Source organism: Cebidichthys violaceus, unplaced genomic scaffold (genome assembly GCF_023349555.1).
Source record: "Cebidichthys violaceus isolate CVI_PGR_0920_01 unplaced genomic scaffold, fCebVio1.0.p SCAF_14, whole genome shotgun sequence".
NCBI lineage: Eukaryota > Metazoa > Chordata > Actinopteri > Perciformes > Stichaeidae > Cebidichthys > Cebidichthys violaceus.
In genome coordinates this window covers 2,334,995-2,397,578 of record NW_027176307.1, presented here as the reverse complement: position 1 = coordinate 2,397,578, position 62,584 = coordinate 2,334,995, and the positions used below count along the sequence as shown (strand labels likewise).

Genomic DNA, 62,584 nt, shown 5'->3' with positions numbered 1-62,584 from the left:
GTTTGGAGTTCTGGTTTTGGCAACCTGTTGACTATTATGTCCAATATTCACTTGCATTTTAACTCTGTTTCGGTCTCCACCAACTTCTCAGAAACAGTGGGATTATTGATCATTTTCACTGTAAACAACAACGTGCTCCAGCTGAAAATTGTATTTATGTGCTGAGACTGAACAATACAGTTATTTTGCCAGCTGTAAAACCAAAACAAAGTAATTGTATTTATTGTTAATACAAACAAGAAAGAGAGCCTACAGCCATGCTAGCAACAATGACAATGCTAAAGTACTAATGTGTAGCTTGTTAACATGACAGCATTGGCTAATTACAATGCATCCAATAGTTGTTGAGATAAATTGGTGAAACAACAGACTAACTTCTCCATCCACACAGCTGCTATTATGGCTAAAATTGTTATTTAGTGAGGCTTTAAGAGCTTAAACGTCACATATTTACTCATAACTGCCATTTATTACCACCAGCATGCAACTTTACGAGTGCAGTTTGAAATCAAATGCCTCTGTTGTCTCTTTTGGCTTAGCAGTAGCTTACCAGTGTGTTTGGTTTTTCCTGTTATTTAGTTGTTAAGGTTGTAGTCAAGATGGAGGTGACACTGAAAGCTGAGACCCGTTACAGGCAGGGTGTGGTGTTAGATACACTACTCAGACATGGACACACACATCCAGTAACACATGGGACAGAGTGCCACCTCGCCTGGCAGCTGCCCCTGTGGTCTGGGATGTGAAATAAAGATTAAAATTAAGGGTGGGATAAGTGCCGACTTGAAGCTGATCCTCTTATAGCTTCATGGCAAAAACAGACTTGTGGTTTCAAACCTCATGGCTGAAAATTAGCAACGAATGGCACTGAGACAGACTCTCTCTCTTTCCTGATTCGGAGGTTATTCCCCAAGTTTGAAATAGAATCATATTTTGAAACGAAAACAAATGAGAAACAGACGTATCCAAGATGATGATTGGAGGGAGGTGTCGTGCTTGAACATACCGTAATTTTGCAGAAACCACAAATGAGAGGATTTTCTCCTCACATTGATTGAGCTGTTTTTCAACATTCAAACATCTACACTGTAAAGACACTCCAAGAAATGATCTTGACACTGGTACCTTTATTTCAGTTCTACTTCTGTCCACTCTTGTTCTGCTTCCTCTAGTTCAACCTCATTCACCTCACGTAAAAACAACATTTAACCACAACATTTAGAGGTAAATTAAGAACCGGACGCAGGGCTGGTGTCCTCTAATATACATATCATAAGACAAGATTACAGGGCAGAATTTCTTTTTGAGGCTTCTGCAAAAAAAATATACAAAGGAGAGGAAATGGGTATGAGGTGGAGGAAAGGTTTTTAAATCTAAACCTGTCAACGGTTAAGCTGTTTCTGTCTTATTTCACATTTCTGCCCCCATGTGTGCTATGTTGTGGTTGCCACTGTCTGGAGACGGTACACATCATTGGTTTTGGTTATGAGTATCGGGTTCAACTGATGAATAGGTTGACAATTGTTGGTATTCTTTCAAGAAAGGTCCAATGTGTGAGATCTGGCCAGAATTTTTGTTTAAGACGTACAGTATGTACTATTAACAGAATGTTAGTTGTGATAGTGTTGATGGACTTGTGCTTCAGAGAAATCTACTGAAATGAGCATGCTAACCAACTAGCCCTGGCATGTCCTGTCTTGTAAAACCATTTGTACCTGGAGAGGCGATAATGAGTTTTTGTGTGTGAGTTGTGTATTGTATAATATATGTTTATTGGAATAAAGCCAAAGTGGCAGAAACTAGAAAACGACTCACACCTTTAGCTTGTCCTCGCCGTCGCCCGGAGGCTGTTTCCGAGTAGAGAATGTGGCAACTCCTGGAGACGTACCTCCAGTTAGCAGTTAGCTCAAATTCAGCCAGTGTAAACCCCAGAACCGCGGTTGTGAACCTGGGGGACTGCCCCGACTTCACGCAAGATGAGCAGACTTTCTGTTGCTGCCGTTATACACTGCCCCACCAGCCCACTGTGCCTCTCGGCGCTGGGGTTTTAGCTGGGAGAATTCGAGTAGCTTCGGCTGCTGACTGGGTGTCTGTCTCCTCTGGCGGGGTGGTCTCCTGATCGGGGGAAGGACGGGACGACGGTGCAGGTCATTTTCTAGTTCCTGCCACTTAGAATTTAATCCAATAAACAAACTATCAAATTATACACTGACCATACAGCCCCGGTTAGTGGCACAAACACACAGATGGCTAACGGAACGATACGCTGACGCTATACTTAAAGATTATAAAATAGCAGTGTTACGCAGACCTGCTCTCAGCAGTTTGGTTGAATGTTGTATGCTCTTGCCCTGCTGTTAGTTAGTAGTTGGCTTTTTTTATAACTGATGACTGTAAATTTAGATTGTATGGACCTTGTAAAAGAGGTGAAATGCTGCCCCCTATTTATTTGGAGCATGTAGCTAGAGATTACACATTAACTCTTTAAAAACTGGATATTATTAATACAATCCCTAAAACAGTTTTACTGCTATTACGTTGTTATAAGTGTGTAGTTAAAAGTGATTATTTGATTTGATTTGTTTCTGTCATAAATAACCTAAATATAACACACTTGTCCAAATATTCATGAATCAAAAAGGAACATAACCAACAAATAAAAGACAGATTCAATGCAATATAGTCCGTGGACATGCAAAGACAGAAAAATATAGGATTAGGCCTAAATAAAGCTAAATAAAACAACAAACTTTAAATAAACTGCAAGTTGGCATCTACAAAGTAAAGTAAAGGTCAAGTATAATGTTTGTCTAAGAATGAGAGTTGTGTTTTACCAGCTCAGATTGTATTTCTTGTCCAGTAAAGTCGTATGATTTCCGGTTTGTTTTTCTGTTTGTCCTCAGGTGACAGAGGAGAAAGAGGTTGGAAGGGGGAGAAGGGGGATCAAGGAGACAGAGGAGAGAAAACGGGTAAGAGCTGATAGGTGGGTTAACAGTGTAAAGGTGTGAAGAAAGAAGTGGCAAACAGCTAATGGATGTGGATTCTTGTACTGATATCAAGACAACATATTTGTCTGTGCCCGCCAAAATGTGTATGATGATTGCAAAAACAATTAATATGACTCTGCTTTGGTAATTTACTCTACTTGGTTTAAGGAACAGTCGGCCATGTCCAAATCACATGTTTTGCTGACCTAACCATCCCCCCTAGCCTCCTTCCTTTGAGGTTTTGCAACGCCATAACGGCATGTCTCTTAACTTCTTGCATTTTAGAGAGACAATAGTCCGACTTTGCACCGCCCAAGAGGTCCTTCTCAGGCAAACATAAGGTTGTTTTAGCACATTTGAAGACTGGACCAATGCTGTTGGTTTTAGGGTGAAGACAGTGCTTGTTCCTTCCCAGTCTGTCCTGGCTAACAATATATTTCTTACATTGCATGACAGCTGGATTCTGGCAATGTCATAAGATCATTGTGAAGTCGGGTTGAAATTTTTCCACCTGTTTGAACAAATAAAATAGAGTAATATAACTGCTCAAACTAATGTATGAACATCACTTTTGAGTAACTTACCAACCATTCACCTGGGTTTGGGATCTTCAGGGAAAATTGTGATCAGATACTGCAAAGAAAGATGAGACATAAACAGATAAATGTATAAGATGTTTATTGCAGAAAGCATTACCCTGAGCCGTTAGGATGCATTATAAGTGATTGTATCTTCATGTAAACAACAGCAACATCAGATTGTATTACTCTATTTAATCTACATCTTAACTATTTCAGACATCTGCTAAATTTCTGTAGTTCTGTAGTGGTAGAGTGGTAGCTTCAATTTATGCCTATCGTGTGTACTAAACATTACATTAGAGTCACAAATATAAGCATCTTATTGACCTAAAATTGTATACCTGGTGATCTTTGAACAACACAGTCAATCCTCAAAGACTTTTCTAAACATCTGGATGAATAACGAATTCCAGTTGGTGCACAAAAGAATATTTTTAACCCATTTCTCAGTCACCATATTTCCTAATCAATTTAGCTAGAACTTTGTTAACCACAAGCAAAATATGAATGTTGTTTTGAAAATATAAAATATTAGAAAGAAAGAGTGACAGGAGAGAAGGGGCAGCGCTGTGACAAATATAACAGATAATACATTATTACATTTTGGTTCATGTTGTTCAAATTAAGGAAGGAGGTATGTCATTTCCAGCTACCGTCTTAATTTAGATTATGAAAAAATATTTCAATGTGCAGTGGACAATTGTTTTTTATCCAGATGGTTAAAAGAGTCTTTGAACCCTTTTGGTTTTCCCAAAACATTTTGACTAATGATTTTATTGGAAAACCGGATGCAGAATCTCTTTGACTGAAATGTACAGTAATGGCAATACATGAGAGGCACAAACATAGGAGAAGCTAGCTACATTTACAGACATTGTTAACTGATTGCATTCAAAATATGTTCATTTAACAAGAGATCCCAAATTTTAGGATGGAGATTTAAACATTTTTAAAACGTTAATTTTACAAAAAATGTCTGGAAAAGATAAAAACACAAGAATAATCAAATAAACTGTTGATAAATTATATAATATTCTACCCTTAACGGCCATGCAGTAATGAAACACTGCTGTAATACATGCACATATATCAGTGCACATAATCCAAAATTGGCAAAAGAAGTTCAGAAATTTACGAGCTGATGACTTTATGAGCCTCATAGATCTCTGCCACACCTGATATCCTTTGCAAAGAGCTGTGGGAAGTTTAAAGGATCTGCTTTTCTTTTCACCGTAATCTCACGGTTTCCGACACTCGATGAAGAACCACATGGCTTAGTGTACATCAAAAGGACTTGAAAACCATTATACATATATACGTACGTCCTGTGAGGGTAAGCTGAAACCTCTTACAAAACCACCAACCTGGTAGAAAGAAAAACAACATTAATGACCCGCAAAACCACAGACATTTCTTTTTTTTGCCACAAATGTTGTTCTACCTTCTACATCAGTATGTTTTTCTCCATGCGATGAGCGATGTGGTTCCCGTCAAATAGACATGAACCCCCGCCCATCTGAATATGCTTTTTCTGCCCGTTAAAGAAACGTCAAACATCAATTCTTTCCTCACTTCATTTACAAGACACGGATCTTTGAGGTTTCAGAGAAAGAAAGGCAGACTGAGACCACATGCTGCTGGCTGTCAGAAATATCGAATCACAGCCTCACTGTTCTTGTCACAAACCTCATGTGGCTGACTTATCGTTTGATGCATGACTCAGATCTTTTTACACTTCAAAGCATACGCACTGCATACGATCACTTACCAGAACGAGCACCAGAATGAGTGACCCAAAACCACTGAAGGTTTGTCTGTGGGACAAAGGACGTTCGTCAACACATGTTGGGCGTTGACACAATGTGAACCTGCCATACAGGACGTTATGTCACCGAAAGGATCATAATCTTTAGCTCTTGCGTAAACCTCGACAGCAAATGCAGTTTACAGTTTACATGACATATAAACTGTTGTGTTACACATTGGTCTTCTAACCTGTAACAATTGATGGTGGTGAAAAAAGACTTGTTATACCGAACTCTCTGCATTCAACTCAAATCTTTTGAATTGTAACTGTCCTCGGTGTTTCACATTTTGAGAGTATGTGCTGGGTCTCAAGAAGCATGCAATAAATATAGTAAAGAGAAGGACAGAGCCGCTAACATTAGCCTAATAAAGTATCAACAAAGTGAGGAAACCTGTACCCCCTCAAACTAAAATACCTAAGGTGGCCTGGATGCACCACTGTAGGTGTAAGTTACTTAGCTGGACTTGCTATAGATGGTGGCTTATGTTAGTGAAGATATACACACTTGAACCCATTCGCAAAGTTGTGAATCTTTCAATGGTTCCCTGCAGAAACAGATAAGAATATCATGAACTGTTCTGTATCACTTAGTTTTGATTTTTAGGGTATGGCATGAAATACGTCTGACATTAGTTGAGGCTAAAGTCCAACAATTTCCCTATTATAATTCCCCAAAGACGTTTTCCTATGTGTATGTAACAAAACACCAAATCTTTCATTTTTGGGGCATTTTGTGTAATTTTCTCTTGACAGTTGATGTATTACAAGAGTAACTGGAAGTGATGCTTACACACACAACCACACATGCATACACTCTTGCATGTGTTCTTACCTTCAGCTTGCAGCTTGATCTCGAGGGTCCAACACTTAACAGGTTGTTTTCACAATGGACCTGTGCAGCTACAGCGATCCAAATATACATGATTTCGGCTTGGGACTCATGAAAACACGGTGTTATTATTTTTATTTGAAGTCAAGCTAAAAGCTCTCCTTAGTGTCACCCTCCAACATCAGTACTGAGGACCATTATCAGAGATTAGTCAATATACGTATTTATCTTCTACTATTCAGTTCTCCCGTATTATTATGTTCTTTTTATTTTCTGCATTCAATTATCTGTTAGCGGGAACAGAAGAACCTGGCTCCCCCACAGTGTAGTTTAATCTAATTTTATTAATTTCTAATTTGCAACCACAGCTAAGCAAACACACATGCAGAACTACTGATGCTGAGAACACTTTTAAACAGTGGGCAGTCTTTAATTTGTTATTTTTAATTTTATCTGCAGAATCAGGTCCACTTTGACCCTTTCATCTGCGGCTCTGTTTAAAATATTCAAATCGATCTTCATTTGAATGATCCAATATCGATTCAGTCTTTAAACCTGTTGGTCCTGCTCGGCGAGCCTCTGGTTCTGGTTATTGCAGTGAGACCTGGCCATGTGCAAGACTATAGCGAACCTCAGTTGCTACAGTTGCTACGGGAGCTGCTACACTGAAGTCACCGCCAAGCTTTAAGGCAAATGTCTGGTTGCAATTTATATTTAAAAACTATGAAGACAGAGAAGAGCTGGACAAAAGATGTGCCAAATTGAAGTGAACTATTGTGGAAATACTACAACTCAACAATAAAATAATTGTATTGTAACTGAAATATCCATAATTGAATCGATATTTAATAGAATTGGGAAGTCTGTGGCTATATCCATCCCCACTGTCATCGTCTTCTACATGATCTTAATTTTTAGTGAGCTTTAGTGGTGTTTTCAGGCTGCTTTTGTCACCATTGGATAGAGCCAGGCTAACTCTTTCCAGTCTTTATGCTAAGCTAAGCTAACCAGTTTCTGGCTGAAGCCTTATATGTACCAAACACATATGAGAGTGGTATCAATATTTTCATCTAATTCTCAGCAAGAAGGTGAAGCATTTTCTCAAATCGTCAAACCATTCTTTTAACATATATCACAGTAGTATTCAGGTCTTTTATAGTCAGCGCTTCTTTTAAAAGTCATGCTGCATCAAGTATCACATATCATTGCATCCATTGTAAATCCATTAAGAGCCTCTCAAACTTTTGAGAATAAATTATGAAGAAACTCTTCAGAAATATTTAAGTACTTTTAAATATATTATAATCGTTCACTTGGCTGAAAAGTAAATCACGGTAATTCCAAAAATGAATAATAATAATGATAATAATAATAATGCTTTAGAACAGAGGTCTTCAACAGGGGGTCTGCGACCCCTAAGGGGTCCGTGGAGGTACTTTTGTTTTTGTTTTTCCCAACAAATCTGTCCATTATTTGAATAGTTCAGCATTGTATGCAAGATAACAGGTATGTTTATGCATGGCAGTGGCACTAATAGACCATCACTCATTTTCATTTCCACATTTATGTTTAAAATAAAAACGTAAATTTGAATAGCTTGTATGCATGATTATCATGCAATTGACAGACAATGTTGATATTGGCATTGGTATGAGTTGACGAGGTATGTTTCTAAATGGCAGTGGCACGACCACCCTACTCACTGTACGTTGCACATGTTTAAAATAAAAACATGAATATTTGAACCTGTGTATTATTTGAATAGCTTATTATTGAATGCACAATAACAAGGTATGTTTATACATGGCACTAGGCCCAGTTTAATATAAAACACAATTTTATACAATATATAGTAGGGGGTCCCTGCTCCATCTCTCTATCAGTTTGGGGGTCCTTGGCCTGAAAAACGTTGAAGACCCCTGCTATAGAATGTAAAACAAAAACCACATGAGAGGCACACACTGGTTTTTAAAATGTGCTTGTATGGTACGCCAAATTTTGAGAGTGCAAGACTGGCCAAGAAAATCAAATTAGAAGCAAACAAATGGTGCTAAACAGGAAGAGGAGTCAAAAGAAGAAAACATAAAAAGAGCTAACATTGTGAAAGACAACAATAAGAAGGACATTTTCTGAACAGCTGTGGTTAACTGTTGTCCTGAAGCCATTCAGTCCTGCTCAGTGCAGAGCCTCCCTGCCTGCCAGATAAACATTAGTAATAGGCGATCACTCCCTGTTCTGGCCTTGTTCAGGTACCGACAGTCTGGTGCTGTAGCTCCGCCCGGCCTCTGAGGCTTGAACCACTTGGACGACCCTCAACACTTGGAGCTGGCTGGTCTAATTTTCCCCGGTCATTATATCTCATGCACAGGAACAACAGGCTTGTTGTCCAAATTAGTGAGTTTATGGTGAACCACTTTGTTGGCTGCCTAAAGTGAACATGAGAGCTGTCAGGCTGTAAAGAGGCAGGATAAGTTAGACACCAGGGTTCTTGATTCTTTTTATGCATTATGACTTAAAGAAGTATTTGTTTGGATTGCTAACTTCACTCGTTATTGTGCACAAGCTTTATGGCTCAGTAAAAGGCATTAACTACATAAACTTAAGGTCTTAGTTGTAAGTTAAAGTCTTACTTTCTTACATTTTAATCCAAAAATGAAATTTGTGGTTTTGACATTTTTTTTTAATGATACCAGAAAACGTTTTCACCAAACAATGAGCTGCCCTTAGCTGCTGTTGCTATGCCTGTTAACCACTCTTTTTTGCCCTCTCTATATCAGGTTCTTTTGGCAACATGGGTGCAGTTATTAATCAATACAATGGTCACATCCTTTTTGTAAAATAATTAGTAACAATTCTGGTTTGTATACATCCAATAATACAATGTAGAGTGATACTATAGACTACAAACAACACTTATTTTGTTTTCCTTTCAAGCACTGAATATTATGCTAACAGACTGAAGCTAAAATTGCATGTTGATCCATGTAAAAGAAGATTAAAGAAACAACATTGTTTTTGTGGAGCAACTTAGCTTTATTATAGAATTATAGCCCTGTATGGTGAGGAAAACGTATGATTATTTGGTTTGAAAATCATCCTTGTTTGGGTGCATAGCTTACGCAAATAAATCATACAAGCTAAAGAGGTTACATTTACTCTTTATTGTTTGTTTTTTAACTATTTTAAGAGAAAAGGCTTTGAGGATAAGGATTAACCAGTTGTGTTTGGAAAACTCAGTCCACTCAGAACCTTTCCTCTTGTTCCTCTTCCTCCTCATCTTCTTCCCAGACTCTCTCATTTGCACAGCGGGGAGCCTCAGGCACTTTACGGGGAGGAGAGAGAAAAAGATGAGTAGAGTAAGTCAGGGAAAATGGTATTGTTGATTTCTGATCTTTAAGATACCTCCTACCTTCTAAAGAAGTGTCAAAAATGTGCTGCAATCTAAATAAAATCCAATATTAACACTAATTCAATCAATTCAGCTGATAATAAAAAGAACTGTACTGTGTTTGTCTGTATCCCATTTCTCCCGAACCAAAAAAAGATAAAAGCAGCTAATTTCATTTTGTTTCTCAGTGACTAGAAGACTAGAATTGAGGGTACATTTATACCACCAAAGCTATAAATTACTATTAGCAAAAAATATGTATCATGTGTGTGGAAAAAGTTTTTTTTCTGCTGCCATTGGAACAGATTTTTGTATGGTGGTTGATTTAATGACATTTAAAAGTAAAGTATCCTGTTCAGAAGAGTAGTTAACCATCATAAAACGTATCAATAACTGTGATACTTCATCTTTATGCCAGCGAAAAGTCTTCCAGGTTTTACCCAACTTAATAGGAATTTAGAAAAGAGGGACTGTATTGTGTTTGACGAGTGAACAAATAGTTTCAACATCTGTTTCAGGTAATTGAGTACTCAATTACTCATTCTTTGTTGAAAACTGAGTATGTGCTATTCTAGCACTCGTTGCTTTCCGCTTTCAGTCACTTTAGGTTTGTCGAGAAAGAAGAGCAACGGGAGGTTGAAAGTACACCTAATTTCTGGTTTCAATTTGCTGGTTTTCTGCAAGAATGTGATACAAATATGCGCAGCAGATATGATTGTGTGATGTTATGGTAGGTATTAAATTATGATGGGCTAGTGAGTGCAAACTACTTGACTATCTAATCAGAGTTAAATAGTACACAGTTAGAATTTATGATGGTCTGATGAGACTAATATCCTGTCCAGATACAGTGTCTGGATTTACTCTCCAGCACTTTGTCAACAGTCTCGGTCAGCGAGCATGTCTTAACACAGAGGATAGTGTGTGTGTGTGTGTGTGTGTGTGTGTGTGTGTATGTTTACCTCTCTTTCTCATTTTCTCTCTGCGCTCTCAAAGGTGATAAATCAAGTCAATTATACGGAATAGTTTTAGGAATACGAGATGTACATTGGATCCATGAAGCCTCAGCTAACACAAACACACTCACACACACACACACACACACACACACACAGAGACACACTTCAATGTGATTATAATGTTATACGTTCCTCTATGCAAGTTGTTGAGCAAGGCACTCCAACCCTGAATTCAGCGAACTGGCTTTTTATTTGTTTTTTTTAATATCCTGTTATATATTGTGTTAAAAATCCTGTTTTTATTGATTCTAGAAATGTGGTGGCACTTTATAGATTAATTCACAAAGATCAAGTTGTCTTTCAGAGTTTATTTATTGCAATAAACAGGGTTCACATTTGCAAATTCGGATCTCCCAGCTTGCTAGGTTAGAAAGAGGATGAGAAAGAAGTTCAGATGAAGGTGCTTATGCATACAGGCGTGTGTCACAAACATCCCGTATTCTCACTCTTAGCAGGTGTCTTTTAATAGACACGCAGTATTTCGACTGTACCTTCACAACCCTATGTCTAGATAGTCTCTTTCTGCCTCTGTCTGCTGTGAATCAATGATTGAAAGTAGCTGAACTTTGCATATAATAACATTGGCTGGGAGACAGCCGTTTGACACTTTCACATAGGAAGCAGAATCATAAGTGAATAGGATTTTACAGCTAAATACAAGAAATTAGCAAATGTCTAACAGTGACTTTTTAGTATTACATTTTTCATTAGCTTTACATCCTTATACTTTCACTTTATTTGTGTCTCAATACACTCAATACTTGCTATTTGGCGTATGTTGTACATTTCATGGTTTTTGACATGTTTTATAGTGTAGGCCTTTATATTGGATTGGCTGGAGTTTTGTTTACTTTGTCTGTTTACAGATGCATGAAGATTCAAAGATCGAATTTGTGAATTTCAAAATCCTTCATACAGTATTCTGTCAAATTCCAGTGATTATTCCCAGACTATAGATCATTATGTTCAGATGATGGTCAGCAATCGCAGAAAAATTACTTTTGGACGGAACGTCCAGTTCCAAATTCTTGTAACCCCCAACTTTTTACAAGGGGGTTCATATAACAGGAAGAAAGAAAAAAGTGACTTCACATGGGAATCATTTTATTTATTTTACTTTTTGAATCAAAGACTATTTATGTGGTTTCTGGATAAAAAAACTTCTGTTGGAAACAACCTTCATCTCTGCTTGTTGTCATATTGGTTTGATTTACAAGGCTTCATTCAACTCATAAACACAAATATCCTGCTCATTTTGAGTTCAAAGTCATGCCAACAAGTGACGGATAAAGAGGGTCATGTGTTCTTTAAATATAGTCGTGTTGGAATAAATAATAAAGACTCCATTTTCTGCACACTAAGGAGCGTGATGCTGTTTGCTACAAACTTTTTATCACTTGGAGGATCCAATAAACACATTCGATTGTAGAAGCAAATATGTATTTAAATGCCAGTTCATGTGTATTTGCATACATATTGCAAAACGTCACATTGCATACAGATCCTTATGTTAATGTAGGCTTGTGTGTGTTGCAGTGGAGGAGACCCTGGTGCGGCTGGTAAACGGGTCAGGCCCTCACGAAGGTCGTGTGGAGGTTTTCCATGAACGCCGCTGGGGGACGGTGTGTGACGACGCCTGGGACAAAAAAGATGGGGACGTGGTGTGCAGGATGCTGGGATACCGAGGAGTCGCTGAGGTCCATAAGACCGGACGCTTCGGACAGGGTATGGCCGACACTCAAACATATACAAGCTGTTGTTTTCCTGCCATCAAGTGTATATTTGAACCACCTTACAAAGGAATCTAGTTTATTCCATTCAACTAACTCACAAAGCTAACATTAGCTTAGTTAGCTGTCCAGCAACAGCTGATAAAATCTGCAGTTGCATTGTTGATTGTCCAGTATACTGTACATAGTCTATTTATCATTCAGCCTCATCATCCAAGATGTGATTCATTCATGAGTCCAAAATCAAACCCTCAAGATAAACAGTATGCAAGCACGGGCATTGAATAAACATAATGTAATGATATCAAACTGTATTTATGTAGTATTTTTCATGCACAAAATGCAACTCAAAGTGAGGGTAATGATTGTCTGCTCTTTCTTTTCGTTTGTTCTCAGTTTAAACAACATCATATTGTTAATTTTGTTAATTCTTTCTGTAAAAAGAGTTTGGTTTGGTGTGTGGTTTGGCTGTTTGGTCTGTGTTTCTCAGAAGTGTAAATATGTTTTCCAAAAGTTACAAGTGGGAAAACAACTGCTCCCTCTGACATTTGCATTAGGCAATACATGTCCGCATAGTTGCAAGGATCCATGAGAGTCCATGAAACATACATTTTATACTGCTCATGTCTGCAAAGATGTCTGTGATGCACTGCCCAAACTTTATGACCTCAAGACTGTACATGCCTACAAGAAAAATATGTTATCTGTAAACATCTGTCTCAGGGAACTTTCTGCTGTTTTTGTGTACGATGTAGATAGAAACCAAACGCTCTCTGGATGCCAAGTAGTTAATCAAAAAACACAGATTTAGTGAATGCATCAGCTGTAGTAAAAGTAAACACCACTATTAACTACAGTAAGGCAAGTAAGAATAGAGGATATTTTGATTATTAGTTTGAAGGTACTCTCCCTTTAAGCTCATTCTTTGTGAGTCAGTGGTCATTTTATGGAATAAAGAACATCTTCATCAAGACAGGAAATAAGTAAAAAAGAAATTGCCCACAGCACAGATCCATGATGAAGTTTACTGATGGCAGTAGTTCTGATTTTTACGAACTCTGCATTTTTTCTTTTGCTGTTGCCTGGTTATACCTGCAGTAACAATGCCCTAAAATGCTGCAGGGATTAATATTAAGGTTTTATGGGGAAAGTTATGCGAGCCAGATGTCGTCAAGAAAGAGTCTCGGGGGTCATATCCATCTCTCCCGCTTTCTTGCTCTCTGTCTCTGTCTGTTTCTCTCTCTACCTCTCCATTTTATTTCATTCACCAAGTCAGCCTTACATCATTCCGAGTCTCTGTCCAAGCAGAGTTGTTACCAATAAGTCTGGAAAATTGTGGGGAAGCATGCCTTTGATCAAGGGGACGACCTCCACAGCAGTAACTGTGACATCACGCCTGGATCCAATTTAAAACTATCTGCACTTCAAATACATATTTTCAGATGAGACAATCACCTTTAACATCTTTTAAGGCTTTCGTGGCATTTCTCAGACACAGATTGGCCTCTAACTGTTGGATAAATTAAATTAAATTATTTATGAAATATTTATTTGCGCATGCCATGGCAGCATTTGACAGACACATTGGTCCAATGCAACTTTGGGAGCAATTTGGGGTTCAAGACACCGACATTGCTATTAATGGCAGAGCTGCTGTACAAACTGAGCTCCAGTCGCCCCATGAGGCTAATAAAAAGAATCAGGATTGCAATAATAAATGCCCAAACTAAATAATAGAAACATTTAAAATGATTGCAATGCAAATAAGATCCTTCACCAGTCCACCAGCACACCAGAGATGCAAGAGAGAGTGTATTTATAATCTCACTAGAAACCAAAAAAGCACCAGAACAGAAGCTTTAAAATGTAAAATGTAAAATTGCACAAACAAGCACAAATTGTTCTTCTTGTGTTTTAAGTACTGTATTTGTTAGAAAACTAAACCATAAAACAATGCCTTAGATATCAGGCAATCATGTCTGTGCTTTTTAATAATATATGAAGTATAACATTTAAACATATGGTATCATATATGTGGAAAGTGGTCACTTTTACTCCTTATTAGGACAATCATTACATGACAATCTTACCACAAGGTCTATTTAGTAGCTTCTTTGGAGCTTTTTGATTGTATCTCACAATTGTTCCTATGTTTTATTTTGTGGTGAGATTTTTATGTCAACTACTGTAATGATTTTTACGTCCTACTTTGAAGCCAACATGGATGGAAAGTCCTTGAAGTGCTCAGAAAAATGTAAATTTGAACATTGACAATATATTTGATGACAACACAGGCTAACTTTGTCTGCTGAGGAAGATTGTGTGATACAAAATGTGAATCTTTCTTTTGTTTTCTTTTTTATTATTTATTAAATTATATATATTTGATTAGCCACAGTATCACAAATCATAAATTTGCTTTATGGGGTTTTACGATCTGTACAGTTTACGACACCTCTGTCCTCTGACCCCAATTAATGCAAGAAAATACAAAACACAAAACACACAAAAAACTTTATTGTAAAAACGGAAAGAAACCAGAAACCAATAGAAACCACTAGAGTATGTGTGTACAGAATAAACCAACATAGTAAAATTACAATATACACAATCAAGATGACAGAATTATGGATAGACTGTAAACATGTATGAAGAATAGTTGCTTTCTTTGCAGAGGTGAACAGTGATTTCTAGCTCCCATGACGAGAAACAGAAGAACAGTTGCTTGTTCCACCTTATAATCAGTGAGAAGACACAGACACCAGCAATCAAGCAGAGTGAGTTACCGAAGTTAGAAAAAGTGCTCTTAAACAAAATCCAGGACTGACTGATTTTCTAGGTTTGTTTTCTTTTTGTTAGCAGATTTATCTTTCCAATCATTGTAAAATTGAGTGACTCTTATAAATCATGCCTGGGTGTTCCTTTAAAATCCCAAACAGATGAATGTTTTTGGGGATTCAACACTTATTTGTGAGAAGTGTCATAAGTTTGGTGAGAGCGGCGTGACCCCCCGGCCTGCAGACAGTGCAGTAAAAGTGTGTTGAGATCCAGAATAAACAGTTTAAAGGTCCGTGTCCATTAAAGCAAACCTTGAGAAGGCACAGCAGCTGAACAGCTGGGGCTCATGTTCTCCCCAGTGCATACCTCATTTCCACCACGCCTGCATGGAGACACGTGCGCCTGCTGCTTCCTGCTGCTTCCTGCTGCTTTGAAGATGTCAAATCTGCAGCCAGCTTCTCTTCTGTTTAGTTGTGAAGCAAAGCAGGAATGCTGGAAGAATATGGGTTGACTGAGATGTAGATTTTTGCTGTTTATTTGCAGATATGAGCCTTTAAATGCAACATTTTGATCAGATTTTACAGAAATTGTTTGTGTTCAAAAGAAATAATTTACATATCCTTGTCCTGGAAGAGCTTTTATACCCAACTAAAGTTTGATTTAATTTTGGTTTATTTTTTTCTTAATTAAATTGAGGGTCTAAGGATAGAGAGTGCCATGTGTTGTACAGATGTAAATCCCTTCAAAGCACATTTTAGATTTGGGATTTTGGTCTATGTAAATAGAATTGACTCGATTCAACTTATATTTTGTTAGTTTTGGTTTCAGCAGGCAGATTATGTGTCCAAGTGTTCTTCTTTCTTTGAACTCTAATGTGGTTAAAAGCACAGAACAGGACAAGTTAAAACTGGCAGAACTAGAAATACATCAATTCCGTATTTGTTAGCATTTTTAGGGAACATATACAGTCAGTCTTTCAAACACAATAACACACATGTAATCAAGTATCAGCTCAATGTGGCACCAGAGCTGACAGTGTTTTTGCAACTGACTAAGACTGAGCAAAGCCTTAATGTAACAACACAATTTAAGTGGAAGGACGAGCTGTCTAAGAGTCAAAACATTTCTCTTTTTGCATGAAACATCTCTGATATGTCTGCATGGGGTCAATGTCATATGTGCTGCAGAAACAAATACACAGTTTGACTTATTAGTGCAGTGAATTATCTTTTTAATTATATTATGAATATTTCACAACAGACACTTGAGCTTGTCAAGACTGTCTGATTTATCTTCCAGGCTTTTCAAACAACATATGGAGCAGGGTTCTGTACTGATCTGATTTTCATTCATTTGGATTTCAGTGATACTAAATGAAAGCCATGTAATGAACAAAAACACATTTACACTTCAAAGTTAAAGCCAACAGAGATTTTCTTTGCTAATGAGTTGATGTGTTGGATTTTAAATCATCTCTTATTTTCATGTTCTTGATCTTTTCATGATACCTGTACATAAGAATAAACACTTAAATACAAACACAAGAGAGCCTAAAAAAACACACAGTTTACACATGAAATAGGCATTAATTCCACATTGAAGAAATAAAGAAATTGATAGTTTGTTCACTTTTAATGTGGTACAGCTTAACTTAAAGACATATTATCATTGCTATTAGCTAATGTAGATAAATAATGTACAGTGCAACTCCACCTTTGTCATGTAAAGTACATGTATCACCTGTGGTACACAGTAGGAGTGTACAGTTAACATGAGAAAGCAAAAACACTTAGTTTGGGATTCTTTTGCCATCAGTATTAACTGATGAATTTTGCAACCTCTTGGTCGGTGTTTTGTTTTTCGCGGTTACATATTAAAGCCAGACATAAGACAAAATAATTTAGAAAACTGGCTGAGTTTACTGTGTTTCCACAGTAACAGTAATGTATTTTCAGATGGCCCTTATTGGGTGATAAGTCATATTACTTTAAGTTGTCTTGATCTTGACAGTGCCTTGAACTTTTTGCCAGTTATAGGAGGAAATAATTGAAGTGGAAGACTAATAGGTTTGAAATATTCAAGTTCATGAACCAGATTGCCTGAAGCTGAAGTGCTTTTAATTATACTTCTTTGTTTATGTGAATTTAGATTTTTGTGCTTTTTATCTTTCTCGTCCGTGACTTTGCCAACATGATGTTTGTTATATTGTTTGTTTCACTTCTCTATCTCATTTTTTCTGAGCGCTACAATTTGTTTGAATCCCTCACTGAGAGCTCAGTACAGCCGAGTGATAAACAGTTGTGACAGAGCAGAGCAGCAGAGATGACAGCTACAAGACTCCAGATGTTGCTTTCAGGGCATTACTGATGAGTCAGCCTCTCTGCTCACCTACAGCACATATATCCTTTTAGTCATGTGTCCTCAAACTGCATTATCAGCACTCTTATTCCCTCACAGCTGAGCACCATCTCCTCCGAGCCTCGAAAGAAGTTTTGCAAAACTGAAGGGACTTTCCTTAAAGCCTCCAGTGAGTTCCAGTTTTACAAACAGGAACCAAAGTTTTATAGGGAAACAATATGGCCAAAAGCTCTGCTTACCAGCTGGAACTGTGTATTTTATTAGCGGATACAATATTATCTGATCAACAATTCTGTAAGGAGTACTTGCTGTCTCAACCCGAAGACTTGTATAAACACAATGATGCCGACTGTTTCTGAGATATGTCTCTGCATCTATTAACACTAGCCTTTAAAACCTTTAAACTTCTTATAACCGTTAAACCTTTTGGCAAATAGCAGAGCAACAACTGAAGAATCATTTGTCTGTCTGAGAAATGACTGCACAAAGGTCACCAAACCCAAGAATCTTTATCTAGCTCTTAAAATGTGAGAAGAGAAGAAGAACACAAGCTGAGTATAGATGCTAATGCAGCTTTGTTACTGTGGTAATGCTGTGGGAAACTCCTGCTTTCTGCATACCACAAAAATAAATACACTGTCAGAACCATTCACTGGGTTCAGGGTGTGTTTGTATTGAGTTTAAATATGATTTCTAATAGATAGAATAGAGTAGATATGATTTCTCATGAAAGAAACACTATGTGTGGCACTCTCAATCGTCAGCTGTTGTGCCGCTGGAGCTGCTTGTGATTAACAAGCAGCTCCAGCGGCACAACATGTTCCCTCTCATTGGCTGCAGTTGCGTCATATTTGCATGAATGAGCCATCGCAGACGTCACTGAACTTGGACCGCTAATGTCGAAGTCCAGATGCGATTTTTATTTTACGGTATGTTTTCGAGTTGTCTGTGTGTCTTTTCCTGATAAAATAGATACACATTTTAGGAATGCTATAAGTATGAACAACGTTATATGTAAGCAAATGTAAATTTATGTTAACTTCTGCCAAGTAGATTTTCACATAGAAGGAAGGAAAGAAGCTTAACGATTACAATAAACATAGTAGTTAAAGATAAAAGAAAAAAACAAATCCTGCAATAGCCAAGAATAGAAAATATGTAAAATGTATCTGTTATAAAATGAAAAGAGCTGTGCAGTGTTTAAAATGAAGATGAAGATAGCAATATTGGTCAAGGTTGTTGGGGCTTCCTGAAAGGAAAAACCTGCAGACAGAGTTCTTCTCCATTCAACTTGAGCTGCACTGTTACATTCACACGAGATATGCCGGATTCTATGCAGCACTACCAACATGCTCTTTCAATTTTGTGGTTAACATAAGGTTAATGTTAGAAATGCCCAGCTCTCCTTGTCATCACAACGCCTACATCCACCTTAAGTCTCTGCAACTTTTCACAGTGAGTTAAGCAAATTGTCCATTTCGTGCACTACAATGTATAAATTCTTTCCTCCTTTCTGTGCAGGTACTGGTCTGATCTGGATGGATGACGTGGCGTGTGACGGGACCGAAGACACCATCCACCAGTGTAAGTTTTTTGGCTGGGGCAAAACCAACTGTGGCCACGTGGAGGACGCTGGTGTGACGTGCGTCGTCTAAAACCCTCATGATCCTGACACCGCTGCAGCGGCCGCGCGTCTCCTCAAACAGTGCCTTCAACTTTCAAGAAGCTACAAGGCGCACACCGTCCTCCCATCGGCAGGGGTGTCACATTAGCAGTATGTTGTTTTTTACCTGCAAGAAAAGTGACAAACTTCCATGTTGGGCATGAATCTGCAGCTTTCTTAGAAGTTCATGATTTAAGATTTGATTGTTTTAGCTACAAGACTGAATCATGGGAGGAAGGAAAATGCTAACATTTTTCAGCATCTTTGAGCAACCACATGATCTGGGGATGACAGTGCGACAGGACTCTTCATCAGACTGAATTACGGAGCTCACCTGTCTTCAGTGAAGGCCGAAGGTCAGCTTGCAAAGGCTGCCCTTTGCACTCTGCCCTCAGAGGCTCTTCTGGGTGCAGGTTTGCTTTTTTGACCTCCGGTGTGGATTAGAAGCTAATCCAACATCTTCACCCTCCCAGAGTCTTGGTTCGTCTTTCAAGATTCTGAAACGGCACATAAAGAAACTGACTCAGACATTGACAAACTGATTCTTCATTTACAGGCAGCTGCTCTTCACAGTATTATGTAGTAATGGCTTTTGAGTGATGATACACATACACAGTGTTGCCTTATTTTATATCATATAGCATTACCTAGGAAGCAATCATTTGATGATTAACAGGTCAAAAACTGGACTAAAATTGGGCTAAAATTTCACCTTTTTAAGCTACTTTTTAAGGTGGCCTGTGGAGTTTTATGTACACAAACAAAAGTTCTGTTTGCATTCAGTGTTACTCACCAAAACACATTGTGTATATACTTGAGGTCTAACAAATGTGGAGTACATTTCCTTCCTCGTAAAACCTTTGCAAAGCCAATTCTTTGTAATATTTACAATCACGCATTGTTTACATCCATGTTTGCTAGCTAGCAGTCTTCTTCTTCCTTGGCTTTGTTGGCAACGTGCTATGTTTCTATGTTCATTACTACCGTAGCGCTGTTTTTGGTTGTTTTTTTAAACTCTCCTCTAATCAATATTTTTACATTTTATAACCACAGAATTATTACTAACAGGAAATCTGTAGAGTTCATTGCTTTGTTGTTTTCCAGCTCGCAAATTCTCATCAGTCTTATCTCCAGCCACAACAGTCAGTCAGGTATTTTTAGTCAAAACAAACATATCTGCTTTATGTTTCCTGCATAGCAGCAAAGGACAGGCAGTAGTTGGTGGAGACCAAAACAAATCTAAAAGGAGAGGGAATATTGGACTTCCATCTATCAGGTAGACAGAAACACGACTCCAATGTTGTTCTGTGTCTGCCTGATGTGTAGATTGGCAAATATTTGCTTGCACAACAACAAGATACTATATTTCAGGGCTGCCACCAAGCAGTACAAGAATCAATTATTGCAGATGTTTAGCTCAATTTTGACCTCAAAATCAAGACATCTTTTAACCTGCAAATCATCAAATCAGTGTTTATTGTGTGCTGTGTTTTTTTTTTTTTTATGAAAATGGTGGGGGAAGAATGCAACTACAAAGATTAACAAAGTGTTATCGGTGCAGTCGACAAATGAAGTGATTATGAAGAATAGAGAGCAGATGAGTATAAACAGATGTACTCTTGGATGCCTTTGTCAGAGTTCACTGTCAAAGGTTGTGTTGTTTCAGCATTAATGCTTACATGTATGCATACACCAAACCAACCATAACAGACCTCTCTCAGTGGGGTTTAATCTCTTTACGGCTGCTCTTGAATCCAAAAAGGCTGGTACCTCCCAAGTGTCCTAGCAGGAAACCTGTCTCTTTACCCAGTCATGTTTTATATTCAAACAGGCGAAACATTTATTAGTGAACCTTCAAATTTGGCAAACTGTTGAATTCCCTCTGCTCCTATATTTTGGAGTAAAATGCGTCTCTGTAAGCTCTCCTACTTCAAAAAAGTCAAGAATTGTCTGGCCCACTATATTTTTAAGAAGATTATTCAACACACATGGTGTTCATTTAACAGTTTGTGTCCATGTGAGGGAGGAAAAAATGTGTTTTTTAGCTAGAAATAATTGTCTCTACTTCATGTTCAAGTGCCTTGGTGTTTGTTGAGGGTTTCTGTTTTAAACCACAGAAGAAGAAAAAAGGGAGATGGGGAAAGGCAGTCTGGGAAAAGAGAAATGAGGTGAGAAACCAGGCTCAATAGACTGATGTGTCTCAGAAGACGCTATAGCAACTTAAAAGGGAATTTTGGACTTCAAAAGTTGATTGGAGAACTCACTCAATAGCGTGTACTTGTAACAAAAAAACAGGTATAATTTGTATGAAGTCTTTTGATGAAGTCACTTTTGGTACAAAAAGCCACCCCAGTATGTGGCTGCCTAATATATCCCAGTTCATATAATTATTGTTATAAAACACGTTTGAGCTGATTTAATCAGTTAGCAGATCAATTTAGTCTCGTTGAGTAATCATTCGAGTATTTTTACGAAACATTCTCTGGCTTCCCAAATGTGAGTATTTGCTGCTTTTATGTCATTTTTAATTGAATATCTGTTGATGTTGTTGTTTGGACAAAACAAGACATTGGCATAATGGACATTTTTCAATATTTTTTGCACAATTTATAGACCAAATTAATCTATTAATCCAAAAAATTATTGGCAGATTAATCGAATATGAAAACCTTAAAACACATGCATATACTCAGTATATATCAAAAGTATCTTATAATAGAGACAAGGTCAGAAACGTTAACGTAAAAAATACATCTGCATGAATCCAAAAGTGTCACTTTAAAGCTGAAATGCAGCAGATTCACCTCAGACATCAGGCAGGAGGAATTATGTTTCACACACAGGAAGCGATGAAACATAATATGACGTGTGAAATACAGCAGCTGACGGTTACAGAACCTCTTCTGACATCACGTTAAAGGATTTCTGGGTAGTCAAGTCCTTCAAATTCCTTAAAATTAGAAAAAGTTAAAAAGTATAAAATGACCTATAGTGTGAGAAACACCATTAGTCATCATAACATCATAACTGTCAATATACATTTAATTTACAGTATTACATATTTGGTATGAATAGCTACACTTGTATGTCCAGTAGTTTATTTTTTCTGTACTCAACAATGTGGTTTATACTGAATAGGAGTGAATGGAACAAATTAGAAATTTAGAATTTATAGAGTTGAATATGTACCAACTAATGTTTGCATGATTGAGTGTCATACTGTAAAACACACACACACACACACACACACACACACACACACACACACACTCTCTCTGATAATATTTGCTCTGTTTTTCTATGCAGCACCGAAGTGTAGCTGACAGTACGACTGAGTGGCAGCCAGGTCTTTATGTTTCATCCTGATGACCCTCATTCATCTTGTAGAGATGAGTCAGCACTTTGGCCGTGGAGGAGTTATTACTTTAGAGCTCTGCCTTTCTGAAGCAACAGCCAAAGATAACACCCAGAGCTCCTTCAGTATATTTTCACTCATTGGCTTATTTGCCATCTCCTCTTTTAACCAGAGAAGCAAAAACAACATTGATTGAAAATAGGTTTGAGTATGTTTTATTCCACAGTATTGATACCAGCAGGCCTTTGCTATTCATTAATGTTGAACAATGAAGTATTTTTATCAAAGCAGGGACTATCATCTGTATTAGTGGTTGTTCTCCTCATTATCATATGATAGGTGCCAGAGTCACAGTTATACCTCAGTGAGCGGCGTCAAGTATTTACAGCAAACTTTATTGACAAAATATTATTAAGAAATATTTATGTCAGGAGCTTTTCTCATCCATTACCATGACATTTATGATTTTGAATAGTCAGCCTAACAATAACAGCATATGTATAAAATATTATGGCTAGATTGAGCACTAAAAGTCAGTTAGGCCATTTAGTTACGGATAAATTAGGAGATCAATTGGAGATGGATGCCATTTCCACTGACTCAGATTTTTCTTCCCAAATTAACAAATTAAAACAAATTACACAAATTGACATTTATGTTCTACAAACTTTTGTATTCTGTGATCAGTGTTAAGAGCTCAAACGAGACTGGATATATAAATAATGATGCATTTTGTTTCAGATTATTAGGCAATATATGAGGTAAAGAAATCGGACAGCTCTATGTGTAACATTGCTGCTTTTGGAGGGAGGTGCAGTACAGTGCATGCTGCATTTTGTATGCAAGGAATATTCATGTAGGATTAACTGTACAGTGGGTTATACTTTATGTTTTAAACAGTAATAACACAGTTGCTTTGTCCAGTTTTTAGATTAAAATACGGAAGGAATACACTTCTTAAAGACAAATCTAATTAAAACTAACAATTTGCTGATTAATATGGATTGTGAAGAATTCAACATGTGAAACTGGTGCAGACCAATCACATATCAAAACCATATGGGCACAATTCAAACCAGAAAAAAATATGCAACCGTGTCTCCTCCAGTTGACCCTCTTCTCACAGCTAAATGTATTTTGACTGGTGTTCCTTCCCGGCAAAGTTGCAGCCTATCAGATATCAACAGGATAAAATTGTTGTGATGTGATTTTCTGATTAGTTACGGGCCCTGCTGACCTCAGATCAGTGCTTCGGCCTCGTGCGGTCAAATAACCAGAATACTTTGATTTTATAAATGTAAAGCAGCTTAATTCCGTACCCTCTGAAAGTGAGAACACATTCCAAAGTGCACTTAACCACTTAAATGTGTCATTTTTTAAAATGTATACATGGTTGTACAAAGACCTTGCTATGCTTTACTTTTGGCATAATGTCTATACATATGCGTATACACGTGTCTGTTTTTTATTACATTGTGCTGGTCATACCACATATAAGGGCTATGGAGTTAACAACATACACACACAAATAAATGCCTAAATCAAACATGATTATGTCAAGAAGATACTTGATACAGTGCTTCACGTTTACTTTAAAAAATACACGTTTTTACATTTTTGTTTGGTTGATTTGTACCACTAAATTGCTGAATATGCACTGCTGAAGTAATAAAATGTAGATGTGTTTAAACAGGTGAACAGGTTTTTCCTGACCACATTAGGAGAGGTGAATAACAGGCACTTTCAAGAAGTCAACAGGTGAAGAGAGAGTGACGTTGACTCAGATGTGTGTGTGATCAGTGGTAGAATGTAACTAAATACATTTATTACTATAGCCTACTTAAAATACAAATTGTAAGTACTTGTACTTTAGTATTTCCATTTTATGCAGCTTTATATTTCTACTCCACTACATCTCAGAGGGAATAATGTGGTTTTTACTTCATTACATTTTTGTACTTTTTATGCACTCCTGATACTTAAAGCACATTTTTCTGTTAATACTTACTTTACTAAATTAAGGTTTGAACGCAGGAGTTTTATTTGTAATGCAGTATTTTTACTGTGTGGTATTAGTATTTCTACTTCAGTAAATGATCTGAATACTCCGTCCATCACTTTGTGTGTTTAAGTTACACACATGATCCCAAGCACTGAAGCATGTGGGTGTGGACACCATGTTTGTGCCTTGATTGACAGCTCTGAACAGTAATTACAAGTATGAATGTTTCCACATGTGAAGCGGATGTAGAAATGATTGGATGAAAAATCACCTGATGTCCGACACACATGGCCGACAGTCAGAGCAAAGACTGTGAAGCCGGTTTGACTTAGGTCAACGTGGTTTCACTTATTCTTCAAGAAGGTAAGACTTTATATTAGTTTTTTATTTGATAAAGTAAAATATATACTGTAGGTTTGCAAGTGGAAGCAATTTTACACATATGTAGATGGGTATATGGTTGGTTTAGATAGATAGATAGATAGATAGATAGATAGATAGATAGATAGATAGATAGATAGATAGATAGATAGATAGAGGCATATTTAACTGATGCAGAGAATTTGTAATTTTTGCATTTGTAATGGAATGAAATGGGATGTCCATGTTTTGCTGGGGAAGTATCTGTCTCTTCATGTTCACCAGCTAGTCTCTAACTGTGTCTTTTTGTTGTTTGGTGTTGAGCAGGTTGTGTAGATTGTGTTCAAACGACGAGAGTTGTAAGAGTGAACGGAAACAGTGAAGTTGTGAGCCATAAAACCAAAACAGTGAGCTGAAAGGAACTAAACTCCTCCTTAGAGCTCATAATGATCTGTGCATTCGTTGCTACGAGCGACCCCTTTCACATAAACCCATTATTAACATAAACATATTGATTACAGCTGTTTTACAATTGTGATAAAATCTTTGAGTGTGTCCAAAATTCTTCTTTATTTGCTCCTTATAGCACTATACATTCTTTATATCATTTTATTTGAGTATGAATACAAAGTGCAACATTCATCACACTACTTTCAGGTAAAGATACTAGAAATGCACAATGCAAGAGTGCAATTTAAAACTGACTATAGTGTAAACTATTGTGTATTTATTTTGTAATAAGTAGTTTGACATGGGACCACCTGGGACACCCTTCAGGACCCTTGCGTGTCTTACAATCCCAATTCGACAACCACTGTTACAATAGACTAATAGCAGCATCTGTATCTGCTCATGGGAGTATGTGTTGCTACACATTATTTCTTGTTCCGATTGTAAAAGCATGACACAATAAAATGGTTCCTACAGGCCTCGGAGAACCACATGCAGAGATGAGAGGCATGAAATTATCCAAACCACTGTTGCAATTTCTACAATGACCGCAACAAAGAAAGAAGAGAAAGACAACAGATGCTGTAATTTCTCCTCAGCATCAGCTCCCTATGAGGGGGTCCGCCATCCCTCCCTGCTCTTTATCCCATCGTTTGGCAATTAGAATCGCTGGTTAGACTTTGGTGGCTTTTTTTGCTTTATATGACCGAAAAAGAAAGACACATTTTCACCAGTATAAAACACAACCAGGGAGAGAAATAAAGTTTTATTTCTGAGTCTTGACACATGAATCCCGGGTGGTCCTGTGTTGTTGTATCCATTATCTTAAAAAGTCTGACATTTCTAGTCTAGTCTATTTTCCTGAATTTCATTTAGTTAAATGAAGTCTTCCCAGAAGAGGCTGTTGTATCCACAACCTGAAAGTCCTGATTCCTATGAGTTTTGCTTTTTTACATACAAATGTGATTCAAAAATGTCCTTTTTATGTGCTTTTTTGTTTATATGGCCATTTTAAAGACATGTTCTGTCCCGTATGTGAGCAAAAAATCAGCACAAAATTTAGACAAGAGGCAGCATTCATTTAACAAAAACGTTTTTGCATCTACATTAAGGGACAGATATTGCTTAACTGCCAGTTTAATTATGTTTTTTGTACTGTACATGTGCCGTTTCAGAGCTTTCATCTGATATGTCACACTGGATGTTCCTTTTTGCTTTTTAATAAATTGGTCCGTTAATTGAAAACCTTTCTACTAAAAAAAATGTTAAACTGAGGATCAATGTTCATTCTAGACATTGGAAACAGCAGTTGAGAAAACCACAAGGCCCATTTAGCTGTTCTTGGGGCTTTCAATCATCACCTTGTGTTGAGATTATCTCCATTAATTTTTTTAAATCAAATTTTTGCTTTCTTTAAACTGTAGTGATAGTAGTGAGAAAGCACATGAGTTATTGAGTGCTGAGAGGAAGACAAGTTGTATTTATACAATGTAAGCGTGTTATTGCAAGCATACAGCAGATTATTTTTCCAAAGTTTCCAAAAAAGTAAGTAAAACATGCTAAAAGTAGACATACAATACATTCACAGTGTCATAGTAAATTTTCGGAATGTGTGAAAGTCCTGGATTACTGTCAGTTAAATATTTTACACGTGAATGTATTTCAAACCCATTCTGAAAAAATAATAAGTGTTTTGTTGTTGTTTATAAATACATGTTCTGTCCCATATGCAAAACATTTGATTGTATCTTATCTGGTTGTATTATTGTAATTTCTTAATTGAGCATTAATCTTCTTCAAGTTGCATGAATGATCCATGAAAATTAAAATTTGAATCATTACATTAGGGTATGTAATTGTTCTTAATTGGATTGTGACATTAATCATCATCCTCTCGTTCTTTATGACTGTTTCTCTGTGGTCTGACCAGAGAGGAACCCATCCTTATTCTATTAAATGCACCACAACATGTGGCAGTATGAGCCCACAAACATGAGCTCATGTCCCCTCAGGAGAACGAGAGATGGGGAGAAACAGAGAAAGAAAGCAATAGTTCCAGAGTTCCCAACCATGTCCAGTTGTCATCGGACCACATTCCTGCTCCTCTTCCTCATAATGAAACGGTTATCCCTCCATACAATGAGAGGACCGAGCTGGGAACATCTGCCTTATATGTGACGGAGATGAAACAATAACGGGATCATGAGAGTCGAGGTCAGGGTCAACTTCATCGTCTGAGTGAGTGAAAGTCTTTCAAACAAGTCCCAGACATTAAAGAGAGAACAGACACATGCTGTGATGAAGATCAAACAAATAAAGTACTGTCATATAGTTCTCGAGAACTAGAAAATCCCTAAATAGTATTTAGGGATTCAGTATTTAGTAAACATGCTTTAGTAGACACTGAATCCCAAAACGTACCTGGCACACTTCATTTTCATTAGCAAAAGCAAGAAACGAGAAAACAACATCCTCTAAGTCATGTTGATTATTGAAATAGTGGATCTGTCTATCTATACATCCATCTATATATGAGTACAATTGGTTCCACTTGCAAACCTACAGTATATATTATAATATAAAGTCTATCAAATCTATCCATCTATATTTTGCAGACTTGCAAACCAACTTGCAACCTCCTACCATAATATACCATACTTTTATTACGTCACTGACCTCAGCTGCTGAAATGCTGTATTACAACTGTAACTGATTCAAATTATGTTAAAATATAACAAACGTTATTTCCCGTTTATAATCACAGTACAACATGTATACTCAGAATAGTATTTCAAACAAATACAACTGGTGTGCAGTTTAGCTATACTCTGCTGTTTATCATTTCCAGCCGCAAACGACATTCGTTCAGTTTGTCCCTCTGCGGCCTCCATTCCGTACAGCCTGGTCAGACGGAAGTAACATTTTGAATGTTCGGCGCGGTTTAATTTCAGAATCAGCAGTTTGGAAGTGACAGTGAAAGAAAACGCAGGTAACGTCAGATTTGTTGACTAAATTATTATGTTATCAGACTCAAAACACGATGAAAACATCGTAAATCTGACTGTCGCCATTATATCATGTGTAACGTGTCAAAAGAATTAACGTTACGTTATTTGTTTTCCTGGACAGAATGGCCTCCCCTGCCACATTCATCGACGAGGGCGCATTCAAGACCCCTAAAAACGCCCGAGCGAAGAGCTTTGTAAGCAGCGGAGGAACCCCAGTGACCATCCCGGCCTCACCGTTCATGAAGAAGTTGGGCTGTGGGACTGGAGTCAACGTTTACCTCATGAACAGGTTTGAGGTTTTCTCCATTTACAAAAATGATAAATAGTTACATAGTTTTACTCCTCACCTACCATATATCTGCTAATTTATCCTCACCCTACACTTGCCTGGATCGTATAATATAGCAATAAAGCTTTAGATATCTAAAACTATGGGTTGCAGTTTGATAATTTACCTTAAATGTTCAAATGCATCTTCAGTATAAATTGAGAATAACATTGTTTAATTGTGCTGTTTCCCGAGCCTACTACATTGGGACATTTTCACATCTGTATATAAATAATATGCATCTATTGTTGATCAAATGAATCGTAGAATGGGAAAGTTGAATGCGTCTCCCTGGGCTGTCAAGAAGATCAACACCAAGTGTGCAACCAAACAGCTGGCGGTTTACCAGAAGCGCCTGAACGAGGAGGCGGAGGTCCTGAAGGGAATCAATCATCCAAACATTGTTGGTAAGACATGACAGCAGTACACTGCATTCACTGTGTTACGAGTGGACACATTCCTGTACTTTATCAACTTTTTCATGGCTTGTTAGCTTAGTTTACATCTTTATTTTGTTCCGCCATATTGTGTTAGTTTCTGGTTTGGTCATTTTGTTTCCTTATTCCAACATCAAAGGGTTTCGTGCCTTCACCACGGCCAAAGATGGATCAAAATGTCTGGCGATGGAGTACGGAGGAGAGCAGTCCCTCAACGACCTGATCGAGAAGAGGAAGGAGGACGGCCTGAAAGCTTTCCCTGCTGCCAACATAGAAAAAGTAGCGCTGCATGTTGCTCGGGGACTTCAGGTAAATCACACATTTGCTTCTACCTGGTGCTGCTTAACATGAATCATCTCTGGATTGATTTCACACCTGTTTCCTTCCTGTAGAAGTATGTAGCAGAAAAATATACTCAAGTGAAGTAAAAGTACCTAAAATTGTCCTCAAGTACTTCAGTTAATGTACTTACCAGTAATTACTAACCACCACTGCCACTCATGTGTAAATGTTAATGTGTGTGCAGTTGGTGGTTTCCTGAAGAGTATGATCTCATAAAATAAAGAAAGAGTTTCAGCTGAATTTTATATATATATATATATATATATATATATATATATATATATATATATATATATATACGTATACAGTATATGAGAAAGTATATTTTATTATTCGTCCTCAATAGATGTCTTGCTGTTAATTTTTTGAGTCACAATTCAAGAATAATATGATTTAAATAAAATGTCCATGGGAAACTGGAGACAAACTCACTCACACCAGTGGTTCATTCTTACCCAAATCACATTTGTCTCGTCTAATCAGCTGTCTTTAATATTTCATTTCAGAAATGATCCGTGTTTAACAAAATTAAACACAGGAGTGTGTTTCTCCCCACAGTATCTCCACAATGAGAAGAAGCTGCTGCACGGCGACATGAAGTCTTGTAACGTTGTCATCAAGGGCGACTTTGAGACCGTCAAGATCTGTGATGTCGGCGTGTCTCTGCAGCTGGACGAGAACATGAGAGGTAATGATTGTGTTCATGTCATAATGTATTCTACAATATTTTCATCATCATACAAACTGCATCATATCCATTCTATCACAGTAAATGTAATATATACTGTAACAGGTGTGTGTGTGTGTGTGTGTGTGTGTGTGTGTGTGTGTGTGTGTGTGTGTGTGTGTGTGTGTGTGTGACAAGTGGGATTAATCATGGATAAAAGCATGGAATTGGCAGAAATTCATTTGAACTGGAAACGGCTGTTTATAGCAGCTGATTCTGCAATCTCTTGTGCAGATTGTAAAGCCCTCTGAGGCTAATTTTTGATTTGTGAAATTGGGCTATCCAAATAAAATGTAATTTAATCAAATTGATTGACTTTGTTTTTGTGAAACTAATTGCAAACTTCTGGATATTTGCTTTGTTGTTGCAATTGTAAAGAAAAACCTGAAGAACATGAACTCTTTGATTTTAACAAAAAAAGATAATATTGGCCATTTTAGAAACGGACAAATTGTACGAATGTATTATTTTGTAATTGGATTGTTATCCAGTCTAGGGCTGCAACTAACGATTATTTTAATAATCGATTAATCTGTCGATTATTTTTTCGATTAATCGATGAATCGGCGGGGAAAAGGCAAGTGAATAAAAACGTGTCTTTAGTCTTGCAAACTATACCACCCCTGCTTTACTACTGTTAGCAGGGGTTAACGAGCTAACGCTAACTTGTCATGCTTGTCATCTGGATAACGAGTAAACAGCAGCACCAGGAGAGCTACTGGAGGGACGTTACGTTCCTCACTTCAAAACGGAACAACAGTAGGATTCTGTAGTGACTTAACCTGCTGTTGAACTCCCTTCCTCCTCCTCAAGGACTCCAACATGTTTACGTTTTAGGTGCTGAATCATCACCGTGGTTCTCCCGTGCCGTGTCGTTTTTGCATATCTTGCAATCAACACACCTTTTCGATTTATTTAGTGTGAAAAGCTCCCACACCTTGGATGACTTAGGTCGTACTGATTCCTCTACCTCCGCTCTGCTCCGCGCTCAACTCAACTTTTTTTTTTTTAAACTCAAACATCTCTGCGACTTATTGAGTGGCGTAATAATCGCGCGACACAACAAATCGTTAATGAAATTTGTTGCCAACGCTTTTAATAATCGATTTTTATCGATTTTATCGATTCGTTGTTGCAGCCCTAATCAGTCCAATTTGGGTTTCATTACTTCCGTCAACAGGGTTATGTCTTCGGTTCTGTTAGTCAGCAGAATTCTGGACACACTACTGGTCAAATGTTCATGAAGCTCAGTGAAAGGATGTAGCATGAGCCAGGAAGGACCCGTTACATTTAGGAGTGGTTCCAGATCACGGGGCGGATGCACACATGATATTTCACTTACAGAACGAGCTTGGCGGGGGTGTGCGCTCTCCGAGTGCCTGTCTAGTTATATTGTTTCTTCTTTCTGTTCTCAGTCTCGGACCCAAAGGCAGAGTACATCGGCACAGAGCCATGGAAACCCAAGGAAGCTCTGGATGAGGGAGGAGAAATCACTGACAAGGCGGACATCTTTGCCTACGGTCTGACTCTGTGGGAGATGATGACTCTGGCCATGCCTCATCTGGAGATGTTGGATGATGATGACGACGATGATGAAGAGGAGGTTGAAGGTGAGACGCTCTGTGGATACAGGACTACATACAGGACAACTTTTATGACATTTTAATGTCATACCATACTATGACTTTTTCCATCACATTCTATGAATTTTTACTATTACGCTTTCTAATGACGTTGTTATTGCACACTATACTATTACTTCATGTAGAACATTTGTATGGCATACTATCCTATGACAAAATATACCACAACCTTTTTTGACTTTTTAATTCAATTTTTTATGAAATATTATCCCATGACTTTTTTAATGTCATACTATATTATAACATTATTTATGTCATACTATTTGATGACTTTTTAATAACATTTTTATTGCATATATTTAGGACATCTTTATGACAATATTAGTCTAGTTAGCTTTCGTTTTTTATGGCGTACTATACTAATACTTTTTATGACTTTTGTTATGCTTAACTTCACTTTTGTATGACATTGTATGTCTTTTAAGACATTTGTATAGAATGCTATGTTATATTTTTCATATTTTTAATGGCATACTATAATATGACTTTTTATGATGTGCTAAACTAGGATTTTGAGGATTAATGACATTTGTAGGATATACAATCCTATGACATTTTTTGTGAAAAAGTATACTATGACTTTATGTCATACTATAACATGTTGAAAAAAAGGCAGAGTATAGAATGTTGAAACGTCATCGTGAAGCAGGTAAAAAAAAATGAATGTCGAAAACATTTATTAAATCTCATAATATAGCATGTTGAAAAAATCCATAGAAAATTCAAAGAATTTTTGTGATATAATTAAAAACAGTCGTGGAAAAGTCATAGTATAATATTTTTTAAAAGTCAAAGTACAGCAAACTGAAGAAATCATTCAGAGCATGTTGAATGAAGTCATAGTAGAATGTCGCAAATCAGGGTTGCACAACGAATTGCAGTTGTAGTTTATTCTTGTAGTAAATCTTTTTAATTTACATCAGGAGGAACGTAAACAGCAGCAACCAAACATTTCAGTTTGCAGATAATATGGCCGACATCTTTACATCAAAAAATCAACATTAGTGAAACATTGTCTATGAACTTTGATTATGTTTGAGTACCACGCATCATGATGTAAACAAAGAGTCCTCTTCCTGTCCCACCCGAGTCCTGCGCTCTGTCCTTTTTCACCCAAGTGTTACTTGATCCGGGATGAAGCCACGTCTGATGTGGGAGCAACAGTCAATGAAATAAGGTTGCTTTGTTAGCCTGAAGTCCAATTTCATCCATCTCATTTTATTTTAACTGAACATCAGCCAGGAGCAGACTGGGTAGTGGAAAAGCCTAACTAGGCCGAGCTAGGTTAGCTTTATGAGGAAGTCATCGATTAGAATGAAGAAAAAAATCATTAAAAAATATGTCAAAAGTCATAGTACAATATGTCGTAATAAAAACATATGTAAGTCATGTTGAAAAAAAGTCATTAAAAGAACATAGCATGGCGAAAAAAATGAATATGATGTATATCAACTCATAATATAGCATCTTTAAAAAGTTCCAATTGAAAAAGTCATACAAACGTCAGAATGGTATAGAAAAATGTATAATATATTGTTGAAATAAGTCAGTCAATATAAATAAAGTAATAAAAGGTCAATCATCAGGTTTGATGATTTTCTTACTGTGGAGTCTTTAATCGGACTGGATGTAGAGGATTCATTTTTGAGCAGTGATTCCTAACCTAGTGTCAGATCCCCCAAGATAAAAGAATTCTCCCAACTTGTTCTTGCGTTAAATATAAATTACTTTCATCTCTTCCAATGAAACAATATGAGAAAGAAGAATTACCCTTTGGTTGAAAAGATCACAAATCCTGCTTGTGATAATGTTTGGGAACAACTGCAGTTGAAAAGTGAAGTGTGTTAAAATGTTGCGTTGTATTTCAGAGGACTCGATGGAGGAGGGTTTTGACGAGGACGCCTACTACGAGAAGTTGGGTACGAGACCGGTGCTGGACTTCGAGGCTCTGGGCAGCTCGTACCGGAGGATGGTGGAGCTCTTCTATCTCTGCACCAATGAGGACCCAAAGACGAGACCCTCAGCCGCCCAGGTTGTCCAGGCTTTAGAGAGCAACGCCCAGCTGGACAAAACGCCCAGTGAGGTGATTGTCATCGACTGATTTCATCTTCTAATCACTAGTTTATTCAGGGAGGGTTGTATTCATTTAGAAGCTCATTGTCATCTCTACTGTACATCTTTATGTTGACTCTCAATAGCACATTTCATTTTATTTGTCTGATCTTTGCTTTTTTTTTTCCAATGTCAACTTTTAGTGTGTAAATGTTTACTTTCTTTAGCGTTTGTTTGTCGTATGTTTATTTCTGCACTTCTGTAAACTGATATGTCTTGATAAAACCTTTGAGCTCTATTTTAATACCTGTTCTATATCCTGCTAAAGTATCAGTGGCCATGCTATAATTGTAGGTTTAACAGGAAGGTCTTTTATGCATACCAATTGATTTTAAATATTAAAAACTTGTGGGTATTAGTTGTTGCAGAGTTAGATGAGAAGATTGATACCATGTCTGTAAATATGACGTTATCTTCGCTTTGGAAAATGACTGGAAATGGAAAGCAGCTCTGTTTCCAGTGTTAATGCCAAGCCATCTGGCTGCTGACCCGACTGTCACACTGGATGTATCAATCTTCTCATCCAACTCTTGGCAAGAAGGGGAAACAAGCAGAGCTACAAAAATGTTAAGCTACTTTGATAATGCCATTTGCAGATACACAGATGATAGTCCCTCTTAAGTGAACTGTTGGGGTACAGTCTGAAAACATTTTCAAGAAACATGTTTAGTATCATAAAACAAAAGTCAATGTTTATTAAGTGTATTTACAAAGTAGAATGCCCCGAAACGATAAAGGCTCACTCTTTCATAAGGTTTATAAACATATTTTCCTGTCTAGAAAAAGAACAATGTGAACATCTGAATGAATGAATCAAAAAAGAAAACTTTTGGTATCTTTGCAAAAATGGGACATTTCAGTCGCTGCAGTTCCACGCTCATTAGGCAGAATATAAACATCTGAATAGAAAGCTCTGCCAATAAACAACATTCAACAGTAAATTATAGAGTATAAATACTGAGTGGAAACAGGTGCATCATGAACCTTTAAAACTCTACTTAATCCTGAACACAGAATGTATTACAGCTATACAACTGGAGCCTACACAAACACTTCAATACACACTGAAGCCTAATCAACATAAACCTGAACAGTTATTGCTTTGCATATGAAGATATGCAGTACCTCTAATTCAACGAGTCAGTTAAAACAGTAATGCACCTTTAATCCATGTATCTACTTTATGCAACGAAGTTGTAAACCAGGAAGGCCGGTGTGTTGGCGTACTTGGTTGCAAACAGTTTGCCGTCAGGCGTCGGGTCAGAGAACGCGATCTCTTCCCTGGTTAGATGGCTGCCGTACATGAAGGTGCTCCTAAAACAAACAAGGAAGAAGGGATTATTGTGAAGAAGGGGAAACATACTGGCTCTAACCCTTTAAGTCGGTTTGGGTTTTAGCAAATTTAGATAAGGTCAGCAACCCCATCATCAGATGTGTGTTGTACCTGACGGTGTCCAGCATGCGCGTTGCGATGCCCTGTCGTCTGGCCAGACTGAAGACCCAGATGCGACTGATCCCACACAGAGCTTGTTCTGGGACGGTGGAGCAGCACCAGGCTCGGTGTCGCTCCATGAAGTCGTCCCTCGTCATGTCTTTTTGTTGGTCCGGCTGCTCGAGGACTCTGTAAGCCTGCGGGGAGAAGTGGATGATCATCAACATCAATTAGGCACCGAACGAGCACAATGTACTGTCCAGTGTTTACGTACAAAAGTCACAACAGCACAATGACGTCAGCTGAACTAAAACAAACCCGTTTTTCGGCTTCTTCACCCAAAAAACTGATAAGCGCTGTCGCCCATGCAGACTCCAATATATTATTAACTAAATGGTTTTCTGGTCCAATCAGACCATAATGGCACCGATTCCTAACCAGGGAGTTTCTGAGATAGCAAACCAAAAGACATTTTCGGTACACAAAACTCCATGTCAACAATAGGAGAACTTTTTGGTTGTCACAACCTGGTGGACATGTGCCAAAAAAATGTTGGGAACCCTGTACAAAGGTCTTCATGGACAAATAACTAAAAAGATGGAATAAACACACACTTCTCCAGTCATACCTGACGTATGAATTCAGCGACGAGGCAGCCCACCACCATGCGCTCGGTGTTGATGAAGAGGTAGGTTTTGGCCTTTGTGGGTCTGCTCAGGGTCACCTGCTGGAAACCAAGCTCGCTGTCCGCTACACAGCGCACTTCCTCAGCCTGAAAACAAACACGTTGTGAGGAAGAAGGTGTGAAAATCAAACCTGAGGAAACAAGTTTGTACACGTATGAAAAAGACATTCACGCTGCCTAAACAGTGCGTCGTCTCTCAAACCACAGATACAGTGTGACAAGCTTACGAGTGAACACAAATCTGTGAACAGCGATATCTTTGACTTCAAATTTACAGCGAGCTGAACTTTGAGTTTTACAGGCTGAAGTGGAGACATACTTCACAGCATACATACGCTGTGAGAAACCAGCTAAAAGTGCAGACCCACACCTTTTTAATGGCGTATTTGGGATCATCTGGCATGACCAGGAGGATTTTTCCATCCCAGAACTCGGCCACCACTCGCTCCTTCTTCCAGCCCTGGAAACACAACAGAGAGACGCAGCTGCAGTTACAAGCCAACAACTCCAAACAAACTCACCTCCCCATGACACAAACTCATGCCAGCAGCCTTGGCAGAAGATCTCTGAAAAAAATACTAAACTATGAATAAAAACAAGTCACTTTATCACTTAGGTTGCAAAAAAGGAAAGATACTGAAGGGACTGTCAATAGTACATGCTAGATAAGGAAGTAGCACACCCATTAAGAGACATTATAGCGCTGTTTAATTAGGATTAGTATACAAGTGTATTGGAATGTAAAGAATTGCTTGCACTTCATATGGTTTCAAACAGGGAACCCTGTTTGAAACCATATGAAACCACTTTTTCAGTCCCAATAATCAATCCAGTGTGTAGCTAAACGCTGTGTGCCTCACTGTGGAACTGAATGGGATTCGTTTATGTGTAAAGCAACATCAGGCTTTGACACATTGCTTTCCTGTCCAAATACAACAAATAAATACATAGATATAAATTAACTTAATTGCCATTTACAAAAAAAAAATAAAAAAAAAATCCAGCATCGGACCGATATCAGTATCGTCTCACTACTACAGTGTTCAGTTCAGAGAGATTGAGGTAAAGAAGTTTTACCACAAATTTGATGGAGTCGAGGAAGCGCTGGTGGAACTGGGTGTGTTGGAAGTGGTCCTCTGGGTTGTCTGCGCTGTAAACCATTCCACATGAGCTGCAGGTCGTCGCTCCGAACTGCTTCTGACCCGCGTCCTGATCGGGAAAATACAGAGAAACATGCAGTCAACACACAAACAGAGGAAGACAACGGTCCAATAAAAGAAGGGAAAGAGACGCACGTAAAAGCAACAAAAACACACACCTGGTATACCAAATCACTTCTAATTGTTTCTCCCTCCAACCTACCGTTAGCATATATATATTGTAGTTGGCATTAAATCATAAAACACTGGCATAAAAATGGAGCCTTTACTCTGGCCAATCATATTGAAGCATCAGCCAGCTTCAACCAGCATCAGACAACGTCTCACATTTTCTTCATTTTCAGGCTGGTTTGGTGGATTTGGAGCCAGACGTGTGTTAATGTTGTGTAATAGTGACACTAGTCACCCGGAGAGGTTGGAAGGAGACATACCTTTCTAAAATGTTACATTTCTACATAAAAAAAACCTGAGGAGCAAACATTAGCGGCGTACATTAGCACATAATTTACTAGCGTTAGCACTTCTATGCAACGCTAGCTACTGAAGGTTTAATGAATGTATAACATAATATTTTATCTTTTTAATGATTGTAACAGAGAATAAAGACATAAGCGACTTCACAGGGAGAGTGTTGCTCCTTAATTTCATCGTCTACTGTCTTGATCGCCAGGCGGTGTTTCAGTTTTACACTGATCTGTACGTCTTTCATCTTTTTAACCCGTTTTCACTGCTGAAGCACTTTGACATCCTGGATATAACTTTCAAATCTATATAGTAGACCTGCTTCTTTCTGAAATATATTTTTTTCTTTCTTTTTGCCTAAAATTAGATAATATTTACTCAGGGAGAGCAGTCAGTGACAGTGTGGGCTTCATGACAGCTTGGCGGAGAAGCGGCTTAGCGACGGTTCAATTAACCAGCTTCAATACAAACCATCTGCACCAGCCTTCACAAATGTTTAGGGCTCAAATGTTTACCAACATCTAGTGATCCGCCTGGCACAGCTGAGAATATAAAGATTAACGTACGATAATAAGCTGGTCCTCGTCCTGTTTCTCTTTCCTCCTGCGAACGGGTCGCTCTTTGAGGGAAGAAGTAGTCTGTAGGGGCGTTATCAAGCCAGAGGGGGCGCTGCAAGGCACGGCTGCATTCTTTAACCTACAAGACAGCAGAACAGAGAACATACTAAAGTGTTAGCGGGTTAATGCAAAATACATGGCACTAAAGCCGACACCAGCGGCTATTTATAATCCATATTTATTTACTCCTTAACTTATGCCCACGTCCGTGTAAAAGTAGACCGGTCACTGCTATCTTTAGAGCTTTTGTTTCTAACGTGTCATTGCTCTTGATTACCATCTTCACGTTTATGTTTTTACTGAAGAAAGAAAACGTGTCGGAACAAATGTTTCCATCTTCCTTTGCCAGAACCTCAAAGCTTTACCCAATTATATGCAGGAAGTACAGCGCTAAACTTCCTGTTTCGTTTCATACAAGAAACCTCTCATTGTGCCGTGTTAACGGTCGATGACTAAACAGACCATCTCACCTCTTTGAGGCGGAGCCAAAGATGGGATAAATCGCTGAAGATTCTGTGGAAAAAAAAATAAAAAAATGCATATTTAAAATAAAGAGCTGATGGAACAAGAGGGATGTTTTAAACTAAAATGCTCATTTGAAACATGAAAACAAAGCGAGTGGACTGGCTAAAGCCACTGTGTCTCTGTGATTCTATGTGAGCTAGTCAGTGTTTCAGTGAAATCAGCTTCAGATGTTGAACTGGGATAATGGAAGTGTGAACAACAGTGTATGTCCGTGTACCTTTGGGTGTGCTGGCAGCAGCACTGACGGGACTTCTCTCACTCAGGTCACACATGAGTTCAGAGCCATCATCCTGGAAGAAGTAGAGAGAACAAGACGGTTTAACAGTGAGCTCAACATACTCGGGGTATCTTTTTGTGATCTGGCTTAAATTTAACAAAGCCTGGTTTGTTGGTTGGTGGATCTAGAGCTAGATGCAAACATTGTGCAAAATCGTTAGACATCCTCAACAAGGAGGAGGCGGCAATTGTAAGCCATCCGCAAGGCCAAGAGCACTGTAGTGCAGTAGTGTAGTCACAGCATCCTCTGTTCCCAAAGTCAAATATGCTGTGCATTCAATTACCAATACTACCATACTATTTATTATACGTCTCAATACCAGGATGTACTACTGCGTCTGGTATTTTTTTTGCAGTATGCAAGCCAGTCTGACCCACAATCCTTTGCGCAGCAGATATATAAGGGAAGAGGGTCAAAGTTAAAATGGTGCAATGTTAAGACGAAGCAGTAGGTCCTAGTTGAATACATACTACATGCAACAGTACATACTTTGAAAGCGATTAGCATGTTTGGATCAGGTGCTACGGTTGACTAGCTTGAAGGCTTGTTTCGCCTAAAAAGGTTTAAGATTTGTGATGGTTTCAAATGCGTGTTGGGCGTTGGATAATAATGAATATGAAGCCAGGGTCAAAACAATCATGGAGCTAGCATTGTCTCTTCCATTGCAATCTTTCATTGTTACGGTTAAATGTTTCACTTTTGTAGCGGTAGCTACTCACACAGTAGTATCCATGAACAGTGTGTGTACTTGTGCTGTACCTGAGGACTGAGAGGTACAGCTGTGGATGCAGGACTTGCTGTTGGGGTCCTTGTCAACACAATCGTCAGCTTCTTTGTAATCCCGTATTTCTCTGACAACATTTTAGGAGACCTGCAGGAGAAAGATGAAGCTTATTGATGAGTATAGTAGCACATTTGTACAGAGCACACCCAAAACAGTTCAACATGTCAAATTAAATAAGATGTATGGCTAAAAACCTTCACAACTTTCAGATTGTTCTGTCCGTTTGGACGATTCCTTCTCAATTTGGGAAGAAATTGTTGAAATAGAAATTTGGGGGAAGCCAAGATTTTATACAGTAAAGCACCTTGATGTCTGTGGAGTTTCGGGCTGTTGGTTAACTGGCTCCATCCAGTCTGTCGGATCAAACTTTGCTCTCTGCTTGGTGCTCGGCTGGTTCTCTTCTGTCTCCACCAGCTGGACATCGGTCTGTAGGCGACAACCAGGACAACTTAACATCAACGAGACATTTTTTGCTCCTGAAAATAAATCTGAAGAACAACCACTGCATGAGTTGTGGTGAGGGACTGTCTGATTGCAATTTGCATCCTAACTTGTACATGCTTCAGATGAACCTTTAAAGTTACTCTTTATGGCATGACATGCATCAGTTAAAACAATATTAACACCACCCAGTAAATGCTCAAATCAAAGCATCTTCTACATCACAATGAGGACCCTTTAAACTCTCTTGCCTGCAGATCAGAAACAAATAACGGCTTCCCTCACCTCTGTCGGGTGTTTCTGTTGTTGGGTCGTCACCGGAGCGGGTGGCTTTGATTTCTCACTTTTTGCCTGCAGCTGAACAGTTTTGCTTTTTGGAACTGAAGCTGGCCTGGTCGCAGATTTTTGTGCAGATTTCTTGTACATAGATGTCGGTTTCTTCCCGGTACCGAAGAAAGCAGCTCCAACAAAGATCTTGGGTTTGGGCTTCAGGCTGCTGAAAGCGACGGTGATCGTTTTTCTGGACTCGGACAGTTTATTGCTGCTAGCGGAAGCAGTGGTTGAACTGGATGCTGGTTTAGCAGTGATACTGTTGAAATAAACGATGCAATGATTACTATGCTTGTGTTGGAAAATAGAGACACCTGTGATGTCCAAGAAACTACAAAATGGTGTCAAAAGGCTGCAGGAGCACCAACAAAGCAGCCACGACTGTGACTTATATGGGAACAAACCTGCTTTTAAGTTTGGGTAGTTTGATCGTCTTGCCTCTGGTACCCGTTTTCCCCACATTACTGGATACTGCAGCCACCTTTTTCTGCTTGCTGCCTCCTTTAACATTCCTCTTGTTCTTCTTTTTCTCCTGGGGAGGAGGGGAAGGAGGAAGACGAGGAGGAGGAGATGGCAGAGAGTCCTTCAGTGCCTTCCTCTCTAGTGGAGTGAGATAGACAGGTTTCTTCTGGCCATAGAAGGAACTTGTAACCATGGACGGTTTGAATGGAGATTTACGAGGAGATTTGGCTGGAGAGCCTGGTAAACATGGTGGACAAACAGAAAAAGATTAATGTGTTATTGGTTAAGAAGAAGAGTCATTTTGCAGCATGTCCTAACTCTGCTATTTGAATGCATTACTTTAGTCACATCTGCTGAATAAAAATGACTGCCTAAAGCAGTCCTTTCACTAGTCCACCCTACCTGCTGCTCTACGTGGGGATTTCTGAGGCGAGGCACAGTTGTCCTTGTTCGGATGCCCCACTGGATTCTTCCTGGTGGGAGACTGAGGGGGCTTCCTCGGGGAGCTCCTCTTCATGGGGGACAACTCCTCCCTCACCCTGTTCTTGGCCGGGTGGCTAGAGTTAAAGTAACAACAGATCGATCACAACGAGAGATGAGAAACAGCAAACGACACAGATCCAAAACAGCTCTCACTGGGTTTCCCCAAATAAAAATATCTCTTCTAAAATAATGATATTTTACTAGTGTATAGTAAAATTGTAAACATTTTTTTTACAAAAGCACAGCATAGATCTACAGATGGTGATACAAATATGTCGAGAGACAACGCAAAAATACTTTAAATGAAAATATAAATCTAGGAAAATGACAGAATTCCTGAATACCAAAGTGATGTTTCAGTTAACAAAAGAAGCCACACACAAGGACAGGCAACTGTAGAAACGTTTACCTAGAGTTGGATAAGAGTATAAATCTGGTAAACTTTTGCCTTAAATCAGGAACTTTCTGATCAAAGTAAACTAATTATTCAAACCGGCTTCGGTGATCGATACCCAGCCCATATTTCTGTTGCATATGAATGTATCAGTACAGTACATTTTGAGAGTATATTGGTTAGTCAACCACTAAACCACAAAATAGCCTAAACTCAGTGTGTTCACAACTCACCTGTCAGAGTCCAGTGAGGAGAGCTTCCTCTTCCTGGTAGCAGTGGGAATCATGTTCTTCCTACATGCATGCATGCACACACACACACACACACACACACACACACACACACACACACTAACATTAGCAGGTCTACTTGAGCTTATGAGTAATAACAATCGGCCTGTTACCAAGTATAAATAAACAAAAAGGTAGAGACAAGCTATGTTCAAGTAACATTAACCTACTTAAAACAATTCCCCACAGTGTTATTGTTGAATAATCTTTAACTCATGTGAAAGTAAAATCTCATGTTTTTTAAACAGTATCAATAACAGTGCAACTTCCTATTGGTAGTAGGATAAGGTCACAGACTGCATCTTTAGATAATGGTTGCGTCTACAGTGTGTAGATAGATACTGAATTGTAAGTCGCTTTGGATAAAAGCGTCTGCAAAAATGACCGTAATGTAATGTATTGTAATGGTTTGTGTTTGGCCTTAAATTGGCACGTTCTCAACATAAGCTAAAGGCACATGGACCCATGGAGGCCACCCCGGAAACCGTAGTTAAACTACACAGGCGGGGTTATTAGATTTGTATATTGATCAGTGTTTTCAATTCAACGTTACACCAAAAACGACACCGTATTTCATCATGTTTGTGCACAAATGTGAGCTTCTCTCGACATGAAAGTTAGAGTTACATGTTACGTTAGCCAATAAAGCGCTTATTTAACAGCTAAAGTGGAGATGAGTGGATAATTGGCGGGATGATTTGCTAATACAAAAGATACTAGCTAACTAACTAACTATCGATATTGATCACAGTTTGTTTCCACGTTTGTCTATGTTTTACATTACATATAACGTTAAACATCACATTTGTTTGACGGTGAGCTAGCTTACACGCTTGTTAAAGGTTCCTTGTAACGTTACGTAAATACACCATTTAGGAAAGAAACAAGCGACGCATCAAACACCACAAACATAACAATGAGACAACAATGTATATATACAATATATCTCACCTAACACGTTTCTGTCGTGCTGTAAAAACAATAAATGTCGCTGTAAAGTTTGAGTCGCTGCTTTTTCTGCCCGCGTTTCTTCACACTGTTTTGAATGTGTTCGAACAGCGCGCGCCAGTCTCTAAAAAAAGAAAACGGAAACGGAAACAATGTAATCGAGTTACAATAGTAAACGCGCGAATGGACTTCTGGTTCTTGACTTCAAAATAAAAGATAGTCGTCTACTAAATGACAATCACGCATGTAACATAACGTGTGTGCCGTTATTGCTTATTTTATTCAAATATATTTATTGAGTGTAGTTATGCAAAACTTCTGGCTAAATCATTTATTTTGTGAAAGTATTGTTTCTTGCTGTATATTTTCAAATTAACTTCCAGGGACTGTGGTGAATTGTTGGAACGTCAAGACTTTATTTTGTAAATATAAATGTAGGTATATCCGGACTGGTAGCTGCTAACTCTCGGTAACTTAGTGCAGCTCGCTAACAACTTCCCAGGTCATCTTGTACACGCGAAAAGTGACAACAGCAACGATCAGGAGGAACCGATTATATTTATTTGTGTTGATAATTAGCTGCATTAGCTTTAAAACTATATAAACTTAATATTTATATTTTAGTGGTGAGTTCAATTCACGTAAAATGGTGTTATACTTCACAAGTGCCGGTGAGTAACGTTATCGATACACCATAGTTAGCATTAGCTAGTAGTCTGGTTAGCCAGTACTTTTTTATTTCTCATTTAATGTGACTGTGTGTTGTGTTTCGTGCCATTTTATATTGCTGCTTCATCCAGTAAGTAACGATGTATTGTTTCCCTCTCAGTGGTGAACCCTCACTACACAATCTACATGGGAAAAGACAAATATGAAAGTAAGTTCGTTATTACATCGCAGATACACACACACACACACACACACACACACACACACACACACACACACACACACACACACACACACTTGATGCTATGTATTTGACTTTTGTCTGGTGCTGTCACTCTGATTATGGATTGTTGAACTTCTATTTGTAATGTGCCACATCATCTCTAACTTGAGATTGTTTTTGCAGATGAGGATCTGATAAAGTACGGATGGCCTGAAGACATCTGGTGAGACTCAAGTGTCAACACTTACATTGCTTAACAGATGTCACTTAATATCTTGTAATGAATAGTCTGTAAGCACAATTAAGAGGATCATCAATTTGAATAACACAAGTTTTTTCCCATGTCCAGGTTCCATGTGGACAAACTGTCTTCGGCTCACGTTTATCTGAGACTGCCAAAGGTAAAGAGTCAACAAGATGAACCTCAAATCCTGAATGTTAAGTACTGAGTCTTGAGTCCTGATGATTCAGTATTACGTTCAGGGTTTGAAATAAGCAGTAGTCAAATATGCACATGGCTGCTAGATTTGCTTCACTCACTAGCCAACAAAACAATAGTTATCTATTGAGCGGCTGGTAGATTTTGGAATATACAGGCCGCAGTGGCAGGTGGACAACACTTTTTAATTTCCATCACTAATTAGGATTTGTTTTTGGACAGACTTATGTTCTCTATCTTCATCTTTGGTGAATTTACATGAAGCCTCGTGCAAAACGGCACAAATGAGACAACAATGATGCTCCGGTTGATTTTAAAGTGTATTTCAGCCCTTGCAGCAGAAATTTCCAGAGTTTGGAGGACGCTAATCCCGTTAGCGCTCAAAGGCACTGCTGATGGCTCTGTGTTGTTTTCTAGGGTCAGACCATAGACGACATTCCCCCTGAGGTGCTGATAGACTGTGCGCAGCTGGTGAAAAACAACAGCATCCAAGGTAAAGATCTGCTTCCTGGTAACGTCATGTCTGTGGATGATCGGCATCAGGTATCAAACAAAACAGTTCTATCTTAAAGCTGCGTGATGACACGTATATATTTCTATGTCTGTTAAATGAAACTCTGTTGTACGCTGTCAGGCTGTAAGATGAACAACATCAAAGTGGTTTACACACCTTGGGCCAACCTGAAGAAGACCGGAGACATGGACGTAGGACAGATCGGCTTCTTTCGACAGAAAGAGGTCAGTAGACAAGCGCTGAAATGAGAACAATGTGACTCTGGAAAAATGTGTCCAGAACAAAGATTCTGCACAGATTCATGTTCACTGTGATGGAATATGATGATGATGATGCGTTGTTTTCTTCTTGTATTCTACATCATGAGTCCGTTATCGCCACGGACTTACCAGTTAAAGGTGTGTCATGCTCGCACTGTATTTCCCAGGTGAAGATTGTTGCCGTGGAGAAGAAGGTCAACGAGATCGTAAACCGCCTGGAGAAAACCAAAGACGAACGCTTCCCCGACCTGGCGGCAGAGAAGGAGTCGAGAGACCAAGAGGAGAGGAACGAGAAGAAAGCTCAGCTCCAAGACCTGAAGAAGCAAGAGAAGGAGGAACAGAAGAGGAAAAAGGAGATGGAGGAACTCAAGTAATTTATTTTTGTTGTCTCTTATCCTTTGACATTGTTCTAGTAAGTAGTTCTAGTGTCAAATAGTTTACTAAAGCATTTCCATTAACGGCAAACTCACGCTGTTACTGAAACCAACAGTTTAAAACTGTACTGCGTACTTGGAGTTTTTTATTAAATCCTCTGTACATGTATCAATTTCTTATGTTTGGGTTTGTCTCTCCAGGTGCTACACTTCACTGATGAAGAGTGAAAATATGACGACCAATGAGGTGAGGACAAATCTATGAATCTATATTTTGTTTCGGAATAGACGGAAAGGAAAGGTCAGGGCCTCTGCTACATGTTTAGTAGAATTATTTTCAATATTCACCAAAAAACAGATGTACCACAATGTATTTTCCTACTGTGATAAATGACGGTATCAGTGTCTAATGAATAGAGGCACAAAGAACACTATTATTGAGATTAACAGCCTGAATGAAGCAGAAAAGTAAACAATATGTTCAGGTCATGGACGAGCTTTGATTTAAAGAGCTATGAGATTATACAGAGAAGTCACTCCACTTCATCAAGTAAGAGAAAAGTATCTGAGACCAGCTCTGGTTTTGTTCACCACATTAACTTTGTGCTTCGCTACCTTTCGTCTGCAGGATGGTAACGATTCAGACGACTTCATGTGAGAGCTGAACTCCTGGCATTCGGCAGACAGAAGCGCCTCCTCCATCACTCAGACCTGCCGTCGGGATGCTGCTCTGCTGCTTTTGCTTGCTGTAACTCTGCACTGACATCGAAAGAAAAACAAAGACAAACGGATACCTTTTTGCTTCTGGACACTCGGAGCGGAACCTGAGTCAACGAGGGACGGCGCCGGGGGATTTACTCCACATGCTGATTGGTTCAGACACTGCTTTAACTAAGCTGAACAGCCTCTTCATCACGGGATGGCACTGAAGAAGAAACACAGGACAACAAGAATGCTGAGCATAAGTCTGCGGGGAAAAAACACTCAAATAGCAGAACTGTGTTTTCACTGATGATGAGTTATGATAAAACTAGTGGATGGGTGTTCACTTTCTTTGTGTTCCTCTCTCTGCATGTCAGATTTTATTCTATACAACTCAATGTATTAAACTAACAGTTATAGTTATTCATTGACATAATATTCTTTTGAACAGCACCATAAACCCGTCGTAGCTTCTATCATCCAGCTGCAGAACCATCATGTCCGGAGCCACTGATGTCCTGAAAGATTATATATTTAGGGCTGCATATAAAATTATTTGTCTCAAGTCTTATGCTTATTCTGTCCAACTACCCGTCTAAACCCAAATAAATTACAGTAAGTTTATAATACAGCCCTAAAGCAGACATTCCAGAACCATCACATGTTTGGCATTTTTGCTAGAACCAAAACTAAAGATTAATAGATAGAAAATAGTAAAATATAATTGTCCAGACTTTAAGAGCCCTGTGAAAGTTCATTATTTTCCTTTGAAATGGTAGTTTTTGCTAGCTTTTCACAACGCTTCTGAAAACCTCTCATGATCAAATAGAAGTTTAGTTAAAAGCAAGTAAGTGGACCTTGAGTACATTTTTTTTTTTTGTCAAATAGAGCCCGTACGTTCACATGTTCAATACTGGACCTGCAGTAGAAGTTCTACTTGCGTCACCAACCGATGAGAAAATTGAATGGCAGCATCACTTTAGACCAGCAGATTAATCATGTGTGCTGTCTGCAGACGGGGGAAGACACATGCTGACGCTAACCTCCTCTTCCCAGTAACTTTCTTTGTCTTTAAAAGTAAAAAAAAAAACTGCACAGTTTTCCTGCAGGTTTTAAATTATAGTGGCATTTTTTCTTTCGTCCTGTAGGTGGCAACATCAACACAACTACGCCACAGACTGTGAATGTGACGGTCTGAAACGCTGATGTGGTTTCTCACCTTTCTCTAAAGCCACAGGTGTGTTTGTTTGACTGTGACGCAACAGTTCTCCTCGTGGAGGACCTGCTGTGTACTGAATGAGAGAACGTTGTAAGGTTACAAGCCAGTTTCATGTGGAGCAATGCATGTGCAGAAATGCAATAAAATATTAAGTTGTTTTACCATGTCGTCTTTCTCACTTTTGAGTTAATTTCTGTAATTTAGTTTGTTTACTTCAATTGCCAATATTTTGTTTCTGCCCTCCAATGTTTAAAATCTGAATTATTGCACCAAGTTGATTGTTTATGTCAATAAATCAACAATCCTGAAAAGGGTACCAGTAATGGTAACCGCTATAACTATATTAGTAAGCGTAGATGTTGTGAATCAGTTATTTATATACTCTCTCCTCCATTGAAATGTATTGATCTCGACTGATAAATAACTAGACAATTATGAGGGGCTTCTATTTATACGCACTCCCTTGATATCGGTATTCAACCCAACTGCATCTTTACTAAGACAATGTTGGACGCAGAGGTAGGTTTACACAACATTAGCCATTAATTTAGATCCTACGAACAAAATCTAAACAAAAAGAAGTCACACAAACTTAGACATGATGCATGAATACATATAAATATGTAGTATATACACATCCGTCAATATAATAGTGTTTGTATTTTGAGAGTAAGAAAAAGTGTTACTGGAGGATGCGGGCATCGATCCCGCTACCTCTCGCATGCTAAGCGAGCGCTCTACCATCTGAGCTAATCCCCCACGATGTCCGGTCTACAGTCAAAACACATTAAGAAAGATATCACACACAACTTAAGATCTGTGTGCTGGCAATATTGTTCGATTGTCACTGTTTAAAAGTATGTATTCGTCAATATGGCCGTAGCATCGTGATTCAACATTGATCAATACGGGCCCATGACGTGAATATATCAGTAAAAGCAGACCACATATGCAGACTCTAGTGTCTCGTGATGCAGAGCAACAGGTCTCTATGTCATGTTTTGCTTTAGCAAATTCGAATCCAGCTCGACGCGATCATGCAAAAGTTATATTTTCTTTAATTTCGTAGGTGGCTGGGGTCTGGTGCGCTGTTATACAAGCATATTCACCGTAGTAGGTATGAGATGTGGCTTGAAAACCACGAGTAATATGTTACACGACCGTTATGGTGGACTGTGTTTGTTGATACATCTGCAGCCTATGAGAAGAGCGAGGCTTGCATTGTGTTCATCTTCATGATCACATGAAAACAACAGCTAAAGTAGCATGTCATGTTTTACCCTGAAAACACGATAGAGATAACACAGATAACCCAACCAATGGGGTTGAAGTCTTTATTAGAAATCATTTACATTACAAAGTAAGACATTAGTCATCGCCATCATTACATCCCGTTTACAAATAAGGGTTAGTGAATCAGCTGGTCAAGACATGTTTACCCTCCCCAGATGAGGGTTTATTCTTCATTCTCTGGGGTACAGGAGGACGTTGGCACGAGGTTAATCATCATCCTATTATTGAGAGTGAGCTTGTTGATCCACACAGAATATCATTAGCCTTCAAGAATGAGAACACCACCGCTGTTTATAGCTCAGGTGTTGAGCTGCTGGTGGCAAATGAAAACTCCAGTGAAACAGCAGACAGATGACAAAGCAGCAAAGATGAGATGGGGAGATAATGCAGGACAGGCAGACAAGACAGCAGCTAGATTTATTATTCTTCTTCTGGATCATTTAGACAGATGTGACACACACAAACATACTGCATCTGATCTGACTTCAGAGTGAGCTGGACCGAGCGTGTGAGATGAAGAGGCCCTCTGACGAGGTCTTCAGTGGCTTGGAAAAGTCTGGAATATCTTTTTTGTTTTGGTCTTTTCCAAGTTTTCACGTAACACTTTTTTTTTTTTTTACATATACATATACATATACATATATATATACATACATATATATATATATATATACATACATATATATACATACATATATATACATACATATATATACATACATATACATACATATACATATTAAATAAAAATGTTTTATAAATCATCTACAAACCTACATTTTCTATAAATTACACAATCTGTTTTTAACCCAAAGGTTAAAGCAACAGCTGAAATTCGCAGTAGAAAACTCAGGGAGAGCGAGAGCGAGAGCAAGAGAAAGAGACGGAGAGAGAGAGACGGAGAGACAGAGAGAGGGACAGAGAGAGAGAGAGAGACAGAGACAGAGAGGACCTCTGCTTCCAGCATTGACAAAAAGATTGGTAGAAAAAAAAAATACATTTTACAATATCAAACTGATTTAAAAATTTAACCAAAATAAGTGAGTGAGCGTTTGTTTGTCTGACCCCACAGTGTCCAAACATGGCTTGAGAGCCAGCGCACTGAAAGGCAGCCTCAGACTAGGTCAGTGTGTGTGTGTGTGTGTGTGCATATATATAACTTCATGTGTGTGTATTGCGTGTGTAAATTAGTCAGCATCTGTGTCATCATCACGCCCGTGTCAGCAGCTCCTGGGCCCACGTCTTTATGGCCGACGTTGTGTGTTGGAGCAGCTCCCACGTTGTGTTGGTGAAGGACACGGCGTGGCCCTGCAGACATGAGACGGACACCTCACCACTGCAGGCGGGAAAAAGAAGAAGAAATAGTTTGAGAATTTGTTCTTAAAACTTAAAAAACCTTTAATGCAGCTTTTTGATTTGGATACCAGGATCGGGATGCACCAGCTAAATAAATCCAGTGAGTTCGTACGGAATGTTCTTCCTTATGTTCTCAGCGACTGCCGCCCTAGTTTCAAAATAGTGATTCACTGAAATGGGTTGCATCATCGAAACTTGAGAAATGTGTTAGCTAGTAAAGACTTATTTCAATAAGGGTACCGCAGACTTTAACATGTTGATTGTGCTGTGAATTGAATTATGTGACTGTACTATGATGAAACACATCAATGCTTTTGTTAATATTGACATTTTTCCATCAAATTTATTAAAAAAAAAAAATCTAAAAAATCTGCCTTTGATGGGTTGATAAGGGCTCAAAAGGCCATCTACTGTTTAAATAAGCACTGAACCTTGCAAGGCCAATGCTAATGTAGAGTCGGACTATCACATGCAATGAAGTTTATATTAAAAAACAAAAAAAGTAAAAAAAACAATGATACAAAAAACATCAAAAATTAAAAGGACGCCTCAAAGTACTGACTTGCAGGAGTCCTGTAGGTTGGTCCACGCTCGTTGTAGCAGTTCAGATATAAACGCCAGCGCCGGCAAGATGTAGTTCTGATGGAGGGAGAGGAGCAGCTCCTTTAAATACGCCAACACCTGGAATACACTGTCGGGGGTGTTGGTGTTCACCTGTGCAAAGACACACGAGGAAATACACTGGTCAATGACATGAAATACAACCATTTCCATTGGTTAACTCTTTGATTCAAAAGAAAACACATTCAATCTCTGTCTTGAAAAGTTAACTGAAGGTAAATGGAAGTGAGGTGAACATCAGCGTCTTACAGCCTTACCCAGTCTATGGCCTGCGGTGTCTTTTCTTTGACCCAGAGAATAAACTGCGTGGTGTTTTCAGAGATGAAGATGGCCGCCGTTTTAGTCTTTTCCAAACCTTTTTCCATTAGTGGCCCCAAAACCCGTGCACACTCAGAGTAATAATGAGGAGTGTTCGTCTCCAACCAGCTGCAGAGGATGAAAAAAGGGAAATTATTTACTTGCATATACAGTAATTAAACATCCAGTGGGTTTAAAGATGTGTCCCTTAGGTCACTAGGTGCACAAAATTAAGAGTTTTACACAGTTGCACGCAGATGGTGGTTGGATATGTCAATGTGTTGTCAACCATTGTTTCAAATGTAAAGTAGTCGACTGCAATGTTACACTTTCATTCATCTTTAGTACATTTTAACTTGATTTTTTCAATATGCAAACATGACTGAATTAAGTCTTGTGGGATGTTTTCATACTACTATTAACTAGCAGTGTACTATTTAAAATGTATTTAATTGTTTCAACTATATCTTATGCACTCAGTGGCCACTTCATTAGGTGCAGCAGTACATCTAATATAACATCCGTCTTCAATTGTTTATTATTGAGGTCAGAGTTAAAGATTGTTTTGTTCTGGACTACATTAAATTGCGAGGCCTTTCTCATATTTAGTCATCCCTATTTACATACATGAGGGGTCAGAATATTAGAAACACCTCTGACTATAATGCAGTGCAGTGTTACACTACTACTGTGACCTCATACTAAAACATAATCAAATTAATGAACACCTCTATGACAGCGTCAACATTATAGGCATCATAAAAGCAGAATTTATGGCAGAGCAGTTGTACTGGATTGCATTAGATGATACAGGTGTACCTAATAAAGTGGTCACTGAGTGTCTTATAAGCCAGTGGAGCAGAATGTGAACAAGTTGCTTTGTGTACAGCAACGTTGACACAAAGTGAATCTGAAGCGTGCGGGAGTTACGTTTAAGCTTTGGTTCGGCTGGCCTCTGGTCAGACCGTGGACAGAAGTCTAGAAAGCAGTCAGAGACTATTTCTGAGGCCGTACCTGAAGCCCTGTTTGGAGTAGACCTTTATTTTGCTCCAGGCCTGCTGCGATACGGCTGTGACCCCCGAGTTGCGTAGATACAGGGCTGTGGTGGAATCTGAAAACACACAACGCACTTCGTGAGATCTCGAAAACAAAGAAAAACAAGTCAATCGAGAAAAAAAAAAAAGCCTTGCACGTTGTGATATAAAAAAATAAATAAAAAGGATAGAGAGAACTCGGACAGACCTGCGGGGGAGCCATGAGATCTGATGTCATGAGCAATGAAGCCGGCAACAAACACGAGCAAAACCATGAGCAGTTTGGACCAGGGAAACCCACGACCGCGCATCTTCACCTGCAGATTCTGGAGACGGAAGAGGAAATACTGACTCCTACTTCTGTGTTTGACAATCTAATTGTTAGGTAGTCCATAGCATACATTGTAGAAGGTTAATCCAGCTCATACAGGGACCCTTGGTCTCACCTGACACAGGCTGTTGCAGTCCTGAAGCTCCGGAGATTCCACGGTGTCTTTCATCTCCTCATTAGTCACTCTGAAAGACTGCACCGTTTCTTCAAGGTTTTTCCGGAGCTTCAGATGGAAAATAAAGCAGAGCACTTAAACATGAGACTTTTTATTTATCTGTTTATTAATAAAGCTGTTGCTCTGTGTGTGTGTGTAAACATGCACTAAGTATACTATGTAGAAGCTGAGTTTGGTTTATGAATCGTCAGACCTCATGGTAGGAGTCGTACCTTTGGTGGGAGGATGTTCCAGGACTTCAATAAATGCTTCAACAGCAGACTGGAAAAGAAAAGAGCGAGGAACAGTTAGCTCCATCCATCAGTATATAATATAGCATTTTTATATACACAATTGCCTTTCACTTCAGTGAAAATGCATTTGGGACATATGCGTTTGTCACAGAGCCTCGCTGTTTCCTTTCTACTTTTCACAATTCAAAAGAAAGAAGAAGCACATAACCCACCTGGACTGTGGTAGGTGTTTGGTATAGAGCTGCCTCCACACTCCTAGACTCTGGACATCCACACACAGACACTCCGTCATACTGCTGAGCAGCTGCAAAAAAACACATGAGAGAGGAAGAAATAGGTCAAAATGAGTTATGCTGCTGCACGGAGCTAAACGACACTCAAGACGACTGAAGCAGCAGTTTTATGAAGAAAATATCTGTTTAAATTGTGTGTGTGTGTGTGTGTGTGTGTGTGTGTGTTTCTTACCTCTCTCTTCATGTCCTCTGGACAGTGTGGTGTGGCTCTGGACAGAAATGATGGCAGGTATGTGTGTAATGTGCTCTCAGGTTTGGCTCCAAATGCAAGGACCTTCAGTCGAGGGTACAGACGCCTCAGCTGCTCCTGAAGACTGAAAACAAACAAAATGTCTTATTTTATTAATTTTAATAAAGAAAAGAGTCGCTCAAATCCGCACTAAGCGGTCGTTGATGTGTTCAAATATTCACAAGAGAAACTTACTATTGAAAACAGTCAATGTGACAGCAATAGTACTAAAAAAGAGGCATTCCCAATAATCTTCTTAAATGAATTCAGTCCATATGTAAATCAACCACAGTCACTTCTGCCCCTCTTGTTCTAAAGTCACTTCTTGTTATTGTTTGAAGTGTAATTTGGGCTTAAACATTCAGGCTAAATTCACAGCCATCCATGCTCTACACCCCGTTCTTTCTCCACTGTGTATTCATGCTGTGTACTGGGAATATTCATTCATGAAGTCAAGGAACACTTGTCATGAGTTGGGTTTCAGTGTTTGCATTATGCTACATTTACCTTGATGACAGGGCGTTCTTGGGCATGAAAGCAAAATCTAATAAAGGAAAGAACTCTTTAGGACCCATGATGCCAAATCCCTTTGTCAGGTTTGCATGAAGTCTGGGAAAAGAAGAACATGAACAGAGTCAAAATATAGTTTACTTTTGTCCAACATTTAAAAAAGAAATTCACATATTTCTTAGGAGGACTTACAGGAGAAGTCTCTCCAGATATGCGATGGCATATGAAGACAAGGCCTTCACTCCCAGCACCGGCAGCATGATACCCAGCCACACTGAAACACAAATAAAGACCTTCTTAAACATGATAGGAACTTGCAGTTCTGACATTAAGTGTGTCAACAGTCAGCCTTTTCAGCTTTCAATGTAAAAAAAAAAAAAAAGCCCAGCGCAACTGCAGAAGCAAAACATCACTTTTATTCTTAATACATATTTAAGTAACACGGTGAAACAAAACACAATAGTTTCTTCTTGTGTCTTTGTGACAAATCACCCCAAAGATACTTCACTGTTTTATATCATAAGTATGTTAAGAACTGTCGTGTCATTTTGTTCTCGTGACATTTGCTGTTTAAATTTTAGTTACGAAGTTTAGTCAATAACCTTATTTTGCAGGTTCTTATGCAATCTTTGAAGAATATTCATCCTCTGCTGCCCACATACGAACATCCACCTCACAGCCTCAATAAATACCAGGCAGCAGACCATGTGTTTAGGCTCACAGATGGCCGTCACTGGATGTGTTGCTGCTCTACTGTGCACTGTTGCTACATTAACCCCCAACCCAGAATGTGTGTCAGCACATTTTGTTGAGAAAGGGGAAGAAAGGGGAGACAGACAGGAACTAACATAGTGCAGGAGATGATAAGAAACGGTGTGTACATATTCAAAGTAATGTGTCGTGAGTGTATGCATACCTCTTAGGCCCTGGCTGAGGTCATAAAACCCAGCTTGGCCAAGAGCCCACATGATGGTCAAACACTTCACTGGACGATTCTGAACGGATCGCAGTAACTCCAGATACTAGAGGAGACAAACAGGAGGAAGGGTATTACAACAATGTTGTAGCAAGGTTATTGCAAAAAATAACTCCCCAGTATATCGGACGGATTTTTGGAAAAGAAAAGCTATTACATAACTAGTATTGTTACATATTTTAAGTACATTTGGAGCAGACAAGGGATCTGCAGGACTCAAGGACAGACAGACAGACAGACAGACACACACACACACACACACACACACACACACACTCACTTCTGGCAGGTTTTGGGTAGCTATCCTGGGTTTGTCCTGTAGGATTGCCTGGATGCAAACTCTGTAGCCATGCAGAGGTTCTCCTGGAAACGGTGAGAAAGACGCGGTTTGTGTTTTTCCTTTAAATTTAACCCCTGACCAAAAAGGTCCCAAAAATACTTAAATATACACAGATTAACACTCGCTTCAATGCACAGAAAAGCAGCCCCCCCTTCCTGTGTCCCATGCAGACTCATTAGAATAAACCGTCCGCCATCGGAGTATCTCCACCCACGGCTTGAGAACTACCTGAAAATATTGTGCGCCATATTTACCCGACTGTCTGTCCATCTCCCTGAGCATTGTGTAAACACAGTGGTCGAAGAAATCTGGCAGAATATCACTGCAGCGTCCGATGAGGCCTTTGATCACTCCCTTCAGCTCTTTTCCTGAAAGGCAGTATGGGTAATCTGGGGACAAAACGACAGAAACAGAACATGAAAATATGAAAATAAGTCTGTGCCCTGCAGCACTTTTATTACCAGACAGTTTGTTTCCAATCATACAAATAAAAAGATATTCGTCTGAGTCTGACCGACCGTGAGCATAGCTGCTGAGTGTGGGCTCGGTCTCTGGCGCAGTCAGATTGAGGTTGAGGTATCCTGCCAGGTCTTTGACCCACACTGATGGGTTTTCTGGGAACAGGGTCTGACTGCGAGCCAGCTGCTGCTTCAGGTCCCCGACATCCAACTGAAAAAAGGGAACAAGACAAAAGGAGGATGTACGATAAGAAACAACACATCCATTATGTGAAGAGGAGCATGAGGAGTTTCAGCATGTGATAGTTTGCTTGGAAGTCGCCACAATGCAGCATTGTTTCTGTGTGCTTGTATGAAGATATATCTTAAAGATATTCAAGATAAGCCAAATTATCAACAACACACACAGTGTTTAAGGGCAAAAGGCACAAGCACAATATCTCAATAGTTGTCTCTTTTTTCCTTAAAGTGCAAGAAGCACAAAAGTTTCAGTTTTAAGCTTTTCATTATAAACAAATTTCAGCATCCAACAACCAAGAAGTTTTGCAAAGGCCTGATAAGAAGAGAGAAAACAGAGGTGTATGTGCAATACTCACAGTTTTGAAGGCTTCCTCGAGGGTCTTTTGAGTTGCAGGTGCGACTGTGCTGCTGGAGTGTGATTTCTTGGATGGTTTACTTGATGACGACTTCTTGTTTTCGGACTCGGCTGGCGGTGGAACCTGCTCCTTGTTCTGTTTCTTTCCCATCTTCTCAAAGCTATCGTACAGAGTCTCTGACATCACCAGGGGTGCTGAAAGGAAACAAGGCAGCTGTGTGTTTAGATAAGAGCGTCTATACTTTGTCTTTTTTTTCTTTTCTTTTTTTTAAATGCAGCCTCTTTTTGAACTTCTTTGGTCTCCTTCAACACTTTCGTATATCAACCCCGTGTTCTGTGCAAGCTAATCCATGAAACCACGGCATTCTCCTCCCCTCACATTGTGTTTCCTCCCGCCCTCGATATCTTGCATAATAGGCTCGGTTATTATCCAAGAAAATGTTCATGCAACACTCATTACACTCCAGAGAAGAGAGTTAAGTACCGGTAGCATTTCAAGTATTACCCTGCGTTACACGTTCAGACCCAATTTGTAACGAAACTTTGTCCACTTTAACTGAGTTCATATTAAACCAGTTGACCAGTTTTGAGGGTCAATATACCTCGTATACTGAGGTAGCAAAGCCTAGATATTTTAGGCTTGTTTACTGCTATTAAATACCAAAATAATCCTGTTTAAGTATCCGGTATTCCCCAGAACTTTTGTATTGTAATTCCCAGCATGTAAAAGCCTCTGACTTCTACTTCCCTTCCCTGTCTGTAACCCTCAGACCAAAGCTCATTCTCTCCTAAATCTTAAAAAAAAAAAAAAAGCCAAAATATGGTTCCTTTACTTGCATTTTGTCCTCTTACTTATACATTTGTTGAGGAATATTTTCAGCCGTGGATTAATACACATTTTGTGCTCTAGTGAGTATTGCAGACAGCATCATACATCATGGCTGTAGCATAATTCTATATTTGGCCCTTTACAAAATGTTTTCGAAATAAGACTGAATCATTGAAACTCATTAATTAAAATAGTTTCAGAATTAGCCGTCACAAAAGGCTCTGGAGCTTAACTAATGCAGAAAAGACATTGTCAGTATTTAACTCAATACGACTGTGAGACCCGCCCACAAACTTGAGTCTTTGTTGACAAAGGTCACCAGTTGTTCACTGATCCTTCAGTCATACAAGTTGCTGGCAAACCTCAGTCTATATCCGGTCAGTGTGTGTGTGTGTGTGTGTATGTGTGTGCGTGTGTGTATGTGTGTGCGTGCATGCGTGAAGTACAACACAGGGCTGTGACGCCAAGACAGGACTCGTTCCATCGCACACTGGATTCAGTTCCCTATAGAAATGTTGGTCAATCAGGATGATTCTTCACTTCTCTGAACTGAACACTGAAGTCAGTCGTCTTCTCTGTGAAGCTTAGTCAGCATTGCCAGAGCTGAACAGCAACAAAAGTACCGAAAGACTGACAAATGAGGTAATCTGACCAGGTGTTCATGTCTATAAATACAAAATAAATATACAGACGTGTCAGGAAGTCGGTCACTTCCAGCAGCAGCAGCTCCAAACATGAGGACACATCTGCTGCGTGCAGTAACAGGGCACCAACAAGTGAGTGCTCCAGTGATGACGAAAGGAATGGTTGAAATATGCAAATGTCGGATTCAAACTAATGTGCTATGACACAAGTGTACAAAGTATGAACCGACACTTGTTTGGTGACAGGAGTAGAGATGGCACAAACCATCATACCACCATCAAACCACCATAGTGAATACCATAGTATTCATTCTCTTTCCTTTACATTGAGACACTGCGCAGTGTTTTTGTTATACAAGGCACTTAGAAATGATTTTAATCACTTTTAAAGCCCTCGGTGGTTTGGCTCCACGATTGCAGTACAATAACAACAACAACAACAACAACAAGTTAAGCGGTTAACAAAGGTTTTGAGCTTGAGCTCGTGAAATCAATATGTTGACAATTTCCATGAAAGTATACCGATGAGTATGACGCAAAATCAGATAAGGTTTCCAGTTTTTACATGCTCCACAGTGAGTAATCTCTACCTCCAGCAAACTTGGGGAAAAAAAAAGAAGAAAAAAAAAAAGAACAGGACCTGTGTTGAGCACTTGGCACCATCAGTTGTTTACTGCGGTACTTTTATTAAATGAAGAAACCAGTGGTACTACTCCTGCCGTAATTAAACAGGATAACAACAGCCAAGACAGAGTTTCCAAGAATCTAAATTAAAGAACATCACTCAAACGAAACCACTTGGAGATTGGCAATCAGTCCTTGTAAATGTCAAACACCCCCCCGAGACAAAGAGAGGAGTGTCTTCTCGGGAGGAGGCAAGCATGCAGAGGGGGAGTATAGAAATAAACAAAAAATAATAGAAAGCAATATGGAGGACTCAAAACCTAACCAATTTGCACCCGCTGAATGGACACATTCCAAAATTGGCTCAATTATTGTGATTGAATTCAAATACGTCTTTATTCTGTTTGGGATCTTGTTCGTACTAGAAATAAAACATTTCACTTCACTGTTGATCATCCATTCAAGGGAAACATGTCAACTTTGTTACTGTTGAGGTGGCTGCTAGCACACAGATATGAATATTAATTTAGACAATACTGGTCCTGTGGCCTAGTGAAGGTTGCAACTCACATTCTTTCCTACCTACTGTCTCAGTGAAAACCTTTAACACACAGAATATCTACAGTCTCTGAAGTATTACTACTTAAGTCACAAAGTGTAAATAACACCTACATAGTCTCGACACTACTGCATGTCCTCCTTACATTGTACAAAAAATGTTTTATGAACACCTACTGAAATGAGGTTGTCATGGAGGTGTGTAGTCCTCTACTGGATCAGGAAACCGTTCAGGTCTACTATATAGTGAGTAGTGAATGACTTCGGAGACTGTCAGCAGAGGGTCTTGGTGGTCTGGTGGGGTGTAACATGAGCAGTTGCACCCAACGCGGCCCTCCTACAGGGCGGGTGGACTGGGAATGGATTGTCACACCAGTAGAAGAATATCTGACAGGATGCTTCACATATATAGAGCAAACCATTCTCAGTCTACTAACACAGAACAGCAAGGCATGGCTTGCTTATCTACTCAGATTCATTTCTCCATGTATGCTGTCATAACGCAGCCACTGACAACGTTTATCTGCCGTTATTAAGACATGAATTGTGTCGTAAAAGGTTATGCTGGTATTTACTTTAAATAGAGATACTGATATCTAATGTCAATACAGATATCAACTTGTTCTACAGATTCTATCAGATTTGAGTTTGCAATTTGTGGAGGCAATAATAATAATAATAATAATAATAATAATAATAATAATAATAATAAATATATATATATATATATATATATATATATATATATATGTCTTAAATGTGACCGTCTCATGGTGAAGATGTCTGTAACATGCAATCACACCTGAAGCTATTTCAGAAGAACTTTCTTTACACAATGACAAATAATAAGTCAAGTAAAAACATTTAATTTTTCTAACATTTTTCTTTTACTGTGTTTTCTTGTGAAGACCCACTAAACATTTGGGAACCTGTGCTAACAGACACAAAAGCCTCAAGCCGTCCATAATTATTTGTAGAGCCTGGTAAAGCTGGAGCAACCTTTCAGAGGAAATGAGGCTGATTACACTATTCCAACAGCAGTTGGATTAGATGACTTTAAATACTTCACATAAAATACTTTAGTGGTGAGAGAGTTACAGACTCAGAGATAATAAAACAGCTGTGTTGATGCAAAAAACCTGCTTAGGCCTACTTTATTTTCCCCACACTTTGATCGGGAATCAATAAGGGAATCGATTATAGAATTGGTATCAATAAAATCTTAGTAAATCTGATCCCCATTTTTTTTTGGACAAAAGCTTGACACAGTCACGGTCACTGTGACCAGACAGACTTTGAACCGGCTGAGTCGCTGATAAAACTGGTGCAGAAACAAAATGCGGTGGCAGAGTGAGATCTGAAGTTGCTGTTAAGAGGGTGCAGTAAATGAGGGTAGTTGTTGCTAGGTTTACTGAATGTAGAGTATGATTAACATAACAACAAACAATCCATCAAATGTTTGTAGTTATGTTCTACTAAGTTGGGCCAGCGAGGAATCCTCACAAAGTTAATACGGTTACTGCCCTGTTTGAGCCTAGATTTTAGCACATAATCCAGTCTACAAGCTACTATACAGCAATAATCCATGACACACCTTTCAACTGATCATCACACCTATCATCAGCTGATATCGTGCTTTGTTTGTTGTGGTAAATCGGCTCAAATTGATTTACACACAGTGAGCCTGGGGCTTTTGGGACCCCTGGAGTTCTGAGACTTCAAGTCACTTGCCCACTTTACCCAGTTGGTAATCCAGCTTTGATCCCTGATCTAGACCCGGATTAGCAGATGTTCGTAGTTTCACTTTGATCTACAGTTGAAAGCCAAACTATTAAATATGAATGTGTGAAAAAATATTAAATCCTGGCATTCGCAAATTCATGTGCATTGCCACCATCTACCCCAAACGGTAACAGTGCAGCACTTGAGTTAGGCTACGGATCATTATATTGTCCACTCTTAAAGAAAACCAGTAGTGCTCTTAAACTTAAACACTTCCCTAAAATGTCTGTGGCAATCAGCCCCAAGGCCATCGATTTCAGATCTTAAGCTTAAAAAATTGATTAAAAAAAATACATGTATGTATGTATACATATATCTTTTTTTCTAAAGGCTAAATCATGCTCTTAAAGCAGGTGACTGTTACTCTAGACTTCTAACAAATGTTACTCAAACAGGAGCAAGAAGCACATCTGTTTTGGATTATTTTCAGCATTAATGTATTACACATATAGTGCAGTAATCTTTGAGAGACCAGTAAATGTCCCATGGTCCATCATCATAATGAAGTAGCACGTCACCTAGTCCAACTGTGTGGCTCATTTATGCTTTTTTAATAACCTTGTATCAGGCTGTGGTCACACAAACAGCAAGCTACTTAAATCATAAAATGCTTTATTTGAATATTGAAGAATATTGCCAAAACGAGCACACAGCTGCTAGCACATGCTTCAGAGGTGCAGCTCCTCAGTGATGACGTTGCCAGTGTTGACACACTGCTTTAAAGCCTGCTAGCCAGCTAACGTTAGCACAAGCTAGCGGTTTATTGTAGTGGAGCATCTCTGGCAGGAGGGCCATTTAGCATTTATTTTTTTAATGAATGTGTCGGCAGAGAGGCTAAATAATATCCATTCACACGAACTAGTAAAGCAACGGCAGCCAATAAATACCGTAAGACGTAACGTTAACGTTAGCGTCACTGCGCGATGCTAGGCTACAGTGGCTAGCTTGTCAAATCAGATGACAGCTACAACGCTAAAGCCGCTCTCTCCATTTCCAGTAAGTTACTGCCATAACCGTTAAGACCCTGAAAAGTGAATATGTAAAGAGTGAGCTAAGCTCGTAAACATAGCCACACACGTGGCTCCATCCTCCTCCTTTCATTTAAACGTGTACAGTGAGGTAAATGGGTCACGGAGCAGGAGCCATGTTCACTCACGTCTGGACGGCTGGTTAGATTCTCCCAGGGCTTTCCTTCCTCCGGGTTTCTTGTCAGACGAGGTCTTGCCTCCTCCAGCGCTGTTATTCTTCTTCCCTTTCTTCACTACCTCCCATTTACCGGCTGCGTTATTACTTGAAGCCATGTCTCTGGTCCAGATTGTTTTATATATATCGACTTCCTGCCTCCTGCTCCCCTGCTGAATGAAACGGGACGACTCAACTCAACGGCTCTGAACGTTAAACCGTCCGCGTGCCACGTCTCTTTGTCGGCATGACGTCAGAGTGATGCGTTTGGACCGTAACATTCAAGTTCATACACGTCTACGTTTTTATTAACAGATAACCCAAAGTAACCCTGAGTTTGTTAACAGTCAATATAAGCTTTTTGTATGTCAATGTAACAAAATGTATATGCTATAAAAAACACACAGTGATGGGAGAAGTATTCTGATCCTTAATTAAAAGTAGCCTACTAATACCGAACCTTGGGCTATGTAAGTAGTACAATTTCAGCACTTGAAGTACTCATTCTGCAGAAAGATATTCCCTGTCAGGGTGATGTTTTGGGGTTAATATTACTGCTGCATTATTAAAGTTTATGTTACTGCTGTAGATGCGTACAGTTCTAATTCTTCAATTTATCAGAAATAATCAAAA

General features: G+C 38.9%; 5 protein-coding genes and 1 non-coding gene across 6 annotated transcripts in view; 3 read left to right on the top strand and 3 right to left on the bottom strand.

Moving 5' to 3' along the window:
* Positions 1–19,146, top strand: part of scara5 (scavenger receptor class A, member 5 (putative)) — a 61,761-nt gene extending 42,615 nt beyond the window's left edge. Inside the window, exons 9-11 of the mRNA XM_068708224.1 lie at positions 2,901–2,966; positions 12,145–12,333; positions 18,996–19,146. Coding sequence (XP_068564325.1) covers positions 2,901–2,966; positions 12,145–12,333; positions 18,996–19,129 — 389 coding nt within the window. The 3' untranslated portion in view covers positions 19,130–19,146. The remainder of the gene's footprint in view (positions 1–2,900; positions 2,967–12,144; positions 12,334–18,995) is intronic.
* Positions 19,147–28,206: 9,060 nt separating this feature from the next.
* pbk (PDZ binding kinase) lies at positions 28,207–34,139 on the top strand. The gene is made up of 7 exons (XM_068708479.1): positions 28,207–28,293; positions 28,434–28,601; positions 28,908–29,047; positions 29,217–29,386; positions 29,978–30,107; positions 31,562–31,756; positions 33,658–34,139. Exons 2-7 carry the CDS (start codon positions 28,435–28,437, stop codon positions 33,888–33,890), a joined length of 1,035 nt encoding a protein of 344 aa, XP_068564580.1. The 5' UTR covers positions 28,207–28,293; position 28,434; the 3' UTR covers positions 33,891–34,139.
* Positions 34,140–34,566: 427 nt separating this feature from the next.
* esco2 (establishment of sister chromatid cohesion N-acetyltransferase 2) lies at positions 34,567–43,298 on the bottom strand. The gene is made up of 15 exons (XM_068708478.1): positions 43,195–43,298; positions 42,187–42,246; positions 41,479–41,633; positions 41,019–41,313; positions 40,570–40,873; positions 40,148–40,269; positions 39,819–39,930; positions 39,000–39,072; positions 38,728–38,770; positions 38,207–38,336; positions 37,096–37,227; positions 36,389–36,478; positions 35,962–36,105; positions 35,346–35,530; positions 34,567–35,215 (listed from the first exon to the last, which is right to left on the bottom strand). The coding sequence occupies exons 2-15, from the start codon at positions 42,237–42,239 to the stop codon at positions 35,083–35,085; spliced, it is 1,971 nt and encodes a 656-aa protein (XP_068564579.1). The 5' UTR covers positions 42,240–42,246; positions 43,195–43,298; the 3' UTR covers positions 34,567–35,082.
* A 390-nt stretch (positions 43,299–43,688) lies between these two features.
* ccdc25 (coiled-coil domain containing 25) lies at positions 43,689–47,752 on the top strand. Its single transcript, XM_068708476.1, has 9 exons — positions 43,689–43,862; positions 44,021–44,068; positions 44,267–44,306; positions 44,433–44,484; positions 44,940–45,015; positions 45,157–45,260; positions 45,464–45,666; positions 45,872–45,917; positions 46,299–47,752. Exons 1-9 carry the CDS (start codon positions 43,838–43,840, stop codon positions 46,326–46,328), a joined length of 624 nt encoding a protein of 207 aa, XP_068564577.1. The 5' UTR covers positions 43,689–43,837; the 3' UTR covers positions 46,329–47,752.
* Positions 47,753–48,277: 525 nt separating this feature from the next.
* Positions 48,278–48,350, bottom strand: trnaa-agc (transfer RNA alanine (anticodon AGC)). The gene has a single exon. It is a non-coding gene; the product is annotated as a tRNA-Ala (tRNA).
* A 561-nt stretch (positions 48,351–48,911) lies between these two features.
* Positions 48,912–62,164, bottom strand: tmem214 (transmembrane protein 214). The gene is made up of 17 exons (XM_068708475.1): positions 61,926–62,164; positions 56,334–56,527; positions 55,798–55,948; positions 55,534–55,668; positions 55,220–55,302; positions 54,880–54,985; positions 54,156–54,237; positions 53,961–54,062; positions 53,397–53,538; positions 53,144–53,235; positions 52,911–52,959; positions 52,639–52,746; positions 52,401–52,518; positions 52,173–52,269; positions 51,119–51,287; positions 50,803–50,954; positions 48,912–50,220 (listed from the first exon to the last, which is right to left on the bottom strand). Exons 1-17 carry the CDS (start codon positions 62,068–62,070, stop codon positions 50,094–50,096), a joined length of 2,052 nt encoding a protein of 683 aa, XP_068564576.1. The 5' UTR covers positions 62,071–62,164; the 3' UTR covers positions 48,912–50,093.
* Positions 62,165–62,584: the final 420 nt, after the last annotated feature.

Bases quoted from the DNA above. Each gene is read 5' to 3' on its own strand.
- ccdc25 (XM_068708476.1), top strand. From the start codon at position 43,838: ATGGTGTTATACTTCACAAGTGCCG. The intron at 44,307-44,432 runs GTGAGACTCAAG...TCCCATGTCCAG, and splicing joins GGATGGCCTGAAGACATCTG to GTTCCATGTGGACAAACTGT. The intron at 45,261-45,463 runs GTCAGTAGACAA...TGTATTTCCCAG, and splicing joins GCTTCTTTCGACAGAAAGAG to GTGAAGATTGTTGCCGTGGA.
- esco2 (XM_068708478.1), bottom strand. From the start codon at position 42,239: ATGATTCCCACTGCTACCAGGAAGAGGAAGCTCTCCTCACTGGACTCT. The intron at 41,634-42,186 runs GTGAGTTGTGAA...CTTTAACTCTAG, and splicing joins TCCTCACTGGACTCTGACAG to CCACCCGGCCAAGAACAGGG. The intron at 38,337-38,727 runs GTGAGATGGTCT...GCTGTCTTGTAG, and splicing joins TTTGGCTCCGCCTCAAAGAG to GTTAAAGAATGCAGCCGTGC.
- pbk (XM_068708479.1), top strand. From the start codon at position 28,435: ATGGCCTCCCCTGCCACATTCATCGACGAGGGCGCATTCAAGACCCCT. The intron at 30,108-31,561 runs GTAATGATTGTG...TTCTGTTCTCAG, and splicing joins GCTGGACGAGAACATGAGAG to TCTCGGACCCAAAGGCAGAG. The intron at 31,757-33,657 runs GTGAGACGCTCT...GTTGTATTTCAG, and splicing joins TGATGAAGAGGAGGTTGAAG to AGGACTCGATGGAGGAGGGT.
- tmem214 (XM_068708475.1), bottom strand. From the start codon at position 62,070: ATGGCTTCAAGTAATAACGCAGCCGGTAAATGGGAGGTAGTGAAGAAA. The intron at 52,747-52,910 runs GTACGACTCCTA...TTCCATCTGAAG, and splicing joins GGAACATCCTCCCACCAAAG to CTCCGGAAAAACCTTGAAGA. The intron at 50,221-50,802 runs GTCAGTACTTTG...TCCCGCCTGCAG, and splicing joins AACCTACAGGACTCCTGCAA to TGGTGAGGTGTCCGTCTCAT.